This window comes from Salvia miltiorrhiza, chromosome 8 (assembly GCF_028751815.1).
Source record: "Salvia miltiorrhiza cultivar Shanhuang (shh) chromosome 8, IMPLAD_Smil_shh, whole genome shotgun sequence".
Classification (NCBI taxonomy): domain Eukaryota; kingdom Viridiplantae; phylum Streptophyta; class Magnoliopsida; order Lamiales; family Lamiaceae; genus Salvia; species Salvia miltiorrhiza.
The window spans coordinates 49,763,813-49,835,160 of NC_080394.1; the positions used below are offsets into that span (position 1 = coordinate 49,763,813).

Consider the following 71,348-nt stretch of genomic DNA (forward strand, 5'->3'; position numbering starts at 1 on the left):
GATTGCAAGTCAAGCAGACCAGCGAAGGAATACTGATCAATCAGTCCAAGTATGCCAATGAACTAATAGCTAAGTTCGGTATTCAGCATATGAAATCAGTCAAGATCCCAATGAATACAAACTGGAAAGTTGATCCAGGATCAGAAGGGAAATCTGTATCTTCAACTAAGTACAGAGAAATCATTGGATCATTGCTGTATTTGACTGCGAGCAGACTATCGCTTATGCAGTCGGGGTTTGTGCAAGATATCAGTCAGATCCAAAGGAAGCTCATTTGGATGCAGCAAATCAAATTTTGCGATATCTCAAAGGCACACCCAATTTAGGATTGTGGTACCCAGCAGATGACGACTTCAAGCTCACCGGATATTCAGACTCAGATTTTGCTGGATGCAAAATTGATCACAAATCAACCTCCGGAACCTGTCAATTCCTAGGCAACAAGCTCATCTCATGGTTTTCAAAGAAGCAGACTTCAGTCGCCACCTCCACAACTGAAGCTGAATATGTTGCTGCCGGAAGCTGCTGTTCACAACTCCTATGGTTAGTCCAACAGTTGAAGGACTATGGGATAGACGAAAAGGAAGTCCCAATCTATTGCGATAGCTCCAATGTTATTGCAATCTCCCAGAATCCAGTTCATCACACCAGAGTCAAGCATATTGTTATTCGACATCACTTTATTCGTGATCACGTCGAAAAGAATGACATCTCTGTTGAATGGATTCCAACTGTTGTTCAGAGAGCGGACTTACTGACCAAAGCTCTTCCAGAAGAAAGGTTCAACGATCTGTGTGGAAGGATCGACCTCATCAACCCAGAAGAGTGATGCTGTGTTTGAAGATCTTCTCAAACAGTCATGCTGACTGGTGGTCAACCAACTGTTGTTATACGACCACTGACGTGGAAAGCAATGAAGACAAGCGCTCATCTGAAGAGAAGTCATCCTGATAAATTAACCAGGATCAAGTGGTATCGACTACCTACAATGATCAGTCGATCAGTAAGTATTTTTAAACTTACTACTTAAAATCAGTTATATCAGTTAAGAGTGTTGTGTTTTAGTTCAAATTTTTCTCTAACTGATCAGTTTCTTTCAAAATCTTTAACTGATTGTTGGAAAATGGAATATCCGAGAAGGACAAGTATTTTTAAAAGGGAAAATTTGTATTTGATTGAACTTGTCCTGATCTTTTCTAAAAATCTTTCCAACCTTTTGCCTCTGTGATCAAATTTCTTGAGAACCTCATTGACATGACATAATGCAATGATACCTCTCACCTTTTGAAGCTTCAGTCCCCTGTAGTGACGACGGACGTGAAATTTTACTTTAAAAACATTTTTAGGCACAGTTTTCAAAAACTTTTCATCTTCTTACTTGGTAAAATTTGTCTATTTATACCATGATGTCTTCACACATTTTCTGCATCAACTAACAACTCTCCACAGCCTTCACTGTGAGAAAATTTTCCAATCTTTCCAAAGTTGCAGAGAAAATTTGTTCCGATAAAAGGAGAAATCAATGACTGCAAAGTCATGGAGTGGGAGAATGACGCTCACATACTTGGTCTTCGCCGGACCCTTCCACTGGATCTCAATGTCTCTCGACGTCAAAGTTTGCTCTACCCTCACTTGTATCCAGCGAAGCGAGTGTCTTCCATCCTCATGCCCGGACCATACGGTTTGAAGTACCTGTCTCAAGAAGACGGACTTCACCTGTTTCTCAGGCGAGCTTCTCACCTTTTTATGAAGCTTCCGTGTGGTGCAACAACAATGAGTAGGAGCTCGTTGTCAACCGGCGCAACATCGACAGTGCTAGTCCTCACGACTACCACTGATTCGATTTTTCATCCTCACCTTCTCTTTCCCACATGTATGACGAGGCGTAATTTGATCTAATTCTTTCATCGAAGCCTCGCCATGCATTTCCTTCATTTTCCCTCCCCACTTCTCGCACTTCTCTTTCCCATCCTTCCTTGTCTCTCTACCTCTCCCCTAGGACTGTTTGCATAGCTGCATCTCATGAATATCTCCAAGATGCTATGCATACTTTCCTTTCCTTCACCCTGCTCTTCTCCATCTCTCTGTCTCCTTCACTTCTCCGTCTCCCTTCTCATCTCTCTACCTCTCCACTGGCGTCCTCCTCCTTCTGCATCTCGAGACCCTTCCTCTTCTCAAGTCCTCCCACAAGTGCTTGATAGTCGGAGTTGAAGTCCCATCCGATCATAGCTTCCATCATCAGCTCTCTTTTTGATGTTGCCAAAAAGGGGGAAAGTCAGAAGTCAGAGAGAAAGCTTCTCAAAGGTTTTTCCTGCATCTTCTTTCTTGACTGAAGATGGGACAGCAAAAGGATCACCAGAAGTTGTAAGGATGACGTTCCAGTAAAGACCTCAAATCAACGGAAAACAAGTGAGAGTGGAACAAGCTTAGGAACACGAAGACAGAAGATGAAGATCAAGAAGTTCAAGGCGCAGCGATGCAGACTGCTGGAGTCCATGGGTTTCCCATGATGTTTTTGTTTTTCTTTTTACTCCAATGTAAGTCTTGCTCTGTACCTCGACTGATGGCTTATCAGTCTTACTTTTAATGAAAAGAACTTCTTTTTTATCTCAACCTGAAGACAATGACTCTTTGTCCAGGCTCTGATTAATGTTTTAATGTCTTCTCCTTGTTCTGTTTTAGAACTGTCGCGTTCTTGACTCTAAGTACAAGTTTTTAGGTTCTATTGTTAAGGGGGAATTGTATTCACCCAGTTTTAGAACTTGTGCTCTGAGTCCAGTCTTTTTGTTTATCTAGTACTGCTGTATGGTTTTGGTATCATCAAAAAGGGGAAAATTGTTGGGAACCTTGTGGAATATCCTAATCCTTGTTTTGATGATACCAAAATCCATAGGTCTTAATTGTAATAGACTAGAACGGTTTGAACTCAAGTGTTAGAGTTCGTTTCTAGTTTAGCTTGCGGTTCTGAAGACTGAAGGACGAAGGATTGAAGACTGAAGACTGAAGATACCAACTGAAGTATCAGTTGAAGAATCAGTTCGGAACTGATTACTTAATGCGTGCCGTGTGGACTCAGCGGACTGATACTAAAGTCAAGTATCAGTTAAACATTCTTCCTCGGACTGAACTTCCAACGTTCAAAGGAAGCCACGTAATCCAAAAAGGACAGCCACATTAAATGCAGAGATCTCAGGATCATCCCTCTCTGCAGAGGTCATTCCTATTTGGTGGCTACTTTATCAGAGACGTTACATCTCCTGCTCTTCAAGATAGTCGTTCCCACCAAACAAGGAACCTCGAAAGTTGAAGCCTCAGCTCAAATTCGAAATGCTCTCCAACAGAAGAAATCTTGAAGACGTTCTCCGCCAACGGATCTATTCAAGACCTCTCCAATAAATAGCGTTCGAGGATCACTTCAATCTTCACCGATTCAACAACATAAGCTGAAACTCTACCAAAATAGTTTCTCAGCCAAAAGCTTAACCTCCCCAAAGCTTGAATCGAAGGAGAGAATTCTAAAGCCAAAAATCAGTCACTACTGATTGCACACATTCCCTTAGACCTTAGGCAAACCTCTGTTTATCCAGAAGCCTAGGTCAAACTTGCTCCAGAGAACTTGTTCTTTGAAGTATAGTTGGCAAGTGTTCAAACCTCCTTTTGAGAGAAAGAGTCGAGTGTTTGAGTGTTTCGGAGTTCAGGAAGGTACTCTGACTCTGAGAGATCTTAGCACGGGCTGTGCTAGGAGTGAGAAATCCGACACGAGTGAAGTGTGGGTACTGAAGAGTGGAATCTTCAGTGGTACGGTTGTGTGCACCCGGCAAGCACACGGTTCGGTTTGCAGTGCACCAGTTAAGCACTTGCGGAGTGGATTGTTGGTCTGATCAACCGACCGTGGATGTAGGAAGTGTTTTCCGAACCACGTAAAAGTCTCTGTGTTATTTACAGCTTTCAGTTTTACATTATTACTTGTGTTGTTTCATTTGATAAACTGAATACTGAATAACTGCAAAGAGAAACATAAGACCAACAACGTGCTCAACCGAGACTATTACGAAACAAAGTTATTTCCGCTGCGTATGATATCAGTCTGACTGATCTATCCTCTAATAGTCAGGAAGAGTGTTATCATCTCTGTTTTAGCAAACTCGACTGAAGCCCTTACGTGCATCGGTTAAGTTCCAGTAACTTAACTGATAACTCTTTACTGAAGAGTTTTCAATATCAGTCGTCAACCCTGTTTGGTTAAAACTCATTTCAGTTAACATGTGTCATAGTTTGCTTGTAAAGTTTCGTTTTGATCTCTATCCTGAGATCCCTCTGTCTTAGAGGAGAAAAATAGCCCATAGGTGTATTCCCCCCCCCTCCATGCACCTATTCGAGATCCTCCGGACCTAACATCGTCGAGTAAGAAGTCTGGTACTTTGTGCAGGAAGTTGATCCAACCATGTCGACTTAAGATTTCATTAATCTTGTCGTGTTCTTCAAGATTCAGTAACGCTTCACGAGTGATTGAAGCTTTAAAACAAACAGATTGTTGTTTGACGAATGTGGAGGATTTTCCATTGTGAGTAGATTAGAGAGTCTCTGCAAAAACTAAGAAAATATCTCACATGCAAATCTGTGGATTCAAATATTAGCCAAACTGAAACATATTTGAAGAGTAAAGATCGTGTCAAGATTTGAGGTGAAAGATTCTGAGGATTGAGTGAATCCTTGTAGGAGATGAAACGTCGTGGAAGAAATTATGGAAAAACGTGTCCAAGGCGGTTTCAATGAACTTTTGAAATCCGGATAAATAGGGGATCAACACGTGTCGTGGATTCTGCTTGTTAGTAAAAAGAGCGGGATCATGCGAACGTGGAGTTAACTGCTTTAAAATAAAATCTAAATGATTTTCATAAAAGGAATTAAATTAGCATACATAGAGCAGAAAGCTTAGACTATTCCTAAGAAACATTTCAGTCAAACATTTTTAGTAACTGAGAAGAGGGCTTACAAATCAACTGATTTAAACAAGCTAGTTGAATTCCTGATGATGATTGATTAATGTTTTTTTCTTCTTCAGTTGTTGACTGGTGGCGTCAGTTAAGAGTTATCATTCGATGAAGTTCCCCCTTGACTGTTGTACTGACGCATGTTCTCATCTGATTCTTCTTTTTTAGTCTTCTCTTTATTCTCTTCGTCTGATGTAGAGTCTTGTATAACTTTGAATGAAAGTTGGATCAGTCGAGTTGATAAGTCTGCTGGAGGATAGACAACCGATCTCCTTTCTTGCGATGAAGAGTCATCAATCGAAATTTTTTGATGCTTGGTTGTTAGTGAGGAACTTGTAGTCAGAGTTCTCTTTCCCTTGACATCTTCAATTTGCTTCATTTCAAGATAATCTTCTCTTGAAATGGAAGGGAAGAGTTTCACTTTGACTTTCTTTTAGCCGAATTCAACCCATTGCTCACACTTGACTCTTGTGGTTGCAGTTCTGATCAACGTCGTGTCAAGTTCTCTTCTCGTCCAAATGAGATTTGCATCCACGTCTCTAAAAAGTTGTATGAGTTGATTTTGTTGGATTTGTATACTGAAAGCAAGAACGTTTTATGCTTGTATACAATGTTTCCTAAGTTCACTATCTAATCTCCTATCTGATTGTGTTCATGATTGCATATGTATGTTCTTTATCTCTATATAAGTAGATTATATGGTGTGTTGTAGATCACAGAAGACCATATAATTGGAATAACCTTAAGAGATATAATATGATCACAGCCGAAATAACTCTAGGACAAGTTATTGGTTTAGGCTGCAGTATAGATGGAAGTAGTTTGTCTTGGCTACTTGTCTATACTGGTACGTCATTACGTATTGATAGGACCACAGTTTGAGATGTATTCTTCTATCTGACTTAAGTGAAGAATCAAGATCTCGGTGACTTATAAATCTTAATACTAATAAGTATTCAGATATATATATATTAATTCGTATATCACTTTGACTTACTATGGGTGAAAGTTATATACTAACTCGAGTACTCTGTATCTTGGGTGATAGCGGTTAATATATGATATTTGATTATCTGTATTAGTACCTGTATCCGGTATAGGATAATGACATCCCCTTAAGGAGCTCAATAAGGTTTATTACGCTAAACCCTGCAGGTTGATTAAGTTCAGGCGTAATAATAAAGTTTGAGTGGTACTGCTTAAGGAATTATTAAGAGATTAATTAATTTAAGCTGTCAGAGCTCTAATTAATTAATGGATGTCGGATATTTTAAATACGGAGATTTAATAAGTCTAAATACAAGCCCCGACTCATCACCGGCAATAAAGGGGTAAGTCAGTATCAGTTCTCTAGTGGAATGAACTGATATTTATAAATTAATTATGGTCTGGGCTGACCATAGATAAATTAATTTATTTGAGGCCCATCTTTATTCCTTGTATCTGGTCCCTGGACTGGCCCAATGTCTCCTAGCCCTAGAAGGAGAGAAATACGCCTCCTACACTAATTCTGTGCCCACACGTATTTAATTTTATTTAAATACAGCTGTCAGCTCTCAGGGAAAACACACTGATAAAATATTAGGGTTTTGAGAGCTGTGGGGCGCAGGGAAGAAAAACGTGTGGGACTTATTTCTCTCTTGGGACTTTCATAGATCGTTGTCCATCCAACGGTGAAAGCTGAGCGGGATACAGTCGAGAAGATCAGAGCTTGAGTCAGATTTTCGCAGGAAACCAAGTTCTGGCAGTCTCCGTAAAACGGCCATAACTTCCTCCACAGAACTCCGATTCAGACGAATCAGGCGGCCACGGAAAGCTCTCTCCAAGACGAAGAAGTCGTATTTCTGGGCGAAATACGATTTGAGGACATTTGAGGCTTCAAACGAAGGCTTGAAGCTGACTGGCCTGTTCAGATGCGAATCTGCGAATTCTTCTGAATTCTTCAGGTATTTCTGAACTCCAACGTGCAGCTGTTAAATTCATAGGAGCATGTTAGGATTAATCGTTGTATGATAAATTAATAATAATCCAAGAAACGATCATCGGGCAAAGCGGAACGTTAATTCAGTTTAATATTCCTTCAATTGGTATCAGAGCCCAGGATTATTTTCTTGGCTCTATTATTAATTTATGTACGATTAATAATGTGCGTTGTTTTTACTGCTGTTGTTCTTCGTGGTTCGTTGATTCGTGGAATACGTCGTTTGACGTTGTAATCGTTTTTCACCACGAGAAAATCCGTGGTTAGATTAGGATTTCAATTGTATTTGTTTTTTCCGTTGTAAATCTGTAAAACCGAGGAACGAAACGAGGATGACGACGAATCAACAACGAGGAACGGTGTTTGGTGGAACGGAGGCCAACGGGCACGGAGCGAGCAAGGCCGCCGGCGCCGAGGGCCGCGCGCGCACGAGCGCTTGTGCGCTGTGCATCGCGCGCCCGGGCTGGCGTCGTGCGTCCTTGCTGCTGCTCGTGCGGATCAGCGAGGCGAGGCGGCGCTGGGGCGAGTGGGGGCGGTGCACGCCTAGGGCTGCCCATGTGCGCTTCGCGCGCTGCGTGCCCGGACGGCGTCACACGATCGCTGCTGCTTGCGCGCCGAGGGGCCGGAGTCCGCTGCTGATGGCGCGGGTCAAGGCGAGGAGGAGGCGAGTGATGGGGGCAGCGCGCGCCTCGGGCAGTGCCTGCGCGCTGTGCGCGCGGCGTGCCCGGGAGGCGACGCACTGCCGCTGCCGCTGCTGCCGTCCAGTCCGCGCTGGAGCCCGCTGCTGGTGGCTGCGCGCGCCTGCTGCTGCAGCTGGTGGCACCGAGAGCTGCTGCCGAGCCAGGCGGGTGCCGCGCCGGGCTGCTGCTCGTGCCGGGATGCGCGCGGGGGTGCTGCGATGCACGCCGGGAGCTGCTGCGGCGGCGCTGTCCAGCGGCTGTCGAGGAAGGAAGGCGGCGGCGCCTAGGGTTCCAAACCCTAGGTGGCCGATTTTCAAACCCTAGGGGGCCCTAACCCTATTTTCAAAGACGGGCCTGATGAAGCTGTTCGGGCCGAGTTTTTACGTTTTTGCGCCTTTTCTTTTCTGTTTTAAATGTAATAGATTAGAATTGAGATTCCACGAATGGGTCACAAAGAACTTTATTGTTTTAATTATGTTCTTTGCATGTCGTGGTGTTAATCCTTTATGCTCTTTGCATGCTGTTTTTGTCTTTGCTTGTTAATATGTGTTTATTAACTGCGCTTAGACAAGCATGCTAGGTTTATCGTTTTCTTAAGCATGTTTTAGAATTCTGCGAGCATGTTTTACATGTTGCGTTCTAGAAGAGCATGTTTAGGATTATGTGTTGAGCATGATCAAACCTTTTGAAAGAAAAAAAGACTAAGCTTAATAATTTTATGGATGATTAAAAATTATTTAGATTTCCACAAACGGTCTCAAGACAAAGTGATTGAGATGTGAGTAAACGTCCACCCCTCGTGGCTTACTTCATGTTCGATTTCACAAGTTTGTTGAGTTGAGATTTCTATTAAATATTTAAATCCATTTAAGTAGTGGGAGTTATGCGGTAAACGTCCACCCCTCGTGGCTTACTCGTATAATTTTTCACGAGTACTTTAGATGATGGATTTAAATAAGATAACTAAGAAATTAAATTGAATGCGGCATGGTCCGAGTGAGTATGTCAAAATTCGAGAATTTAATTTCAAAGTTAAATTGTGGTTATTTCTAATTAATTTTATTCTTGAAATTATGTAGACCTCCACATGCGGTCTCTAGACAAAATGATTGACAATGTGAGTAAACGTCCACCCCACGTGGCTTACTTCATATTTGTTTCTCATAAGTTTGTCAGATGAGGTTTCTATAAAAAATATTTAAACCATTAAAGTAGTGAGAGTTATGCAGTAAACGTCCACCCCACGTGGCTTACTTGTGTAATTTTCACAAGTACTTTGGAGAATGGTATTAAATAAGATAACCAAGGAAATTAAATTGAAAGTGGCATGGTCCGAGTGAGTATGCTAATTTCGAGAATTTAATTTTTAAGGTTAAAATATGGTCATTGCTTAGATATCATATCAAGTACAATGTACAACTCCCAAAGGAGTCCCTTCTTGATGATGATATGGTCTAGTTAAGGTGCCAACTATTAATTTCTTTTGTCAAAAGGTTAAGTTGACATGGAAATTAAATGACTAGGTGAATAGTCTGGTTGAGGGGTTCGTGTGTAAACGTCCACCCCACGTGGCTTGCACATGGGATTCTTTGAGCGGTTGGAGGTTTCATTAATATTGTTTTATCAAAAGGTTACAATATTATTGTTACGAATTATGTGCTTTATGTTCGTTACTTTCAGATCTGTCTATGTCTCCTGTTTCTTTATTCTTGCACAAAGTCTTTTAACCGGTCCACATATATAAAATGGAAACGCAGTTTTTGGATTTTTATCTTTATCACAAACTAACACAATTTTTGTGTTGCTTACTACTCCACGTTCTATTGGTCCGAATAATGAGTCAACTGATGAGAAAAATGAATTACATAAAAGGTGACATAAGGCGAATAATGTGGCTATATGCTATATTATGAGTATAATGTCACAAACCTTGTAGCTCCAACATCAGGGCATGGACGATGCTATTAGCATCATGCTGAATCTCAAGAAAGTGTTCGGAGAGTTGGACTTGCTCATTTAAATTTGATGAGAGTAATCTTGTTATTTTTATGAGTGAGCACAACTCAGTGCACGAGCATGTCATGCAAATTTTTTGACGGACTTGACTTGCTCAGTGGGAGTATCGACGGTGAGGCAAAAGTCGATATTATCCTGAACTTTCTTCCCAAGTCTTTTAATTAAGAACTTCCGCCTCAATGCTGTTATGAGCAAGAAAGATAATACTTCTTTTGAGTTGTTGAATGCTCTAGTTACGGCTAAGGAAGTTGTGGAAAAGAGATGTGCAAGCACTTGTTATTGCCAAAGGAGAGCCATCTTCTTCGTCGAATGACAGGAAGAAGAAGGGTCCAAGGGGCAAGAAAGACAAGGGAAATAGTGGGAGTAGTGGTGTGATAAGATTGGGTATTGGAGATTTCTTCTTTCAATATTCAAGGCAAAGGGTTAAGGTACTTCACTTGCTGTAGTAACTGAGACATGTCAGCTCATTTTCTACTCAATTGTGAGTAGTGGATAACGAGAGAAACTGATAATGATTGTTACACCTTGCATGGCTTTTTGTAAGCTGACAAGGAAGCTGCGAAGTGATGAGATGATTGTCTTCCTAGGCAACGTGACTAGAGTCGCAGTTATTGCAATTGGAGACTTGTCTTTAAGTTCTAAAGACATAGTTTAGTTTTTTGAGAGTTCCTTATCATGTTTCAAAATTTTGAATAGATGGATCTTATGTCATTTTTGATAGTGGTGTTTCTATCATAAGAAATGACAAAGTTGTCTATTCTGGTATTTTGAACATCTCTCTTCATACTATAACTTGTCTACAAAATACCTTTATATTGCATTTACATCATCGAACAAAAGAAAGAGAAAAGTTAAGGCTAATCTCTCATGAGGATCTTACACATATATTGATACCCTAGATTAGGTCACATCTATCTTAACAGGATCCAAAGGCTCTTGTCTAAATAGTACATTGGATTCAGTCCAGGTTGTACCATTTGGAACCTGCGAATCCTGTATAGAGGAAAAGATGGAGACCGGGTCATTCATGACAAAGGGGATAAAAGGCCAATAATGTGTTAGGAATGATCTTTTCTGATTCATTATCAGAGTTTGGGATTCCAACCCAGTTTACTACACCATGTAATCCCTATATAAGATGGTGTGGTGGAGAGAAGAAATAGGTCACTCTTAAAAAAAATATGTCCGATGATGAGTTATGCATCTTTGCAATTAGTCCTAAAGAATCAGAAGGTGGTTATTAGCAATGACACACGATTCTTAGAAGTGGGCTATGGGAATAATCACTAATCCAAGTCAGGTAGTGTGCTTCAAGAAATTGAAGACATTAGACAGGCGATTTCATCACCCAAGCCAAGTGTGCAAGAGTTTTTTGTACCACAAGACACTGCACGCACTGCTGACACACATGTGCCACCACAGATCCATTGTAGTGGGAGGGTTGGGGACAACCCGATCGATTTATATTCTTGGGAGAATCTTTGGATTCAGTCCCTGGTGGTGAATATAAGAGAATCGACCCAGATATCTACTTGAAATTAGTGGAAGACGAGAATGTAGATTCTTGGCACACCTTAATGGAGCAATCCATTAAAGATATGGGTGTATACTAGAAAATCTTGCTACCAGGAGGCAGTCATGCCTTAGGTTGTAAGTGAGTATACAAGATAATGACAGGCCCGAATGAGCAAGGTCGTAGCTTCCGAAGCTAGACTGGTGGCGAAAGGTTATGCCCAGTGTAAGGGTATAGGTTATGATGATATTTTCGCCAGTGTCATGCTCAGAACATTCGGATCATTTTACCCATAGCAGCTCACTTAAACCATCAAGGTTACGTGAGGAAGGGAGAGAAGCATCTCGTGTCAATCGCTCTCGTGTCATCGGTGATGTGGTTTATCTTGCATTTTATGTAGATAATATTCTCCAAATTGGTGACAATATGGAGCTATTGTCAAGACATAAAGTAATGGTTATCCGAACAGTCTCATATGAAAGACTAAGGAGGTACAGTATACATCTTTGTGATCAAAGTTATAAGGGATCACTAGAAAACGATGTTGGGCTTATCTCGAGTGTCTTACATTGATACTGAGAATACTCGTTTTAGTTAGCATACCGCCAAGAAAGGTTTGCAACCTTTGAGCTATGGCGTTCCTTTATCTAAAGACATATGTCTTAAGATGCCTATTAAGGTTGAGGAAATGAAGGCAGTATTCTACGTTTCCGCAGTAGATAGCTTCATGTATGGATTACTATGTACGAGATCTTATATTTGCTATGCAGTTAGCATGATTGTAAGATACCTGTATAGTCCTAGTTAAGGATACTAAACTGTGGTAAATTATATTCTCAAGTCCATGACTAGAGAATAAGGATAGTTTACTAGTTAGACAGTTTAGTTCCTTTTTGGATTATACGATTTCGGATTTCCAGGCTGACCGGAACAAAGAATAATTACCTCGAGCTATGTGTTTTCCTTGGGAGGTAAAACCTTTTGGTTTGACCACTACCTCCAGGGTCTAAGAATGATTCCTAGTTTGCGTGAGAGCATCACCTTCGTGGTACCTCAAGTGCAGTTGCAAACTCTAAGGAATCCTAGAACCACAAGGGGTCAAACACATGGAGAGTAAGTACCAAGTTATACGATTATTCGTAAATCGAGGTTATGTGCTCAAAGAATAAATTCTCACATATTGGAGAAACATACTGATCTTTTCACAAAAGGCTTATCGCAAATGGTCATTGAAAGATGGGAATGCGACTGATGCCACCCACTTAGGAAACTTTAAGTATAAGTGGGAGAAGTGTTAGGTGATTGGTAAATAGACGCATTGTATACTAAAAGTTTGCTTTAGTATAAGTGGGAGATTGTTGGATTTGTATACTGAAAGCAAGAACGTTTTATGCTTGTATACAATGTTTCCTAAGTTCACTATCTAATCTCCTATCTGATTGTGTTCATGATTGCATATGTATGTTCTTTATCTCTATATAAGTAGATTATATGGTGTGTTGTAGATCACAGAAGACCATATAATTGGAATAACCTTAAGAGATATAATATGATCACAGCCGAAATAACTCTAGGACAAGTTATTGGTTTAGGCTGCAGTATAGATAGAAGTAGTTTGTCTTGGCTACTTGTCTATACTGGTACGTCATTACGTATTGATAGGACCACAGTTGAGATGTATTCTTCTATCTGACTTAAGTGAAGAATCAAGATCTCGGTGACTTATAAATCTTAATACTAATAAGTATTCAGATATATATATTAATTCGTATATCACTTTGACTTACTATGGGTGAAAGTTATATACTAACTCGAGTACTCTGTATCTTGGGTGATAGCGGTTAATATATGATATTTGATTATCTGTATTAGTACCCGTATCCGGTATAGGATAATGACATCCCCTTAAGGAGCTCAATAAGGTTTATTACGCTAAACCCTGCAGGTTGATTAAGTTCAGGCGTAATAATAAAGTTTGAGTGGTACTGCTTAAGGAATTATTAAGAGATTAATTAATTTAAGCTGTCAGAGCTCTAATTAATTAATGGATGTCGGATATTTTAAATACGGAGATTTAATAAGTCTAAATACAAGCCCCGACTCATCACCAGTATCAGTTCTCTAGTGGAATGAACTGATATTTATAAATTAATTATGGTCTGGGCTGACCATAGATAAATTAATTTATTTGAGGCCCATCTTTATTCCTTGTATCTGGTCCCTGGACTGGCCCAATGTCTCCTAGCCCTAGAAGGAGAGAAAGATGCCTCCTACACTAATTCTGTGCCCACACGTATTTAATTTTATTTAAATACAGCTGTCAGCTCTCAGGGAAAACACACTGATAAAATATTAGGGTTTTGAAAGCTGTGGGGCGCAGGGAAGAAAAACGTGTGGGACTTATTTCTCTCTTGGGACTTTCATAGATCGTTGTCCATCCAACGGTGAAAGCTGAGCGGGATACAGTCGAGAAGATCAGAGCTGGAGTCAGATTTTCGCAGGAAACCAAGTTCTGGCAGTCTCCGTAAAACGGCCATAACTTCCTCCACAGAACTCCGATTCAGACGAATCAGGCGGCCACGGAAAGCTCTCTCCAAGACGAAGAAGTCGTATTTCTGGGCAAAATACGATTTGAGGACGTTTGAGGCTTCAAACGAAGGCTTGAAGCTGACTAGTCTGTTCAGATGCGAATCTGCGAATTCTTCTGAATTCTTCAGGTATTTCTGAACTCCAACGTGCAGCTGTTAAATTCATAGGAGCATGTTAGGATTAATCGTTGTATGATAAATTAATAATAATCCAAGAAACGATCATCGGGCAAAGCGGAACGTTAATTCAGTTTAATATTCCTTCAGATTTCTCTCATTCTGACTTGTCTGCATCAAGCTTTCCAATTTGGCATACTCAATAGCCAATTCTACTTCATCTTCTTCTTCAGCTGTGATCATGGAGATTTCCTTCATCTTTGAGGTTGTCTTGGCGATAAATATTTCCAATCTTTGTTTCTGTACAAGAACATTCTCAAGGATTATTCTTTGATCACTGTATGCTGCTAAAGCTTGTTCCACTTCTTTGATTTCAAGAAGATCTCGTTCTGAAGTAGTGGAGTCTGAAGATGAGCTTGAATCTTCAAGTTCTTCTTCAGTAATTGTCTTTCCTTTATGAAGTTGCTTGTCTTCATTTTCTTGAAGAGAGGATGACATGCAGGTATCAGAAGACATAGCAAAGGAGCAAGAAAACACGAAATGAGCACTTTAAAACATATAAGAAAACAGAAAAGATGAAAACCCTTTTTGAAAACTTTTGACAACCCTTCTAAACAGGATCTAGTTCAGTAGAACTTGGTCAAAGCAAAATTGTTCTTGCGAACAACCTTGCTCTGATACCAATTGTTAGGTCCGGAGGGTCTCGAATAGGTGTATGGGAGGGGGCAATACACCTATAGGCTATTTTTGAAAAAGAGACTTGAAACACAAACTTACTCAACCTTTTAGTAAAAAGAGTTTTATCAAAACAAGGTTGACGACTGATACTGAATACTCTTCAGTAATGAGTTATCAGTTAAGTCAAAGACTTCAACTGATACATGTAAGGCTTCAGTCGAGTTTGTTAAATAGAGAGATGTTATGGATCTTACTGACTATCTGAAGATAGATCAGTTAGACTAATAACACACGCAGTGAAAAATTTTTGTTTCGAAATAGCCTATGAGATTAATCACGTTGTCAGCAGTTAAGTTTCTCTTTGTAGTTAATCAGTTTTCAATTTAAGAAAGTATGAACATAAGGAAGAAGGAGAATACTGAAAGCTGTAAATAACACAGCGATTTTTACATGGTTCGAAAAACACTTCCTACATCCACGGTCAGTTGATCAGACCGACAACTTCACTGGATATGTGCTTACGGGTGCACAGCAAACCTGGACAACTGAAGATCCTTTCTTCAGTACCAACACACCTGGTTGGATTTCTCACTCTTAGCGCATACTGGGCACTAAGTTCTCTTCGGAGACAGAGCACCGGTCTGAACTCCTAACAACTCAAACTCTCGATTCGGTCGATTGAAAAGAGGTTCGAAAACTTGCTAACTAGATTACAAAGAACAAGTTCTCTGTAATCAGTTATACCTAGGCTTTGGATATACAATGTTTGCCTAAGTTCTAAGAGAATGTTTGTAATCAGCAGTGACTGATTTTTAGCTTTGTGATTCTCTTCTTCGATTCAAATTGTGGAAGTGCTTTGAATGCTGAGTAACGAATTCGACAGCGTTTCAGCTTATGTAGTTGAATCGGTGAAGATTGAAGTGATCCTCGAGCTCTATTTATAGGAGACGTCTTGAATAGATCCGTTGGCTGAAATGGTCTTCAAGAATTCTTCCGTTAGAGAGTAATTTAAACTTGGGCTGAGGCTTCAACCTTCGAGGTTCCTTTGTTTGGTGAGAATGGCGACTTTGAGGAGCAGAAGATAGGACATCTCTGAAAAGGTAATCACCAAAAGGAATGACCTCTGCAGAGAAAGGAAGATCCTGAGATCTTTGCATTTAATGCGGCTGTACTTCTGGAGTGTGTGGCTTCCTTTAAACTTTAGAGGTTCGGTCCGAGGAAGGATATTTAACCGATACTTGACTTTAGTATCAGTCCGCTGAATCCACGTGGCTCGCATTAAATAATCAGTCTAAATTGATTCTTGGACTGGTTAGCCAAATATCAGTATTTGACTTTGCCTTTATCGTTACATCACTCGGTAACTTCAATCATCAGTCTTCAGTCCTCCGGCTTCAGTCTTCAGTCTTCAGAACATCAACAAAACTAGAAAAAGAATTCTAACACTTGATTTCGAACAGTTCTAGACTATTACAAATGAAACCTATTGATTTTGGTGTCATCAAAACTAGGATTATGATATTTCATTAAGTTCCCAACAATATGTAATCAGTAGTGACTGATTTTTGGCTTTGTGATTCTCTTCTTCGATTCAAACTTTGGAGTGGCTTTGAATTGTTGAGTACCGAATTCAGTAGTGTTTCAGCTTGTGTTGTTGAATCGGTGAAGATTGAAGTGATCCTCGAGCTCTATTTATAGAAAAGGTCTTGAATAGATCTGTTGGCTGAAATGATCTTCAAGAATTCATCCATTGGAGAGAGATTTGAACTTTGCTGAGGCTTCAATCTTCAAGGTTCTTTGTTTAATGAGAACGGCTACTTGGTACATGAGATACGACGTCTCTAAAAAGGTAATCACTAAAAAGAAAGGCTCTGTAGAGAAAGGACGATCCTTGAAATCTCTGCATTTAATGAGGCTATACTCTGGGAGTGCGTGGCTTCCTTTTAACTTCAGAGGTTCAGTTCGAGGAAGGATGTTAACTGATACTTGACTTTAGTATCAGTCCGCTGAATCCACGTGGCCTGCATTAAGTAATCAATCGTAGCTGATTCTTGGACTATTCAGTTAAATATTAGTATTTGACTCTGCCTTTATTCGTCACAACAGTTGACATCTTCAGTCTTCAGTCTTCAGTCATCCGTCTTCAGTCTTCAGTCTTCAAAACACTAACTAAACTAGAAAAAGAACTCTAACACTTGAGTTCGAACAGTTCTAGTCTATTACAAGAGAGACCTATGTATTTTGGTATCATCAAAACTTAGGATAAAGATATTTCATTAAGTTCCCAACACAATATAAACAAGAACATAAAAATGAATAACAATCTCGATTGATTGAATCAAATAGTCAGAAACTCAAATCATGTTTACTCCCTAAACCCTGGAAAAGGGGATTCTAGCCACGCATAGACATATGAACTAGAATCAAAGTCTCAATAAAACTCTAAAACATTCAACAATAAAACCGTAGTAAAATCGAGAATCTTCAGTTCTTGCTCTGACTCCGTTCTCCGTCTCTCTCAGCTCTCACGAAAAGTAGAATATGGTTAAAGTTGATAAAAGGTCCCTTCAATATGTTTCTGGGGAGTATTTATATGCTCTAGGTCTTGTAGCTCTCAAAAATACCCAAAATTGCGTAAACAGGTAAAAATCCGGAAATTTGGGCGGAAAAACGGCGTCTCGCACGGCCGCGTAGCGCGGCCGCATGGTGTGCCCGCATGACAAAATAGAACTCCTAACAGCTTTGTGTAGTGATTTTGTTTTGGCTCATTCTCCCTCGTTCAAACTCCGATTTATGATCCGTTTGCGCTCACGAACTCTTTTCGAGACGAATTACAACCAAATCTATGAATTCACAACCAGATCTATAAATTCACAGCTTAATGTTCTTGAATTCACAATCAAATTTATGAAATTCACAACTTAATGTTCTTTAATTTACAACCAAATCTATGAATACACAACTTAATATTCTTGAATTCATAATCAGATCCATGAATTCATAACTAAAACTAAAATTCACAACCAATTTAATGAATTCTCAACTGAACCGTTAATGTTGGTTGTGAATTCGAGTTTAAAAGCTCGAATTCACAACTAGTTGTTTTGGTTGTGAATTTGAGTTTTAAAACTAAAATTCACAATTGAATTGCTAGTGTTAGTTGTGAATTCAAATTTTAAAGTTTGAATTCACAGCTAGAAATAGTAGTAGTCATGAATTTGAGTTTTAAAGCTTGAATTCACAATTAGAAATAATATTAGTCGCGAATTTGAGTTTTAAACCTTGAATTCATGACTAACAATATTTCTAGTTGTGAATTCAAGCTTTAAAATTTGAATTCACGACTAACACTATTTTGAGCTGTGAATTCAAACTTTAAAACTCAAATTCACAGTTATGAATTTGAGTTTTAAAACTTGAATTCACAACTAAAATCTATATAATATATAATAACGAAATGGGATTGCCTTAAATAGTACCTTTAGTTTTCTGTTCTTTTAATTACTCTATTAATGGAAATCTATAATTATAACTTAAATAATTGTTTCTAACCAATTTTTTTATTTTATATAGAGTCAATTATTTTCCTTATATATTTAACCGTTACATTAATCAATCAATGTGCATTTATATGAGATACATGAAAATTTGAAAAGTCCATATCAATTATAGATATATAAAGTATAGTTTCAAATCATAAATTATTCTAAAAGAATATTTTTATGGTCACACAACTATGAATTTTTCTACAAATGTGTTATTTCCGTCAATGCTTTAATCTTCTTTTGTCAATTCTCTAAGCCATCAATCGCCTATGTCGTATGTTATGTTCCTCATTTATCATCCACCCGAAATCTTTATCTCCATCTACCTGTCTCAACGAAACTGGATTGCCTTAAATAGTAATTTCAGGTTTCTGTTCTTTTAATTACTCTATTTATGGAAATCTATAATTATAACTTAAATAATTGTTTCTAACCAATTTTTTATTATATACAGAGTCAAATATTTTTCTTATATATTTAACCGTTACATTAATCAATCAATGTGCATTTATATAAGATACATGAAAATTTGGAAAGTCCATATCAATTATAGATATATAAAGTAGTTTCAAATCATAAATTAATTCTAAACGAATATTTTTATAGTCACACAACTATGAATTTTTCTACAAATGTGCTATTTCCGTCAATGCTTTTTGTCAATTCTCCCAGCCATCAATCACCTATGTCGTCTGCTTTGTTCCTCATTTATCATCCACCCGAAACCTTTATCTCCATCTACCTGTGTCATCCACTCTCAATTCAACTAATTCAATTTTTCGCAAAAGAAAAGAATGCAGAATCACTTATCCACGCGAACGGGTGAGTAAACTTATTGTAATATTTATCATGATCAGTTTCTCTCGTTATCCACTACTCACAACTGAGTAGAAAACGAGTTGACATGTCTCAGTTACTACAGCAAGTGAAGTACCTTAACCCTTTGCCTTGAGTATTGAAAGAAAAATTCTCCAATACTCAATCTTTATCACATCACTACGCCCACTATTTTCCTTGTCTTTCTTGCCCCTTGGACCCTTCTTCTTCCTGTCTTTCGACGAAGAAGATGGCCCTTATTTGACAATAACAAGTGCTTGCACATCTCTTTCCCACAACTTCCTTAGCCGTAACTAAATCATTCAACAACTCAAAAAAAGTATTATCGTTCTTGCTCATAACAACGTTGAGGCGGAACTTCTTAATTAAAAGACTCGGGAAGATGGTTCAGGATAATATCGACTTTTGCCTCACCGTCGATACTCCCACTAAGCTGTTGGATTTGTATACTGAAAGCAAGAACGTTTTATGCTTGTATACAATGTTTCCTAAGTTCACTATCTAATCTCCTATCTGATTGTGTTCATGATTGCATATGTATGTTCTTTATCTCTATATAAGTAGATTATATGGTGTGTTGTAGATCACAGAAGACCATATAATTGGAATAACCTTAAGAGATATAATATGATCACAGCCGAAATAACTCTAGGACAAGTTATTGGTTTAGGCTGCAGTATAGATGGAAGTAGTTTGTCTTGGCTACTTGTCTATACTGGTACGTCATTACGTATTGATAGGACCACAGTTTGAGATGTATTCTTCTATCTGACTTAAGTGAAGAATCAAGATCTCGGTGACTTATAAATCTTAATACTAATAAGTATTCAGATATATATATTAATTCGTATATCACTTTGACTTACTATGGGTGAAAGTTATATACTAACTCGAGTACTCTGTATCTTGGGTGATAGCGGTTGATATATGATATTTGATTATCTGTATTAGTACCCGTATCCGGTATAGGATAATGACATCCCCTTAAGGAGCTCAATAAGGTTTATTACGCTAAACCCTGCAGGTTGATTAAGTTCAGGCGTAATAATAAAGTTTGAGTGGTACTGCTTAAGGAATTATTAAGAGATTAATTAATTTAAGCTGTCAGAGCTCTAATTAATTAATGGATGTCGGATATTTTAAATACGGAGATTTAATAAGTCTAAATACAAGCCCCGACTCATCACCGGCAATAAAGGGGTAAGTCAGTATCGATTCTCTAGTGGAATGAACTGATATTTATAAATTAATTATGGTCTGGGCTGACCATAGATAAATTAATTTATTTGAGGCCCATCTTTATTCCTTGTATCTGGTCCCTGGGCTGGCCCAATGTCTCCTAGCCCAAGTAGGGCAGATTTTCGGCCCTCACTAGAAACTGGCGCCCCCTCCTCCTTTTCTGTATTATTAAATACAGCTGTCAGCTCTCAGGAAAACACACTGATAAAATTAGGGTTTTGAGAGCAGAGAGAGGCGCAGGAAAATGTGAGGTGATTTCTGTCTTGGGAATTTCCATAGCTCGTTGTCCATCCAACGTTGGGAATTGAGCGGGATACAGTCGAGAAGATCAGAGCTGGAGTCAGATTTTCGCAAGAAACCAAGTTCTGGCAGTCTCCGTAAAACGGCCATAACTTCCTCCAAAGAACTCCGATTCAGACGAATCAGGCAGCCACGGAAAGCTCTCTCGAAGACGAAGAAGTCGTATTTCTGGGCGAAATACGATTTGAGGACGTTTGAGGCTTCAAACGAAGGCTTGAAGCTGACTGACCTATTCAGCGATAGATTGACGAATTCTTAGGAATTCTTCAGGTATTTTCTAACTCCAACGTGCAGTTGTTAAATTCATATGAGCATGTTAGGATTAATCGTTGTATGATAAATTAATAATAATCCAAGAAACGATCATCGGGCAAACGGAGCATTAATTCAGTTTAATATTCCTTCATAAGCAAGTCAAGTCCATCAAAAATAAGTTTGCCAAATGCATGACATGCTCGTACACTAAGCTTTGCTCGCTCATAAAAATAACAAGATTACAATCATCAAATTTAAACGAGTAGCTCGGTTCGACTCTCCGAACGCTTTCTTGAGATTCAGCATGATGCTAAGAGCATCGTCCATGTCCTGATGTTAGAGCTGCAAGATTTATGACATTATTCTCATAATATAGCATATAACCACATTATTCGTCTTATGTCACCTTTTATGCAATTCTTTTTTCTCATCAGTTAACTCATCGTTTGGACAGATACAACGTGGAGTAGCAAGAAACACAAAAATGTGCTACTTTGTGATGAAGATAAACTCCAAATTGCGTTTCCTTTTAAAAAGAACCAATTTAAAGACTTGTGCAAGAAAAAAAATCAATTGGAGACATAGACATATCTGAAAAAACAAATATAAAAGCACATAATTCGTAACAGCAATATTGAAACCTTTTGATAAAACAATATTGATTGAAACCTCCAACCGCCCAAAGGATCTCATTAGTAAGCCACGTTAGCGTGGACGTTTAGACATGAACCCCTCAACCAGACTATACACCTAGTCGTTTAATTTCAATCCATGCCAACTTAACCTTTTGACAAAAGAAATTAATAGTTGGACCTTATCTAGACCATATCATATTCAAGAAGGGACTCCGTTGGGGAGTTGTACATTGTACTTGATACGATATCTAAGCAATGACCACAATTTAACCTTGACAATTAAATTCTCGAAATTGACATACTCACAAGGACCATGCCGCTTTCAATTTAATTTCTTGGTTATCTTATTTAATTTCATCCTCTAAAGTACTTGTGAAAATCATACGAGTAAGCCACGTTAGTGTGGACGTTTACCGCATAACTCCCACTACTTAAATGGATTTAAATATTTTTCAAAAAAAATCTCAACTTGACAAACTCGTGAAATCAAACATGAAGTAAGCCACGTTAGTGTGGACGTTTACTCACATCTTCAATCACTTTGTCTTGAGACCGCTTGTGGAGGTCTAAAATAATTTTAAGCACTATAAAAAATATTAAAACAGCTTAGTCTTTTTCTTTCAAAATGTTTGATTATGCTCAACACATAATCCTAAACATGCTCTTCTAGAACGCAACACGTAAAATATGCTCGCAGAATTCTAAAACATGCTCAGGAAAACGATAAACCTTGCATGCTTGTCTAAGCGCAGTTAATAAACACATATCAACAAGAAGAGACAAACGAGCAGGCAAAGAGCATAAATGATTAACCCCACGACATGCGAAGAACATGATAAAAGAAAATAAAGTTCTTCGTGACCCATTCGTGGAAACCCAATTCTAATCTATTACATTTAACAGAAAAGAATAAAACTGAAAGCTCGGCCCAAAAACTGCTCCATTGGGCCTAGGGTTTGGCCCCTAGGGTTTCTTTAAGAAAAGCGCCGCCTAGGGTTCGGCAGGCTCATCAACAGCAGCATGCGAGACACACGTGCAGCGGCGCACGGGCACGCGCAGCAGCGTGACCCGATGCACGTCGTCTCCCGACGCCACCACGACTTCCCTCCGCACGGTAGCCCGCTCCAACTGTTCTCCGTCTGATCTGATCGTCGTCGTCTCCGTCTCGTTTTCCACAATTACAGATTACAATCGAAAAACAATTTACAATTGAAATTCTAATCTAACCATGAATTTTCTCGTGCTGAAAAACGATTACAACGTCAAAACGACGTATCTCGCGAATCAACAGACCACGAAGAACAACAGCAGATAAACAAATTAAAAACACGCACATATTAATCGAACGCGAATTATCAGACAGAGCCAAGAAAACTAATCCGAGCTCTGATACCAATTGAAGGAATATTAAATTGAATTAATACTCGACTTGCCCAAGGATCGTCTCTTGGATTATCTTAATTCACCATACATCGATTAAACCTAGCATGCTCCTATTAATTTAAACACTGCACCAAGGTGTTCAGAAAAACCTGAAGAATTCCTAAGAATTCGTCAATTCGCCACTGAACAGGTCAGTCAACTTCAACGCTGCGTTTGACCCCTCAAACGACCTTCAATCGTATTTTTCCCAGAAATACAACTTCTTCGTCTTCGAAAGAGCTTTCTGTGGCCGCATGTTTCACCTCAATCGGAGTTCTGTAGAGGAGGTTATGGCTATTTTTCAAAGACTGCCAGAACTTGGTTTCTTGCGAAAATCTGACTCCAGCTCAGATCTTCTGAACTGTATCCCGCTCAGTTCCCAACGTTGGATGGACAACGAACTATGAGAACTCCCAGAGAATTCGACCACTACAGTTGGCGCCTCCTTATTGCTCTGCTCTCTAAAACCCTAATTTTGTGTGTCTTATTCTGAGAGCAGATATATGTATTTAAAGACAAAACACAGACCTAGGGCCTTAATAAGTGTAGTAGGCGACTCCTACTGGGCTCAGGAGACTTTGGGCCAGTCCAGAGATCAGATACAAAGAATAAAGATGGGCCGCAAATGAATTAATTCTTATGATCAGCCCAGATCACAATTAATTCATTCCACTAGAGAATCAATATTGACTTACCCCTTTATTACCGATGATGAGTCGGGCTTGTATTTAGACTTATTAGACCTCCGTATTTAAATATCTGACATCCATTAATTAAGTAAAGCTCTGACAGCTTATATTAATTAATCTCTTTGTAATCCTTAAGTAGTACCACTCAACCCTTATTATTGCGTCTGAACTTAATCAACCTGCAGGGTTTAACGTAATAAACCTTTTGACCTCCTTAAGGGGATGTCATTATCCTATACCGGATACGAGTACTAATAAAGATAACCAAATATCATATATTAACCGCTAGCACCCAAGATACAGAGTACTCAAGTTAATATATATCTCTCACCCATAGTAAATCAAAGTGATACACGAATCAACATATATATTTGAAACCTTATTAGTATTAAGATCTTATTAAGTCACCGAGATCTTGATCCTTCACATATGTCAGATAGAAGAATACATCTCACTGTGATCCTATCAATACGTTACAACGTACCAGTATAGACAAGTAGTCAAGACAAACTCCTTCCATCTATACTGCAGCCTAAACCAACGACTCGTCCTAGAGTCATCTTGGTTGTCATCAGTTTATATTTCTTAATGTTATTCCAATTATATGGTCTTCTGTGATTTACAACACACCATATAATCTACTTATATAGAGACAAAGGACATACATATGCAATCATGAACACAATCAGATAGGAGATTAAATAGTGAACTTAGGAAACATTGTATACAAGCATAAAACGTTCTCGCTTTCAGTATACAAATCCAACAATATTATGGTATAATCATGTACTGCTTATCAAGATTTCTCATATTAATATTATAATATCATATGATGTCCGTAAAAAAGAGACATATTATATACTCCCTCCGTCCCTAAAATAACTTCCGCTTTTTCCATTTTGGGACGTCCCCCAAATAACTTCCTCTTTTTTTCTTTCCATTTTTTGACACCTACCCCACCACTAATAATACTTTATTTATTCTTACTTTCACTTTTCATTACTCTCATTATTAATTATAACACTTTTCACAACTTCCAATAATAATAATATTACTTTTTCTCCACTATCACTTTACAACTTTTCATTAAAACCCGTGTCGTCCCCAAAGGGGAAGCCATTTCAGGGACGGAGGGAGTATTTCAATGTAGATTGAAGAGAACCCACAATAATTGTACCAATTAATCTAAAATAAGGGTTGCAAATATCAAGTTCTTGGGTAAATGATACGTAGTTTATAAGTACTTTGAAAGTCATTGTCCTTTCACATCCAATAAAATACATAATGCTCCATGAGCCATGCATGTATAATAGTGCAACATTATTTTTTGTAATATAATTCTTCTTATATACTCCCTCCGTCCCCAAAATAAGTTCATCTTTGGGGACGACACGGGTTTTAAGGAAAAGTGGTAAAGTGTATTGATAGTGGAGAAAAATATGTTATAATTAGTATTGGGAGATGTGAAAAGGTGAAAAAGTGTTATAATTAGTATTGAGAGTGGTGAAAAAGTGAAAAGTAAGAATAAATAAATTATTATTAAACTACTTTTATCAATAACCGGTCATTCATGGTCATCACTACAAGACAAAAATAAAAAACTAAAAAAAATGTTAAAATTAAAATAAATTCACAACCGATTACAATTTCAATTGCAGACCAACTTCTAATAACCTCTATTGTGGGGAAGACATGTGGCACAAGTGTCATCATTTGATTAATGATTACTTTATTAATTTTGTAAACCATTTTATATCACTATTTTTGTAACTTAAAAATATTGACATAATTTTCGTAAACCATTTAATATCATTATTTTTGTAAGCCATTTTATATCACTATTTTTGTAATTTGATTTATTTTGTAAGCTTTATTTTGTTATTGAGTTTGTAGCTTCATTTAAGTGCGTATAAATTTTTGAATTACTAATTACGGATATAAATAATTTATATTATTAACAAATGTATTTTAGGTTGAAAGAGGTCATTGATAAAACATAAAGGTTGTTGAATTATGGGTTGTATATGTGGAAGATAGAGAAATAATTTTTTTATTAAAAAGTTGGGTTGGTATAGGTTGTTGATAAAGGTAGTCTTAGTAGTGGGGTAGTTGTCCAAAAATGGAAAGAAAGAAAGATGAACTTATTTGGGGACGTCCCAAAAAGGAAAAAGATGAACTTATTTCAGGGACGAAGGGAGTATGTCACAACATATTTCACCTTTTTATTTAAATTTATTTGTTTGTCTTTGTTATTTGTTATTGAGATTGAAAAACAAATGAATTTGATAAAAGATAACAATCAGTTTGTAGGTTGCGAGTGATTTTTTGTTGTTGCTTATTTTTTTTTACTTTTTTTTTTGTTTTTTTTACCAAGAATTCTTATTTTTATTTTCTAGAGAAAAGAAATGAATTTGGTTTGGGCTGTTTTATTGTAATGTTTAAAATAAAAATATTACTTCACATAATCACTGACAAAAAAAGATTAAAATGTATAATACTATATCTATTATTCCAATTAAATTAATTGATTTTGATATTTTAATTTACAAGGACCGTAAAAAATGATTCCAATAAAAAGAAAAAAAAAGTTTTAAATATATTAGTTGTATTAAATTATAAATCTTTTATCTTTGATTTACCATATTTTATATAAAGGAGAGAAGTTTTTGTGAAGCTAAGGAATGAAGAGGGAGATTGTGTAAACCTATAATACAATTTATAAATTTGTTTGTTGTAAAACTACTAACTCTACGACATTTAATTGATTTTTCTATTAGAACATCTTATCTTTAGGCTACCTACAAAATGAATATTGGCGCATAGTTTTATTTTTAAATAGGGTCAATTGCTCGAAAATGCACAAAGTTTCACCAAATTCTGAAATTGCACACTTCCTTTAAAATCTGCTTCATAATACATCACCTTTCCAATGTTTCTGATTTTTTCCACGAAAGCTGATTTTTTCAATCGTAAAATTGACGTGGCCACCAGAATAGCCACGTGGACATGCCAGACGACGAGGAAAAATGATGTCGTCCTTCCTAGATTCAAACGACGTTATTAAAAAAAATCACCTTAAAAGGAAGCGTTGGAACATAAAAGACTAGACGAGACAAGAGAGAAGACTTGGATAAATTAGAGATTCAACATATTTGGGGAAAAAGACTAAAATTAAGGTTAGATTTTCATAAAATGACGCCGTTTAGATTAAGTAGGGACGACGTCATTTTATTTTATCGTCCGACGTGTCTTCGTGGCTATTCCGGTGGCCACATAAATTTCGCGATTAGAGAAATCAGTTGTTGTGAGAAAAATCAGAAAGTAATGAAAGGCGATTTATTATGAAGAAAATTTTAAATGTAGTGTGTCATTCCAGAATTTGGTGAAACTTATGTATTTAATGGGAATTCCTTTTAAATATGTAAAAATAACACGCACGGATAAGAAAAAGTTAGTTTTTTTTGCTTGGAACATATGCAAAATAAGTTCACTATGGATTCGTCATGAAATATTATCGATTCGTTATGAAAATAATTAAATAAAAATATAAATTTTCGTTATATATAAGATTCGAACACTAGACTATAAATTCATTCATTAAAGACATGAATCCACATTTTCAATTGTGTTTAGGTATAGATAGTGTAAAATATGAGCTATATATATATATATATATATATATATATATATATATATATATTGATTTTTTCACCTACTATTTAATTTACTTCAAATTAAAATTCTAAGCATTAATTGTAAACATGATAAAGACAAGGATAAAATTTCAAGTATATATGTATATGTCTGAATTTATCAAACTCTAATGAGCTGAACTTTTGTGAAATAAAATCTATTTACATGTATTCTAAAAACATAAACCTATTTACATGTAAACTTAGTGAACTCTATGAACTGAACTTTTGTTATTATATATTATATACTAATATATAATAACGAAACCGGATTGCCTTAAATAGTAACTTCGATTTTATGTTCTTTTAATTACTCTATTTATGGAAATCTATAATTATAACTTAAATAATTGTTTCTAACCAATTTTTTTATTATATATAGAGTCAATTATTTTTCTTATATATTTAACCGTTACATTAATCAATCAATGTGCATTTATATGAGATACATGAAAATTTGAAAAGTCCATATCAATTATAGATATATAAAGTAGTTTCAAATCATAAAGTAGTAGATATATAAAGTAGTTTCAAACTATATATAAGTTTCTACTTGATTTTGTGAATTCTAATTATTTTTGTCATATCAAATCTATTAAATTACTAAAAGGAGTATGAAAATAACATAAATTATTATAATGAATTTCATATATTATACAAAAAAAATACAGAAAGAAAATACTACTCCCTTCGTCCCGTTACAAGTGTCAAATTGCTTTTGGGCACGAAGATTAAAAAATGTGTAGAAAATAGATAAAGCGAATTGGTGGAAATTATTTAAATATTAGGTATAGATAGATAATATATTGTCAAAAAAGGAATGAGATATTTGTAATAAGACATTCCATTATGAAAAATGGACATTTGTAATGGGACGAATGGAGTATGATATATATCCAATATATTATTTTTAATACTAACTCAATTCTTAGTTAATTGTATATCATCACAAATTTCCTTATTCAAATTAAACAACATATATAATCAACCCATTAGAATTTATTTCTAAAATGTGCGTGCATAAATTATTGCTTCGTTTATGGTAAACTAGATCCACGATTTACATTCACATTTGAACAAAGATAATTTTCTCTTATTATTTCGTATGCCATGACAATCAATAAGAGCCAATGACAATCTATGTCAAAGACATTCCAGTTTCATTTCATGGTCAACTTTATGTGGATGATATTATGCCCCTCTTTTTGGGTCAAGCCTAATGAATAAAAATTACGGATTAAGGCGAAAGATTAAACTTGGACGAAAGAATCAAAGAAGAAAGCCAAGACTTATGGAATTCAATCAAGGACGAAAGATAAGACAAAAAAAGAGTTTCAGTGGCGCATCAACTTTAGCACTTTAGCTCTGTCAAACATCAACTTTGGCGGTCAGCTCCGCCAACTTTAAAGCTTAGGTTCGTACAACCTTGACGATTAGCCTTACCACAATCTTAGCGACCAATTATGTACGTACTAACCTTAGGGCTCAGCTCTGCCAACCTCGATGGTCCACTCCAAAATAGAAAATGTTGTAATGAGACATGGGCTAAATTGCCTCAATTAATGGACCATAGTGCTATATTTGCTTTGTAATATATTAATATGATTTCCATATGTAAAATTATTAAGTCATTCTTCACACATTCAACACATTCTTCAGATTTTTCAATGTTATTATTTTTCTTAAATTTGCTATTGAGATTCAAGCCAAACCCGTCTACGTTATTGTTTCAAGAGTAAAAAGTCTAAATTGGTTGAAGATTTTAGTCTGTGACAAAAATGATAATAACATATCATGTATAATGAATGTTGTCTATAAAGAAGGTCTTAAACATATAAATTTACTAATATGCATTACCATGCTTTAGTCAATATTGCAATTGTTAATTTTTTATTTTTTATTTTTTATTATTGTTTCATCATAACCCCCTTATTTATGTACACAATATTTTTTGTTTATTAAAAATTATGTATTTTTATACAATATAATACAATATCTTTTTATATTTTAGCACAACATATGATTAATCAATATATAATTAATTCTTTATAAAAAAACTATATCAATTTATCTCGTGCACGGGTGGAATACTAGTTAATGCTAATTATGAATTCAACTTGGTTGTGAATTCGTGGATAATTTTTAAGTTTTTTATGTGAAGAGTAAAATAGTAAGCGTGATCAAATTTTATTTGTTTTTAATTTTAATGAACAATTTTTATTTTTACTATTTCAATGTGACTATTTTCAAAATCTACTTAATATATTATCTTTATAAGTTATTGTGTTATGTGGAATGAATGGGAATAAATAAATAAAAATTATGATGTAACCGTTTGAAAAAAAAAAAAAGTAACCACAAATTAAATAAATGAAACGAATAGCCCAAATCTATCTATTATATGAAAACACAGTTTGTGGCAATTTAACAAATAAAATAACATATAAAGGGCAAATTTATATCTATCTATTATATGTACACACAATTTTCAGCAGTTAACTTTTTTCTCTCTTTCTCACACGTTCTCTAGCTACAACAATTTTCTCTCTCCCACTCTAACACGGTTCTCTAGCTCACCGATTTTATCTCACTCTTCTCTCACGGTTCTGTCACAATATATTTGGAACAACGACTATTTCTCTTAAATATATAGATTTCTCCAACTGCTATTCATTTTTTCTGCAATTGTTTTCGAATTTGAAGCACTGTTTAATGGGAGAAGAAGCATAGATAAATTTCGTCGCAGTCCAGCCCCAAGTCGGCGCTACCGCCCCGTCTCCACACCAGACTCCTCCCCCACGCCGTGATTCGTCACATTCCAGCCCTAAGTCGGCGCTGCCCGCGATTCCCTCCCGTCGTTTCTCTGACTTACTCTCTCTTCCTGTAGCAGCCTACAACCAATACAGCAGATAAAACCCTCCTCTCTCTTCCTTTTTCACAACCAATACAACATATAAAAAAACCCCTCTCTGTTTCTTTTTCTGAATTCGCGGTGTTTAGTGATATCAATTCTCTGCTTTGATTTTTGAATTTCTTTCTTGCTGTGAAATTGTGCTATTTTTGCAATTCCCCTTTTTATCCGTGTTGAAGATTGGATTTTTTTTTGAATTCGCGGTGTTTAGTGATATTAGTTCTCTGTTTTTATTTTTGAATTGTCATTCTTCCTGTTTTGATGTACTACAAGAAGGGTGTCAAGTGAAACGTGCAGGATCGTCTTACATCATTGATTCCAGAGAAGACTATTTCCATAAATTATGTTATAAGAACTTGATTTTCTTTTTTTTTCAAGAATGTTAGGATGTTTACATTGCTGGTTGTAGAACTTAAATACAAGAAAATTGCTTCCACCATTTGATTTTATCGATGTATTGGTCTGTTGCAGTGTGGTGTTAATACAGTCTCTCTTGAATATGTTTTGTACAGGACATAATTGCTTGATTTGGTAAGCAAGAGGCAATGCCAAGAGATTTTTTCACAGATTTTGTGAAAGTGGCACAAGATAAAGGTCGACACTTCACCCTGCTTGCAGAAAGATTGAAGGATATGGGATCTTTCTATGGAGCATTGCCTGCTCATGACGGTCTCTGGGATTCAGCCGCCGCTACTTCCAACGATCTGTTACCACGTTTAGCAATCGAGCATTGTGTTCACGAGGTATATCCATAATTTCTCAGAGTTTGAAGATCGAATGTGGTTGGTTACAAGAGTTGATAGTTACACATTGTTGGCGTTGGTTTTTAGGCTAGAAGCCTGGACCTTGCATGTTGATAAACCAATCTTAGAATTGGGTGCTCGACAGACGGTGGCGGGAATTACGGCATGGAGTGGTGTTATCATCTTTTGCTTATTTATGTTTCTTTGTTTGTGGTGTCTTATGTTCCACAGCGGCTCTAAGTATTGTTGTTTATCTATTTTTATTTTACTCTTCTTATTGTCATATTTGATTCTCTAATGTTTGTTTTGACTTTCTTCATTGTTTTTATTTATTGTCCTTTCTGAATTCGTTCAATCCTTTAAACATGTCTTGGTTCTGCCCAATGACTGTGATTGCAATTCTTAGAATATTTTTCGCTTCAGTTTTTATAGTATCACTATATCACCGATCTATTGAACACATTAGTTACTTACATTAAGTTGATCCTAAACGCTGTAGCAATGGTATATTCTCTCTATATCAAATAGGTTATTCAGGGTTATACATGGTAATTACAACAGATAGGTTGGCGTCCATATCTCTAGAAGAGGCCCCTCAAAAATAGTTACTTGCATAATTGCTTAGTTTCTCATAATTGTTTTATTGGAAATCGAGGCAAACCTTCTTCTGCTAATTTGTGTTCATACAATTTCGTGTTATCATGGAACTTATTTGTATTAAAAAAATGTTCAGATAAACATCCAAAAGATTTTAATGAGATTTTCAATTTTTTTTTTTTGGAGCTAATCACTATTTTATTTTTCAAAGAATTTCATATTATTTTGATTTTTTGGTACTTTTGGATTCAATTAATGATAAATGTTCGTTTGAGAATTTTGCATTGTAATTCATCCAACTGTAGTTATTTTTTATTTCAAGAGAATCAATTGTAATTCTATTTTTGTTTTTTAAAGATCTATTTTTAAAATTGACATATTTGAAAAAAACAATAATTTTTACTTATAACCATTAATATAAACTAATCCGTCCGCCCATTAGATGGACGATGAACATTAAAATTGAATGTTATTTTAAATAATAAAATTATTAAATGGAATCAAAATATAAGCAAATGCGAAATATTTTTTTAAAATAAAATTATTCACATCTTTACAAAGTAAAGAATCTAAATTTAAAAACATAACAAATTTTAACTTTTATTCTCAATTGTAAAGGTTGGCACTTCAGCTATTGAAAGTACAAAGTTAAAGACTTATATATTTTTAAATTTATGTTCTTTATTGTGTAAATGATGTGATTATTTTATTTTAAAAAAATAATTCACATTTACTTATATTTTGATTCTTATTAGTAATTTATTTATTTAATTATGTCAAATATAATTTAATTTTGATGTTCGCCGTGCATCGCACGGGTGAGCGTACTAGTTCAACTAAATGGCCCGGATTGAATGTCATATACAAATACAAAAATTCAAAATAAGAAATTAGAAAAAAAAAATGTAAAGAGTATAAAAGGGAAAATAATCGATACCCTAGTTTTAGCATATCTAGCTTCTTCTTTAGCGCCGAGACTCTTCATCTTTGCTCACATTCTTCATCTTTTCTTCACTTTGATACTGTTAAATTCTCTTCCATCTTATTCGTATTTGTTTTTTTTTTTTTTTTTGAAATTGTATTTTGCTATCTAGCTAGAGTTTACAAAATATAGTTTGCCTTTTCCCTTTTCACCGGGCGTCGTTGTTTGCTTCTTCCGGTTGCCATTGCCCGCCTCGCTTCACGTCAAAATCAGGCGTAGCCCATTATTTATCGTCGTCTCACTTCCTCCGATCTCGGCCTATTCGTCCAGCGATTTTGTCTCCCCAGCCGGCCTCGCTTCACCTCGAATGCCCCGTAGCAGCAACCTGCGCCATTCCCCATATCAGGGAGCCCCTTCTCCGGTCTAGGCCCATTGGTCTGGCAACTCTGTAACAGTTGCCGACGCCTCCTCAACCCAACGACTAATAGCAGGTAAACGAATGCAAATCTAAAAATGTGGGATTGAAACAACAGGATTTGTGGAAGAAAAAATGGCGGGAAATTGCTGCAGGCAAAAACTTGGCTTTAATATTAGTATAGATTCATCGATTACTCGTTTCCATCAAACTACCAATTGTTTCTCCGTTTCTCTCTCTACGAAAGTAACTTTTGTATCTGCTTCTCTATCTACATTCTGCTCTTCGTTGATTTTGGTAAGGTTTGTTTCCGTTCTCATTTCGGGAATTTATGTGCGTTTTGTTTGGGTTTTTACAGTTTTGTTCAATTTCGTAGAATTGTTTTTGCTAATCATATTTTTTCATCACCTGGTTTTAGATCTCAAACATTTCTCTGCTTTGAGTTTTTTTTTTTTTTTTTTTTCACATTTTTAATTGAAGGTGGGTGAATTTTGTTTTCTGATTGTTTTCAGCTGATCTAAAAATTAAAATGGATTCCCTTGTTTTTCTTAGGCTTTACTTTCTATCTGCGGTTTTCTTTTTGTTGGGTGATAAGTTATGAAATTCCTTGAGTGTTGCTGGTTGTTGACCGATAAAATCTGGTAAATTTCTGAGGGAATGTATCAATTTATTGAATGGGAACAGGTATCAGTTTGAATTGTGTGTTTGTATTTTGCTCCAAGCTAGTGAGTTCTGCATCTACCTAGAGTTTTCCTATCTCTCTCTCTCTCTCTATATATATATATATATATATATAGTAAAGACAGTGTTTGTTTTAAAATTTGAGGGATAAAATCTAGTACTATTAAATATGTTGGATGAGATATTTATGTGAGAAAAAGTTGCTACTTGTTTTATAAGAATGGGAGATTGATTTCATTCATGGTTGGAAGTGAGCTGTAGAATTACTGATTATGAGGGTTAGTTTCCAAGTTTGTAAGAGCAACACCTTCTTATGATATTGGATCCTCATTTAGGTTGATTAATGAGGGCTGTCTCATGTTCTTTCTCATTTTAGTTTCTTCTTCCCACTTAAAATTGTTTATATTTGTTTCTTGGGCAGCCTACTCTTGTCTTTGCTTTTACAAAATTTATTGGAATTATCAAGTAGAACTTTTTAATTGACACCATCAATAGTACCCTTACAATCCCAATGGAAAAAGATCAGTTTTTATCCAATCGGTTTGAAAGAGAGATCATGTTTGATTGTCATCATATATTTTGTTTAATGTTGAAGTGATGGGGAACTCTTGGATCCATCGGCTATTGCTTTAAGCGTTTGCCTTTAGTGTTCGATTGGAGCAGATTTTTGACTGCTAAGCTCAGATGCTGTTCGGTTGGAGACGCCTAACTTTTATGATTTTATCAAACTTTCTCAAGCTTGTGATTGATTTTATGATTTTTTTCTTGAAGCTACATTCCTTCATTAAATTTCAGATAACAGAGGAAAGATGACCCCTGCCTCATCCAAGCTTTATGCAGGTCCTCTTTTTTTCTCTGTGTGTATCGAGAAATCATTCACTCTATTTTTGAAGTATGCCTTCAGTTTGCTAATTCTATCTGACCTTATTCTGATGAACAATTTGGATTTTGCAGATGATGTGAGCCTGTTGATGGTACTAATTGACACGAATCCATTCTTTTGGAACTCGGCTCAATCCATGCTTCCTTTCTCCAAGTTCTTGACCCATGTAAACTCCTTTACTCAGTGTAGTTTCATCTCTTTCATGAAAAAATATGGGTTTGTGCTCTATTTGCAAATTTGATATATAAATGGAGTTTTCTTAGCCACAGTTTTAAACTCTATACTTTCGCTGAGTTAGTGTAGCCTCCACTTCTTTGAAATATGTAACGCTGGTAATGTGGGATTTTTCTTTGCAGGTACTTGCATTTTTGAATTCTATACTTTTGCTGAATCAGATGAACCAAGTGGTTGTCATTGCAGCTGGTTATAATTCTTGTGGCTACATATTTGATTCCTCAGACCCACAGAGCCAAAATCAGCGGGCAGAGGATTTGCTGGATAAATTGGAGGAATTTGTGGACAATGACCAGGAACTATGTCGTGAACAGTCTGTGGATGGCCCTGGGTTCTCACTTTTATCTGGTTCCCTCTCGATGGCCCTTTGCTGTATCCTTTTCTTCCTTTTCATTGCTTTGAGATGCATGGATATTCAGCTTAATGATGCTAATGTTTTTTGTAGTGGTTGTCTGTTTTAATATTGAATTATTTGTTTTCTGTGACTTTGGAACCAAATAGATATTCAGAGGGTCTTCCGTACTGTGCTGCTTCATCCCCAGCCTCGGGTAAGTCTATGGTGGAATAGTTACTCAAGACATATTGTATTATTGATTGAAAGAATAATAGAAGTTGATGAAGTAATGTGCCTTTTAACCCTTATTTCCCTTTGCGAAGAATTTTCTTATTGGAAATAGTAATAACTAAAAAACTAGATTAACACAATCAAGCTCTAGTTGGACTAGACATAAGGTGAACCGAGAGTCTTGATTGCACTAGTCACATATCACTCTGCAGCAATCTCTCCCTGTCCAATGCCTCACATTCCCTATCTTTCTTCAACCTGACCAGTCGCTGACTTATTGCCTTTTGAGTGCACATCATTACTATCTGGAATGTTAATGTAACATGGAAGTTTTCTCAATTTCTTTCATGAAGATTATATACATGGTTAGTTCTTTGAATTATTTATGTTCGCAGTAGTCCTTTTTCCCAATTGATATTTTGAAGGGATATATTGTGTTCATTTCGTTGTTTCATCAAATTTGTAATCTTTAAAGTATGAGTAATGCTATGATTGCAGATATTATGCTTACATGGATCTCAAGATGGACCTGGACAGTATGTACTTATTTTTTCCTTAAAGAATCTACAAAGTACTTTAGTCTTTGTTGGTCTCTATGCTGACTCTTTGTTCCCTGCAGATATGTAGCAATCATGAATTCGATTTTCTCTGCTCAGCGATCAATGGTAATAGTAGGATTTAAGTTTTCTATTCTCAATTTTCATTTGATAAATGCATTCTTAATTTAATCTACACTAGTCTTCCTAAAAAAAAAAATCTACACTAGCATTTGCACCCATGCAATGCAAATCATTAGCATCATTTGAGCATAACTTTGATGTAGAAGCTTCATCAGTCCCCTGAAAGAGATGGATATAAGAGATAGAATGCCATAAAATAAGTTATCATTGCGATTTATGGTTGTGCAGAAATTCGGCACCATATGGTATTCTTGTAAGTAACGTACTTGTATGGGGGCGGGCAGTAAGTTTACCTAAGCATCTGAAGAAGCACAAAAGTTGTTTTTTGTTATGCTATTTCTAGCATAAACCTTGCGTGGAGTCTACCAGAAGTACTCATCTATGCTGACGAAAAAAGATTATACAAGCCTATTACCTTAAGTGCATATTCGGAGATACATACAAAGGAAACTGGCCAAGTGAAGGAAAATATGATCAGACTTGCAACTATCAAGTATCATAAGTGATTCATCATTGCTTAATTCATCTCCAAACATCAGCCTTGACTTTCATCATCCACCAATACAATAACCAAAAATATCTCTTAGATCATCTGCCAATTTTTTCTACGTTTCTTCATCTCAGGTTCCTATAGATGCATGCGTGATAGGAGCTCAACACTCTGCTTTCCTACAGCAGGTAGCGAATCTAATGGATGTTACCAATTTGTTTGTTACATTACGTGATTATAAAATATTAATCCTAAGCTTCCTCTTTGGTATTTTGGTTGATAACATGCATAATTTTCGACAGGCTTCTTATATAACTGGTGGTGTATATCTGAAGCCGCAGATATTGGACGGATTGTTTCAGTATCTTTCGGTAATTACTTTCCATATTGGCAATGTGCAATAATAAATACTCTAGTATCTTGATGTATTCTTGTTTTTGGAAATCTGATTCTTTAGATTGGATTTTTTTAGTTGGCTAGAGTGAGAAAATTCTAACTTAGACTGCAATGTTCATGTTGACTAACTTTGCTGATTGTAAGATTTTGTGGAATACAAAGAAGTTGAATTGTAAATATTTGCAGGCTGCAAATGATTTTCTACTATTCTTAAACTATTTGGTACTAAAGTGAGACTTTTGTCACATGCAGACTGTGTTTGCTACTGATTTGCATTCTCGTTGCTTTTTACAACTTCCTAAGCCTGCAGGAGTAGACTTTCGTGCGTCGTAAGTTACTTTATAAATTTTAACTATATGGCTCCTTGTCTTCCGTATGCCGACTGTAAACTCCCTGCGATACAGTGTGCAAATTTATATTTTGGTTATTTTCCTTTATAGCATCCTATCTAATTTTCTCCATCTAGAGTGTTGTGTCCTTGTACCTCTTGTATCCACCCTGCAGATGCAAGTGCTCAACACAATACATTTGTATGCATGGTTACATATCTTGAGTAATAGTTGATTGGATTACTTCTGAATTTGGTCGTTCGTTTACTTTAAGATATTACTCATGCAGAGGCCAACGGTTCGATCAGTGATATGACCTAATTACCCTATCATTGTGCAGGTGTTTCTGCCACAAAAACACAATTGATATGGGCTACATTTGCTCTGTTTGTTTATCTATATTCTGCAAGCATCAGAAGAAATGTTCTACCTGTGGGTGAGTAACAGCTTTCTCATTTATAACTCTGTCAAAATCCTATCATTTATTTATAGAAGCTACTAATTTCCTTGTATGGCATTGCTGTGGCTTCAATCTTGTCGCCACCTATATATTCCTGCTCATATGTGTGCATTTTTCCCATCTCCACGCTTGTGTCTAGTTCAGTGAACCATCTGTTAGGTCATCAAAAAGGATAATATTTTTAAGCCATGTTTTGCTACAAGAAGAGGGGGAGATCTAGGAGTTTCTTTCACATGATACGAACAATGCACACGTGCCAAGTGTCATTTTGTATGATGGCTCTTACTCTTATTCCTGTTGATGATGCAGATCAGTGTTTGGTCAGGCCCAAACACAGGACTCCTCGACAACATCGGACCGGAAGAGGAAGACACCAGTGGATGGTTAGGTCCTCAGCTGCTTTGAGGCTAATGTCCATTGGTCTAGGCCCATTGGTCCGACAACTCTGTAACAGTTGCCGACGCCTCCCCAACCCAACGACTAATAGCAGGTAAACGAATGCAAATCTAAAAATGTGGGATTGAAACAACAGGCTTTGTGGAAGAAAAAATGGCGGGAAATTGCTGCAGGCAAAAACTTGGCTTTAATATTAGTATAGATTCATCGATTACTCGTTTCCATCAAACTACCAATTGTTTCTCCGTTTCTCTCTCTACGAAAGTAACTTTTGTATCTGCTTCTCTATCTACATTCTGCTCTTCGTTGATTTTGGTAAGGTTTGTTTCCGTTCTCATTTCGGGAATTTATGTGCGTTTTGTTTGGGTTTTTACAGTTTTGTTCAATTTCGTAGAATTGTTTTTGCTAATCATATTTTTTCATCACCTGGTTTTAGATCTCAAACATTTCTCTGCTTTGAGAATTTTGAAGAACCGAGAGTCTTGGAAAAGAGAGGATTTGCTTTGGAAGATTTGATATCTATATCTATATCTATATATATATGAAACACCAGTTTTTGTTCCCGTCAATTTTTCTCTTTCCTTCCACTATGCATTTTTTTCCACATTTTCTCTCTCCTCTCTCTATCACACGTTTTATTTTTTTCACTATTTTTTTCATACAATTTCTCTCTTCTACTCTCTATGTGATTTTCTTAAAAAAAAATTGATATATGAAAAGATATTCTATATGTATTTTAAATTAAAGATAATGACAAGATTTTTAATTTTGTATAAAAATCATAAAATATGAATTTGAAACAAATAAGTTATTATAATTAAAAAATTTATGATAATTATTTTTCTCTCTTCTTTGTTTTTCTCTATTCTTTTGTATTTTTATCTCTTCCTTTATGCACTATTATTATTGTTGTTATTATATCGTAATTGTTTTATTGTAATTTAATAATTGTTGTTATTATATATATATTTTTTCTCTCTCCCTCTTTACTACAAAAAATCTTTTATCTTTCCTCTTTTGATAAAAATTTAATTTAGAATGAATAAGTTATGATTATTTAAAGTTTTAAAATATAGTATTTTGTTCTTTCCTCTCTATTTTAATGAGTGTTAATTTTCTCTTTAATGACATGTTTACTTTTTTCTATTATATTAATTTAATTATTTTTCTTTTTTTCTTTTTTTGTATTTTTAGATAAAAATAAGTAAATATCATGTGTTTGTGTTTACATATATTTTTTAAATTGTGGAGTAATAGTTTAAATGTAATAGAGGTGAATGAATATATATTGGTTCATTTTATAACTCTTTTTTAAAAATAATTTTTTTGTATTAATGTTAATATAACTTTGTCGATGAAATTAGTATATATATTAAAAAAAATATAATTTCAATTTTTTTTTGTATTTGTGAATTATTTATTTATTATGATGCATCATACGTTATAATTATAATAAAGTATAATGCTAATTTTCATTATCAAATAATTATTAATTATTTAATAACTATAATTGTCATTACACTTTATATGTTGAAAATTTACGTTTTCAAATCCATAATTTTATTGAGTAATTGATGTCATTTAATTTCGATACTCGTCGTGCATCGCACAGGAGATCGTTCTAGTATATATGAAACACTAGTTTTTGTTCCCGCCAATTTTTCTCTTTCCTTCCACTATGCATTTTTCCACATTTTCTCTCTCTTCTCTCTATCACGTTTTGTTTTTTTCACTATTTTTTTCATACAATTTCTCTCTCTTCTACTCTCTCTTTCATACTTGAGTGATTTTCTTAAAAAAAAAAAAAAAAATTTCTCAATTTCTTCCATGAAGATGATATACATGGTTAGTTATTTGAATTATTTATGTTCGCAGTAGTCCTTTTTCCGAATTGATATTTCGAAGGGAAATATTATGTTCATTTCATTGTTTCATCAAATCTATGTTCTCTAAAGTATGAGTAATGTGATGATTGTAGGTTGAAGAAAGATAAGGAATGTGAGGCATTGTACAGGGAGAGATTGCTATCACTACAAAAAAACAGCTGAATTGCGACAGAATTAACGACGGAATCAAGTTCCGTCATAAAATTATAACAGATTAACGACAGACCAACGACCACTTACATTTTCAACAGTTAACGACGGAATTAGCGACGGAATTTCCGTCATAAGTATTTGCTACGGAATTATTCCGTAGTTAAAATTAAGAAATATATAATTATAAAATAATTTAAATTTAACGACAGAATTATTCCGTAGTTAAAATTAAAAAAATATATGATTTAAATAATTAAATATTAACGACAGAATTATTCCGTAGTTAAAAATAAAAAATATATATTATTTAAATAATTAAAAATTTAGCGACAGAATTATTCCGTAGTTAAAATTATTAATTATTTAAATAATTTAAATTTAATTACGCTCGTTAAATTTCATATTATAAGAAAAAAAAATGGTGGCTTTATCCCTTTACTCCCCGACTTTCCCCCCTTTTCTCTCTCTACGCCCTAATCCTCCCCGCCGAGAACCACCACCCCTCTCCAATTCGTCTCCTTCGATCCGATCTGCGCCTCTGGCAAGCTCATCGCCATCGCCGCCACCAACGACGACTTCCTCCCCGCCCTCTCTCAGCCTCTAATTTTCGATCCGCTCTCCGAAAAATGGACCCTCGGCCTGTAGCTTGTCTCCGCCCGCCGCTGGTGCGTCGCCGGCGCCTCTCGCGGCGCCGTCTTCGTCGTCAGCGGGATCGGCTCACAATACAACAGAGTTATGATTTTACTTGTAAGTGGAGGGAAAAGCTCACACCTATTTTTGTTCACCGAAGATCTTTTCTTCATTTATGGTTATCACTAGGTTTGGCAATCTACGTTTAATACGTCTCAGTTATGGTTATCTATTTCCGCAAAGGTGATTTTTTCCTATTGACATATCATTCCTTATGAATTGGAAGTGGAAAGAAAGCTTGAGAGAAATAGCACACCGCTAAAATTATTTATAACTTCGTAAAACCATGTTACAGGCTTAAATGTTATTTTTAGATGAAAATCATATTATTAGAATTGCAACTTATTGAAAATCAGTTCACATACTTGTTTTGTATTTTTATATATTTTGAAAAGGATGGTTCTGTTTGGTGTGAGGAAATTTATGAAATGGTGCTATTGCCGTCTTTGGCAAAATGGATCTTGGTCTTGTAATTGGGGATTATCTTGGTGAAACCTCTCCTTGTCTTCTTCTCTCTCTTGCACGTACACACACACTCACATTTAAATATTTTTATTCATCTGTTCTTTTAACCACCTTTTGTATTTCCAGCAATTGGCAGGTTCATTTTGTGGCTTTGTTTGTTTGCTAGACGACTTCTTTATGTTGTTTGTCTGTTATAACATTGCAGGTGACATTTGGTGAAATTGGAAATCAAAGGCCAAACTTCCTAGACCAGCTATCTCAGGTCAGATTATAGTTTCCTGCTTTATTCGAATCTTGCAACAGCAACACTTGGTTAAAAAAGCGATTGTCATTTCTAGCTGTGATACTATGGTGAACTATAATGAATATCCGAAGCCAAGTTTGACTAGTTTCTTTTGGCTCAACTCAATCTGTTGGTAATAATAATCTTCATCACAGGGAGAAAAAGAGTGTCCCTACTACATGCGCACTGGGTCCTGCAAATATGGATTGAATTGCAGATATCATCATCCTGAACCTGTCACTGTTGGTGGTGATTCCACTTCTGGATATGGAAATGGGGGTTCTTTTCCACCACAATTTGTTTCCTCGTCATCTCCCTCTTCATGGTCTTCACCAAGAGCATTTAATGAGACTTCTCCATTCATACCAGTTATGTTTCCACCATCCCAAGGTGCTCCTACTTCAAACCAAGATTGGAACGGCTATCAGGTATCTTTTGCTTATCATCCTACTGTATGGTTCAGTATTTTGGTATAAGTCTTCTATTTTCTTCAAACCTTGTGCAGAGGTACTGTTTTCAGATATCTACTTACTACTTCTGTTTCAATTGTTTTTGGTAGTCTAAATTGCCTTTCTTGTCAAGGTTTAGGGAGTGTAAAACTCTCTATTTTTGCATTTGTTGTGGATGTGTTCTTTAATCTCAGTAATTGATCCTTCTTTTCATCAAACAAGTGTTTCTGGGTTCTTAACTGACCTCATTGATTTCTGAAACAATCTCTTGCTTGGATAGTGGAAGTCACATATGGAATATTATTGTTGCCCTCTGGAAAATTGCTAGAAACATTTAAGGTAGGTGGGACAGATAACATCACCTCTGTTTGATCTTCCCAGATGCTACCTTTTAGAATTTGAAGTCTTGTTGTACATTTGCTCTTTGTGTGTGTGTGTGTGTGTTGTTTCTTGCATAATTGCTTTAATCATCTGCTGCAGTAAATAGCAAATGCATAATTCTATGCCTTCACTATTTAAGTAATCTGCATATATCTAGAACTAGGCCTTTGCAGAATGTGAAGTCTTGTTGTGCTCAGAATTTTGATTGTTGTTTCTTCAGTGGATGCCCGAGCTTCGTCGTTTCGCTCCAAATGTTCCAATCGTGCTAGTTGGAACAAAGTTAGGTAAGATTCTAAGTTGGTTGAATGTATAAAAGGAGACATATGTGATATAATGGCCTCACATTGGTTACACGTTTTCCCTGTGTAAATCTCCGGGACGACAGGGGTTATCTTGCTGATCATATAGGAGGATCTAACATCATCACCACAGCCCAAGTGTGTACATTACATCTTTCTTTTTTGTATTTTGTTGGATTTGGTATGTGATAACGTTGACAAAGGCGGGCTCAACTTGTGTAGGGCGAGGAGCTGAGGAAACAGATTGGTGCAGCAGCTTACATAGAATGCAGCTCCAAGTTATTATGTCTATAAATCGATTTACAGGTGGCAAGGAAAGTATGAAGTCACCATATGCAACTTCCAAGTGAGCCAACAAGGAAATCATCAGTCAATGGGTTCAAAGATCTTTAGTTCGACTGGAAATCATCTCCTTGATCTCTTCGGCGTTTATTTGGTTTCGACTGTTTGTGTAGCTTAAGACCATTGGTGTTGGGAAAGATATGCATATGCAAAGGAGAAAACAAGAAAATGGCACATTGTAGAATTTTTTCATTACAGTTTTTACCCTTCAACTTTTCTACTCTTTGTTTTACTAGTTGCAGAAAATGGCACATTGTAGGTTTGTTGAATGTTAGCCCTCCAATTTGTATGAGATTAGTTGAATTTGAAGTTGGTTTGTTGAATACGTTAATAGATGAATTTCTATGATATTGGATTGTTATTGCATTTTGAGTAATGTTGAATTGTTTGATATTTAAAATTATTGTAATGTGGTATTATTGATGTTTATAAAGGTTTCTATTTTTTTTTATATAAAAAAATTTATAAATAGCGACGGAACTACGACAGAATTATGATGAATGGAGGTAAGCTTCTGCGACGGAATTAGCGACGGAATAATTCTGTAGCTAGCGCTCTTACAACCAAATGGCAACTAAGGTTTAGCGACGGAATATTTCGTCGCTAATTCCGTCGTTAAATCTAACGACAGAACTATTTTCCGTCGTTAATAATTTAGCGATCATGATTCTAGATTCGAAAAATTTCCGTTGTTATTCCGTCGCTAATAGAATTTAGCTACGGAATTTTCAGGTTTAGCGACGGAATTTTCCGTCGCTAAAAAACTTTTTTTTTGTAGTGTATAGAGTGATATGTGACTAGTGCAATCAAGACTCTCGGTTCACCTTATGTCTAGTCCAACTAGAGCTTGATTGTGTTAATCTAGTTTTTTAGTTATTACTATTTCCAATAAGAAAATTCTTTGCAAAGGGAAATAAGGGTTAAAAGGCACATTACTTCATCAATTTCTATTATTCTTTCAATCAATAACACAATATGTCTTCAGTAACTATTCCACCATAGACTTACCCGAGGCTGGGGATGAAGCGACACTATACGGAAGACCCTCTTAATATTTATCTGGTTCCAAAGTCACAGAAAACAAATAATTCAATATTAAAACAGACAACCACCATAAAAAACATTAGCATCATTAAGCTCAATATCCATGCATCTCAAAGCAATGAAAAGGAAGAGAATGATATAGTAAAGGGCCATCTTGAGGGAACTAGATAAAATTGGGAACCTAGGGCTATCCGCAGATTGTTCACGACATAGTTCCGGGTCATTGTCCACAAATTCCTCCAATTTATCCAGCAAATCCTCTGCCCGCTGATTTTGGCTTTGTGGGTCTGAGGAATCAAATATGTAGCCACAAGAATTATAACCGGCTACAAAGAATTCAAAAATGCAAGTATCTGCAAAGAAAAATCTCACATTACGAGCTTTACATATTTCATGGAAGTGGAAGCTACACTAACTCAGCAAAAGCATAGAGTTTAAAACTGCTGCAAAGAAGACTCCATTTATATATCAAATTTGCAAATAAACTACATATCCAGATTTTTTCATGAAAGATATGAAACTACACTGAGTAAAGGAGATTACATGGGTCAAGAACTTGGAGAAAGAAAGCGTAGATTGAGCCGACTTCCAAAAGAATGGATTCGTGTCAACTGCAAAATTCAAATTGTTCATCAGAATAAGGTCAGATAGAATTTGCAAGCTGAAGGCATACTTCCAAAATAGAGTGAATGATTTCTCAATACACACAGAGAAGAAAAGAGGACCTGCATAAAGCTTGGATGAGACATGGGTCATCTTTCCCCTGTAATCTGAAATTTAATAAAGGAATGTAGCTTCAAGAAAAAAAAATTCATAAAATCAATCAAATACTTGAGAAAGTTTGATAAAATCATAAAAGTTAAGGCGTCTCCAACCGAACGGCATCTGTGCTTTGCAGTAAAAAATATGCTCCAATCGAACACTAACGGCAAATGCTTTAAGCCTTCTTTTCAGTGTCTCGACAGTAGAAATTTATATTTGTAAAAAGTTCGCAATAGCCCCTGATGTTGAGGGATCGTTGTTGCTTTGGAGATGGAAGTAAATTATGGCTCACATTTAGGGCTTTAAGAAGTGAGGAAGATATGAAATTGACCTTGAATCGAACAAACAACAGCAGACAGCGGCCGGTGGCTGCTTACGATGAGTGACACGCATACCAGACTCAAGACGGCGTCGATTTCACAGCGACGGTGACTACTGAAACGACGCGGCGACGACCGATGATTGTTGACAATGAGCGACGGGTAGACCAGACACGAACGACAATAATTCGGTAAATAAATTACTCCCTCTGTCCACAATTTAAAGCCCTACTAGTCCTTAAATTTTTGTCCACAAATTGAAGCCCTATTATGCTTTTTTGTATTTTTTTACTCTCTTTCTTTTCCTATATTTATTACCATTTTCCATTAATGGATCCACCTTAAAATACATTTATCACTTTTATATTCTATATTTACTACACTTTATCACTAGTGGACTCAAAAGGCAATAAATATTGATGTGCACTCAAAAATTTATTGTAGAATGAAAGTTTTCTCAATTTCATTACTATTTGGAATGTTAATGTAACATCATTATTATCTTGAACGTTAATGTAACATCAGGACTTATTGCCGTTTCAGTGCACATCATTACTATCCGGAATGTTAATGTAACATGGAAGTTTTCTCAATTTATTCCATGAAGATGATACACATGGTTAGTTATTTGAATTATTTATGTTCACAGTAGTCCTTTTTCCCAATTGATATTTCGAAGGGATATATTGTGTTCATTTCGTTGTTTCATCAAATCTATAATCTCTAAAGTATGAGTAATGCTATGATTTCAGCTATTATTCTTATTTTGATAAGGAATATGAGGCATTGGACAGGGAGAGATTGCTACAGAGTGATATGTGAGTAGTGCAATCAAGACTCTCGGTTCACCTTATGTCTAATCCAACTAGAGCTTGAATGTGTTAATCTAGTTTTTGAGTTATTACTATTTCCAATAAGAAAATTCTTCGCCAAGGGAAATAAGGGTTGAAAGGCACATTACTTCATCAACTTCTATTATTCTTTCAATCAATAATACAATATGTATCGAGTAACTATTCTACCATAGACAACCCGAGGCTGGGGATGAAGCGACACTGTACGGAAGACCCTCTGAATATCTATCTGGTTCCAAAGTCACATAAAACAAATAATTCAATATTAAAACAGACAACCACTACAAAAAACATTAACATCATTAAGCTGAATATCCATGCATCTCAAAGCAATCAAAAGGAAGAGAAGGATACAGCAAAGGGCCATCTTGACGGAACCAGATAAAAGTGAGAACCCAGGGCCATCCGCAGACTGTTCACGACATAGTTCCTGGTCATCGTCCACAAATTCCTCCAATTTATCCCGCAAATCCTCCGCCCGCTGATTTTAGCTCTGTGGGTCTGAGGAATCAAATATGTAGCCATAAGAATTATAACCAGCTGCAAAGAATTCAAAAATGCAAGTACATGCAAAGAAAAATCCCACATTACCAGCTTTACATATTTCATTGTAGTGGAGGCTACACTAACTCAGCAAAAGCATAGAGTTTAAAACTACTGCAAAGAAAACTCCATTTATATATCAAATTTGCAAATAAAGCACAAATCCATATTTTTTTTATGAAAGAGATGAAACTACACTGAGTAAAGGAGATTTCATGGGTCAAGAACTTGGAGAAAGAAAACGTGGATTGAGCCGACTTCCAAAAGAATGGTTTTGTGTCAATTAGTACCAACAACAAGCTCACATCATCTGCAAAATTCAAATTGTTCATAAGAGTAAGGTCCGATAGAATTTGCAAGGTAAAGGCATACTTCAAAAATAGAGTGAATGATTTCTCAATACACACAGAGAAGAAAAGAGGACCTGCATAAAGCTTGGATGAGACATGGGTCATCTTTCCTCTGTTATCTGAAATTTAATGAAGGAATGTTGCTTCAAGAAAAAAAAATCATAAAATCAATCACAAGCTTGAGAAAGTTTGATAAAATCATAAAAGTTAAGGCGTCTCCAACCGAACGGCATCTGAACTTTGCCGTCAAAAATCTGCTCCAACCGAACACTAAAGGCAAACGCTTTAAGCCTTCTTTTCAGTGTCTCAACAGTGAAATTCATATTTGTAAAAAGTTGGCAATAGCCCGCCCCTGATGTTGATGGATTGTTGTTGCTTTGGAGATGGAAGTAAATTATGGCTCACACTTTAGGAAGTGAGGGAGATATGAAATTGACCTTGAATCGAACAAACAATAGGAGACGGCGGCCGGTGGCTGCTGATGATGCGCGACACGCATACCAGACACAAGACGACGTCGATTTCACAGCGACGGTGACTACTGAAACGACACGGCGGCGACCGGTGGCTATTGACAGTGAGCGACAGGTAGACCAGACACGAACTGTAATAATTCGGCAAATAAATTACTCCCTCTGTCCACAATTTAAAGCCCTACTTGCCCTTAAATTTTTGTCCACAAATTGAAGCCCTATTCTGCTTTTTTGTATTTTCCTACTCTCATTCTTTTCCTATATTTATTACTCTTTTCCATTAATGGATCCACCTTAAAATACCTTTATAACTTTTATATTCTATATTTACTACAGTTTATCACTAGTGGACTCAAAAGGCAATAAGTAATGATGTGCACACAAAAATTTATTGTAAAATGGAAGTTTTCTCAATTTCATTAAAATTTGGAATGTTAATGTAACATCATTATTATCTTGAATGTTAATGTAACATCAGGACTTATTGCCTTTTGAGTGCACATCATTACTATCTGGAATGTTAATGTAACATGGAAGTTTTCTCAATTTCTTCCATGAAGATGATACATATGGTTAGTTATTTGAATTATTTATGTTTGCCGTAATCCTTTTTCCCAACTGATATTTCGAAGGGATATATTGTGTTCATTTCGTTGTTTCATCAAATCTATAATCTCTAAAGTATGAGTAATGCTATGATTGTAGATATTATTCTTATTTTGATAAGGAATGTGATGATTGCAGGTTGAAGAAAGATATGGAATGTGAGGCATTGGACAGGGAGAGATTGCTACAGAGTGATATGTGAGTAGTGCAATCAAGACTCTCGGTTTACCTTATGTCTAGTCCAACTAGAGCTTGATTGTGTTAATCTAGTTTTTTAGTTATTACTATTTCCAATAAGAAAATTCTTCGCAAAGGGAAATAAGGGTTAAAAGGCACATTACTTCATCAACTTTTATTATTCTTTCAATCAATAATACAATATGTCTCGAGTAACTATTCCACCATAGACTTACCCGAGGCTAGGGATGAAGCGACACTGTACGGAAGACCCTCTGAATATCTATCTGGTTCCAAAGTCACAGAAAACAAATAATTCAATATTAAAACTGACAACCACTACAAAAAACATTAACATCATTAAGCTAAATATCCATGCATCTCAAAGCAATCAAAGGAAGAGAAGGATACAGCAAAGGGCCATCTTGACGGAACTAGATAAAAGTGAGAACCCAGGCCATCCGCAGACTGTTCACGACATAGTTCCTGGTCATTGTCCACAAATTCCTCCAATTTACCCAGCAAATCCTCTGCCCGCTGATTTTGGCTCTGTGGGTCTGAGGAATCAAATATGTAGCCACAAGAAATATAACCAGATGCAAAGAATTCAAAAATGCAAGTACATGCAAAGAAAAATCCCTTATTACCAGCTTTACATATTTTATAGTAGTGGAGGCTACACTAACTCAGCAAAAGCATAGAGTTTAAAACTGTTGCAAAGAAAACTCCATTTATATATTAAATTTGCGAGAAAGAAAGCGTAGATTGAGCCGACTTCCAAAAGAATGGATTTGTGTCAATTAGTACCAACAACAGGCTCACATCATCTGCAAAATTCAAATTGTTCATCAGAATAAGGCCAGATAGAATTTGCAAGCTGAAGGCATTCTTCAAAAATAGAGTGAATGATTTCTCAATACACACAGAGAAAAAAAGAGGTCCTGCATAAAGCTTGGATGAGACATGGGTCATCTATCCTTTTTTATCTAAAATTTAATGAAGGAATGTAGCTTCAAGAAAAAAAATCATAAAATCAATCACAAGCTTGAGAAAGTTTGATAAAATCATAAAAGTTAAGACGTCTCCAACCGAACGGCATCTGAGCTTTGTAGTCAAAGATCTGCTCCAACCGAACACTAAAGGAAAATGCTTTAAGCCTTCTTTTCAGTGTCTCGATAGTAGAAATTCATATTTGTAAAAAGTTCGCAGTAGCCCTTATGTTGAGGGATCGTTGTTGCTTTGGAGATGGAAGTAAATTATGGCACACATTTAGGGCTTTAGGAAATGAGGGAGATATAAAATTGACCTTGAATCGAACAAACAACAGGAGACGGTGGTCGGTGGTTGCTGACAATGAGCGACACGCATACCAGACTCAAGACGGCATCGATTCCGCAGCGACGGTGACTACTGAAACGGCGCGACGGCGACCGGTGGCTGTTGACAATGAGCGACGGGTAGACCAGACACGAACGACAACAATTCGGCAAACAATTTACTCCCTCCATCTATAATTTAAAGCTCTACTTGCCCTTAAATTTTTGTCCACAAATTAAAGCCCTATTCTGCTTTTTGTATTTTTTTTACTCTCCTTCTTTTCCTATATTTATTACCCTTTGCCGCTAATGGATCCAATTAAAATACCTTTATCACTTTTATATTCTATATTTACTACTCTGTATCACTTGGGGACTAAAAAGGCAATAAGTAATGATGTGCATTCAAAAATTTAATGTGACATGGAAGTTTTCTCAACTCCATTACTATTTAGAATGTTAATGTAACATCATTATTATCTGGAATGTTAATGTAACATCAGGACTTATTGCCTTTTGAGTGCACATCATTACTATCTGGAATGTTAATGTAACATGGAAGTTTTCGCAATTTCTTCCATGAAGATGATACACATGGTTAGTTATTTGAATGATTTATATTCGCAGTAGTCCTTTTTCCCAACTGATATTTCGAAGGGATATATTGTGTTCATTTCGTTGTTTCATCAAATCTATAATCTCTAAAGTATGAGTAATGCTATGATTGCAGATATTATTCTTATTTTGATAAGGAATGTGATTATTGCAGGTTGAAGAAAGATAAGGAATGTGAGGCATTGGACATGGAGAGATTGCTGCAGAGTGATATGTGAGTAGCGCAATCAAGACTCTCGGCTCACCTTATGTCTAGTCCAACTAGAGCTTGATTGTGTTAATCTAGTTTTTTAGTTATTACTATTTCCAATATGAAAATTCTTCGCAAAGGGAAATAAGGGTTAAAAGGTATATTACTTCATCAACTTCTATTATTCTTTCAATCAATAATACAATATGTCTCGAGTAACTATTCCACCATAGACTTACCTAAGGCTGGGGATGAAGCGACACAGTACGGAAGACTCTCTGAATATCTATCTGGTTCCAAAGTTACATAAAATAAATAATTCAATAGTAAAACAGCCAACCACTACAAGAAACATTAACATCATTATGCTGAATATCCATGCATCTCAAAGCAATCAAAAGGAAGAGAAGGATACAGCAAATGGCCATCTTAACGGAACCAGACATCCTCATCACCCATCTTCTTGGTGTGAACAACTGCCTTTTCTTCTTTCTCCTTGGGATCCTGCAATTTTGAGAGAGTTTGAGGCTGTGCACACCGGTTCGATTCTTCAAGTAGTCTCTCTAGCTCTTCCATTATACGTCTATGCTCTGTCTCCTCGGAATTGGCAGCTTTTTTCTCATTCTTGCAATGGGAGATCTCCAGCTTGAGTTTCTTGGCATCCACCTTGTTGCTCGGCTTCACAGCACATTTCTCTTCAAGCACCTCCCTCTTCATCAGCCTACGGGGGAATGAAGCTTTTGGGATGTATTCCCTAAGTTGAACAGGAGCCTTGTATGGTTCCTCACTTGGCGGTTCGTTATTCTTGCTCATCCTCCTATCTTTTGGAGACAGAGTGCCATCGAAAATAGCATTGCATTTGCCCTTAGGATTGACAGTATTGTTGCTCGGGAGCCCAGCTTGTGCTGCGCAGCTGCTTGGTTGGCCATCTGACCAACTTGATTCTCCAACATCTACACCTGCTTAGCCAGTGCTGCAAAATTATTCCCAATGGAAGTTTGTTGGTTGGCCATCTGACCCACTTGATTCTCAATATTGGTCATCAGCGCACCCACATTCGTTTCCAAACCACCTATCTTTCCCAACACCTGCTTCATCATGTCTTCCATCGAATATTTCTTTGGCTCATTGATCACTCCCCCACTGGAAACAGAGAATCCTGGTGGAGGTTGCACATCATTGTTAGGGTTTACATAAGACAGATTCGGATGCGGGCGTCCTCCTGGCTGAAACTGTTGCTGACCTGACTGCTACTGCTGACCTCTGCTATAAACTTCTAGCTGTCCTTGCTGGAAATTTCTATAATTTCTGCCATTGATATAATTTACGTTTTCCAAGCCTGATGGGTATTTCACAGCTTGCTCAGGATGTCCAACATTCATTCCATTGAACTTCTCATTCAACTCTGCCAGCTGCGTAGCCATTGCTGCTTGTTGGGTAATTATCGCTGCTATAGGATCAGAACTGGAAGCAGCTGCCACCTTTTCAATTGCACTATCTCTGATGGCCATTGATAGCTCGTAGAAGCCATACTATCTGATGAGGAGTAAGGATCTCATCAGCCATCCTACTCCAGAAATATCGGGCCAACACAGAAATTAGGAGATGAGAATCAGCAGCGCCGATTTAGGCCCTAAACATACTTGGTTCGAAGAGCATAGATGCGTCACACAATTATCAAAGCAAGTCAGCGGCGCAGACTAAAGTCTGCGCAGACTAGAAGAGACGGCTTAACCTCAAGATAACACCTGGAGAGGACTCAAAGAAAGAAACATCTTCAGTGAGAACAAGGATCAAAAGAGCTGCGTAGATAAGACCAGAAGGCAAAACATACGAAGGGGTCAATTACGCCTTATATAAAGGGCGGCGCAGACGAAGGTCCGCCCCGTTTTAGGCGGCGCAGACAAAAGTTCGCCCCGATTAAGTCGACACAGACGAAGGATCGCCCCGATAAAGTCGGTGCAGACGAAGAATGGAAGCAACCAGCATCGAAGCTTGGGAAGACCACATGTTCAGCATAAAGCTGCGAAGTAGTTAGGAAAGTTTGTTAGTAGATAGAGAATCATTCACGAACACCGCATATGGAGCACGTGAATGACTTGTAAAGTCTTTTTTACCCTTCGCCCTAATGTAACTCTATAAATACTCCTTGTAACCCATTATAATACACACGCAAAATACTTTAAGGAATTCATCTGCAAGTTTAAAGCAAGTTTTTCTCTCATATCGCTACACAGGTTAATCCGATCTCCTTTTCCGAACTTCAAAGAGGATTTCTATAAATTTCTTTCTATCTATGGATTTCCGTACATTTGATTGAGAATCGTTCTATGGGCCGGAGTTCGTGGGTTTTTCTAGGGTTTATCTCTATTATTGGAGCGCTTATGGGCCCACTTATTATGGAAAGGGAACCACACGCAAAAATAAGCGATACCAGCGCAGCTCGTCTGCGCCAATACATTTTTGATCTTAACTCATTATCTTTCATTTTATCGCTACACAGTGAACAGGTACTTCGCAATGGCAACTCACGAACACCGCAAGGATCTAAACAAGGATTTCAAAGCTGCTGTGGGGAACACAGGCACCAAACCAACTGATGACACATCAACTAAGCACTACTACAAAAATTTATATACATAACAGTGAATAGATAACGGTTTTTTTTAAAAACCGTTATGTATGAGCGCACTTTTAGGAATAGATAACGGTTTTGCGAAAATCCGTTATCTATGTAGTGTTGTCTAAATGCATAGATAACGGTTTGAACAAATGCGTTATGTTTTTGCGTTATCTATTAGTTGCATACATAACGGTATTACAAAACCGTTATCTATGAGCATTTTTTATAACGGTTGTTTTAACCGTTATATATGAGCGCCTTGATACTGTTATGTATTACTTTTATGAATATTTATTTTTAATTTTAATAATATTATAAAAAATTAAAATCCTAACCCTAGCCAACCCCCCTCTCTCTCCCACCGTTCTCTCCTCTTCCTTTTCTCTCTTCCACAGCCTTACTCCCTTCAAACCGGGCTTCACTGTTGGCTCCAGCCCCCATCCTCGCCGCCATTCTCCACCGTCCTCGCCGCCGTGTAGATGTTCGCGCCGCCGTCCTCGCCGCTGAGGCCCCCTATCCCTTTCTCTTCCGCGAACAGCAGCGGTCCGAGGCGCCGCCGCTGATATATCCTTCTCTGAAACTCCGGCGCTGCTTCTGTAAAATCTGGCGACTAATTTTGACCGTTCTTTCCCTTTTTTTCTCTTTGTCTCGGTTTCCCTCTCTAATCCCTCACTGGAAGCGCGCAATTGAAGGGAAGAAGTAGAGCCCTAGCTTCTCTGTCTGAAATCGCCGGTCGCCGCCCTGGCTTGACGCCGCCGGATATCCCTTGCTCGGAGATCGCAACACCGCTAAAGCCCTTCCTCTGCTCAAAACATTCTCAATATGAGGTTGATTCCAATGTATTTCCATTTCACTACTGAACTATTTCTTGTTTAATTTAGGGTTCTGGTGGATGTATTGATGCTGTTGCAGCTGCAATTCAAGTTCTGGAGGTATTTTGTTGGTGTTATTTGGGTATTTTTTCTACAGAGTATCTTGTGATTAAGTAGATTATCATGTAGATTTATTGACGCGTGCTTGATAATTTCTGATCATGTCTGTTTTTTTCTTTGCCCCTGAATCCAGATCTCTGTCTTTTTTGGTTTTAAGTCTTTGCCTTATGATAGTCCTATGTCTTTCAGGAACTTCTGTTTTTCACACATGTAGCTATTTTGTATATTTGAAGATATTATATTATTCTGATCAGGATATTTGCTGGATACAATAAAGCTATCAGAATTTTTGAGGTTCATCGCCCAGGGAGAGATTTTGAACAACACTCGACTGTTTTAGGAAACAAAGAAGGCCAATCAGGTGATTTTATCTAATTTCTAGATTAATGGGGCTTTGGAATGAATTCCACCAACTTTGGATTGACCCTAAATCTGTAAACTTTTAAATCATTATATAAGCTCAAGTATTTGATAAGTTATTTGTTGTGATCTATGTGGGTTCAATCGAGTAGTATCTATGTGGTGTTAATGCATTAAATATATTTGTTTTTAGTGGGATCTAATCTTCCTGAGCTTCTTTCTTCTTATGGTCAGGTATTATATCTTCTATTGCTTTTTCCCCCACTTCTTCTGGTATGCTGGCTGTGGGCTCCTACAACCAGACTACTGCTATATACAGAGAAGACAATATGGAACTGCTGTATGTGTTGCATGGCCAAGAAGGTGGGGTTACACAAGTAAGTTGGTAGAGTTACCTTCTGTGGGTTCATGTTTTCTTGAGTTTCTAGAAGTGGTTAATCATTCGAAGTATGTATCTGCCAGGTTCAGTTTTCTAAGGATGGAAACTATTTGTACTCTGGGGGACGGAAGGTAGAGTCCAACTGCTCCTCTTTTGACAGCATACTAATGCAAAATTAGATGGGCCTTTTATGGATGTTCTTTCAAATATATTGCAGGATCCTTATATTCTATGCTGGGATATTCGCAAAACTGTTGATATTGTCTACAAGTAGGTTTTTTGCTCCTCTCTAAAACTTCATATGGGAATTGGGCATTTGACTGCAGAAAAAGCTAGCTATGTTCATTATCAATCTCATAAGTTCTCCTGTTGGACTAGTCTTGAATTATTTTTTCTTAGTTGCTTGCCAAATGCTAATTTCTCCTCTGCAATAGTTATATAAGAAGTGTGGGCCTTGTTAAAGCATTAGGATCCAATTGTTACTAACTTTTCTTCTGTATTTGGTTAGACTATATCGATCATCTGAAAGCACCAATCAGAGAATACAATTTGCTATTGAACCTCTTGGTCGATATCTTGGAACTGGTGGTCAGGTACCTTTTTAGCTACCAGTAATCTTTTCAGGCATTCAATTCAATAGCAGTTAAGTCTCTAATTTTGTCCAGGGGCAGCTGCTGTTAACTTGGTTGCTGGAGAAAAGCCCGCAGATGTTTATTCAGGAATTGCTACGAGGTAGCCTCTGCTCTTTCCATATCAGGCGTTCTTGCTGTTGATATATTATCCCATCTGAGCATCTCAATGAGCCTCTTCATATCTGTCGTAAAATTGTCTACCGCTTTATATCTGTCGTAAATTGGTCCATTACACACACACATAGATATATATTAATGTGAGAAGACTTTCAGATTTTTTCATGATTAAGTTGATGCATTCTGCTGGAAAGTACTCACCTCAGAATTTCTTTGCTAATGTGGACTGAAAGAAGGTGATATCGTATCGATGCTCTGAACTGTATATAGTCATATCAGAACATATTTATGATTTATACTGTAAACTGAGGCATCTTGATATCTTGTGTAGATATGTGGAATTTGAACTTTACATGGATAAGTTTCCTATCCTTTGCTCTTTGGAAATTTGTTAGAAAAAAAAAGACCCAAAGGTTTAGTTAGATCTGGCTGATAACTAACAAAATATTGAGGTTTAACTCCATCATATTCCTTGAATGTACATATGCATGAAGAACAATGTCTTTTTCCTTTTTATCATTTCTTCAGAAGGGGATTTTCTCAATCAATAATGCTAGTGTATGCATAATATCTTTTTTTAACACTATTTTCCTTTCATATAACTGAGTATTTGACAAGTGGCGTATATGTTTGTATGTTATCAAGGGATGTTACTTTCAAAAAGGGAGGAAGATCAAGATGAAGATGAGCGCGAAGGAAGCCTTTGAGAGGTCGATGAGGACTTTGTCGGAGTGGATAAGCCAGGAAGTGAATCGAAATATGTAATGATCTTAGATACTTGATACTTGGTTCATTCGGATGATAATGTACGAATATTTTGGATAATATATAATATTGTTATTGTTGATTTTATCATTTTGTTGTTTTAAAGTTATTTATTTATTTCTTGATATAAATAACATAAAAATTGAGAAAAAAATATTAAATATTAAAGATAATGGTTAAAATCGTTATAAAAGGTACAAAAAACCGTTATCTATGTCTTACATAGATAACGGTTTAAACCGTTATAAAAAGTATAAAAAACTGTTAACTATAATATGGAAAAAAAATATTACATAATACATAACGGATAAATTCTAATACATAACAGTGGAAAATCGTTATCTTTTTCTTACAAAGATAACGGTTTAAACCGTTATAAAAAGTATAAAAAACTGTTAACTATAATATGAAAAAATATATATTATGGAATAGATAACGGATAAATTATAATACATAACAGTCGAAAACCGTTATGTATAATCAATATAGATAACGGTTTTATAACCGTTATGTATGTGTGGTTGTACTGTTATCTATTCCCTTCATAGATAACGGTTTTATAACCGTTATGTATGTGTGGTTGTACTGTTATCTTTTCCCTTCATAGATAACGGTTTTTAAACCGTTGTGTATGACACCTATAATAGATAACACCACTATACACAACGCTTTTTTTGCTCATAGATAACGGACAAAATCCGTTATCTATGTGCGTTTTTCTAGTAGTGAAGGGAATTGATTTGACTGGACTCACTCCACCAGGTTTCACTATGATCAACAACACGATCCCAGGCTCTGTGCAGTCTAATATGGGAACAGTCATGCCCGCTACCGCCACCATTGCTCCGGCATCGGGACCAGCCAATATCCCTATCACTGAACAAATGCTAGCGATGCTCAACTATGCAACTATGCACTCCTTAATGGGCATTACTCAACCCGTCACCGCACCAGAGGGAATTCTTGCTACTCAAAAAGCAGTAACTGCGCCTGCGCAGGCTGGGAAAGGAGGGGCAGCGATGGTCGCGCAGACAGGAGTGAACATGGAAGAAGATGGGGGACGAAATAAGCGAAAGTTCATTACGAATAGTGTTCAGATTGAGGATGTAACTGATTCAACTAGCGGCACTACTCCGCAGCGCAGTTTGGGAATGCACAAAGACAACGACAAACTTAAGGAGAAAGTATCTTTCCTCCGAGGCCAGTTGAAGAGTTTGGAGACAGAACTCAAAGAGCATGATCGTAATACGGAGGTGAATAAATCCCCTGACCAATATGAGCCAAGGTTTGAAGAGCCCCGAAGGGAGCTTCCCAAAAGAAGTCGGCGCAGACCATTTGAGACCACACTTACAAGAGATAGGGAAGGACTCAATTCCGACACTCCATAGTGACGCCGGTCAGCAAGAGTCCATTTTCAGAAGAAATACTGCTGGAGCCTCTACCGGCAAATTATCGTCCTATCTCACTGGACTATGACGGTACCACCAACCCGAAGGTGCATATGGCTCGCTTTGAGGGTTTAGCCGCGCTGCATCAGTATGGGGAGGGAATCAAATGCAGGATCTTCGCCACAACTCTGTTAGGAATGGCTCAGCGGTGGTTTCACAACCTGAGAAGTAACTCTATACAATCCTATGGCGATCTTCACCTCATGTTCATGAGACAATTCGCTAGTGCAAAGAGGGTAGGGCGAACGGCCATTTCTTTAATGGACATCAGACAGGAACCGCAAGAAACGCTTCGTGAATACGTGGCCAGGTTCAACACAATCGCGCTGGATATACCAGAGACAGAATCTCAAATTAAATGGTACGCCTTCGCTAGAGGGTTAAAGCAAGGTCCGCTCTTCAAGGCACTTCAGATCAAACAGCCTACCAGTTTTGAGGACATCATGACAATAATACCGGGGTATCTTCAGTTGGAAGATGCAAAAATGGCAAGAAAAGCAGAAGCCGACAAACTCAAGCCTAAAAAATAAGACAGCGCAGACACTGGAGAAAAATACATCACGAGGAACCCATACCGAGGATTACCTCCAAAAATTCCAACAATGGCCGTCGAGACCGAAGCCGTTCCGTTAATTGCGGCGCAGGCAGAGAGAAGATAGGAACGCAGTGGTTATCGAGACGATCTGCAAAATCCGACCCAATGGAATCGCCACATAGATGAGATTTTCCACCAAATTAAAGGAGAGAATTATTTCAGAGCCCCAAAAGATTATCAACCAGGAGCACCAACGCCAGGCAAGAATAATCTATTGTGCGAGTATCACAACCGTTATGGTCATCTCACCCGCGAATGCGGACACTTGAAACATCAATTGGAAATCTTAGTAAGGAAAGGGTTCTTGGACCAGTATATAGAAAGGCCCCGTGGCACATATAGAGAGCACCACTATGATGAACATAGACGAGACAGAGAAAACGAACGGCGCAGACACGACGACTTCCGCCGTGGTCACGATGACAGGGATAGGAGGGACAGACACGAAGAGAGAAGGGAAAGAAGAGACCACAGATGAGACAGTCAGGATAGACATAACCCCGCAAATCATGCTCAGTATGACAGAGAAGTGCACATGATCACAGGAGAGAACAATACACCAACATCTAACAGGGCCAAAAAGCAAATCGCTCGCATAGTTAGATCCGGATATTACGACCAATCTGTCATGACAGTCAGCACTGTGTCCGATGAACCGACAATATCTTTTGGTCCAAAAGATGCTAGGCCCCTGTTTTATCCTCATGACGACGCCTTGGTGTTTTCCGCGAATGTGGCTAACGTGCTGGTGCACCACATCTTTGTTGATTCAGGCAGCGCTGTCAACATTCTATACCTGGAATGTTGGCAGGCGATGGGTTTGGAGGCTAAGTTAGAGCCCGCTGTGGCTCCTCTTTACGGTTTTTCAGGGGAATCAGTCCTAGCGGTGGGAACAATCGAATTGCCAATGACGATAGGGCAAGCAAAGGGAAAAAAGACTCGAATGGTCAAATTCCTGGTCATTAATGCACCAAAGCCTTCTTACAACATGATCTTTGGGAGACCAGCGTTGAATTCTTTCAAAGCAGTAATTTCTACTCTTTGCCTGAAGATGAAGTTCCCCTTGGAAGGTGGGAAAATTGGAGAGATTTGGGGAGACCAAGCCGTGTCGAAAAAATGTCACGTGCAAGTGCTAACTCAATACTCGGGACAAAAAAGGGAAAGGTCAGTACACCAAGCAGAGATAAGCAAGAAGGGGAAAACCGGAACAGTGACAGCTTTAGAGCCCGAGCGTAAAGAAATCGCAGAACTACAGGGGGGAATGATAAGATTCCCCTCGTCACCACCAGTGATACGTGCATGGTTATCGAACTTTTCACGGATAAGGAGGGATTTACTACCAAAATCGGAGCACATATGGAACCAGAGTTGCAAAGAAGGGTAATCGCTTGTCTGCGCATTTAGTACGGCAGATTTAAAGGGGATTGACAGAGAGCTAGCTGAACATCAATTGAACGTAGACCCCATAATTAAGCCAGTGAAACAAAAGACGAGGCACTTCGGTGCTGAGAAAGATGCCGCTATTCGGGAACAAGTACAAGCATTGCTAGAGGCTGGGCATATTGTGGAAGTTCAATATCCGGAATGGGTGTCCAACGTTTTTATGGTAGAAAAGAAGGCCAAGACTTGGAGGATGTGCATGGAATATCGAGATCTCAATGCGGCTTATCCGAAAGATTGTTACCCACTGCCACGAATCGATCAACTAGTGGACACTACTTCAGGATGCGAACTTTTGTCAATGATGGATGCTTACCAAGGGTACCATCAGGTTAAGATGCACAGGAACGATGTTATCAAAACAGCATTCGCAGTCTGCGCAGGGATCTTCGCTTATCAGAGCATGCCATTTGGACTCAAAAATACGGGAGCAATGTATCAAAGAATGATGGACAAAATTTTCAAGGATCAGTTAAAGGAGAACGTATCGGTCTACGTAGACGACATGCTAGTGCGCAGTGTCGAAACGCGTACACATGCGGATGATTTGGAGAAAATCTTCTCGGTAGTGCGAAGACACAAGCTCATGCTTAACCCAACCAAGTGCACTTTTGGGGTCCAATCGGGAAAATTTCTGGGATACAAAGTTACACCTGAGGGGATAGAGGTAAACACAGACAAGGTTCGGGCTATTCTTGACATGACAGCACCGCGAAACGTCAAAAAGATACAAACACTGAACGGAAGGATAAATGCGCTGAGCCGATTCATATCAAGATCGGCGGAGAGAAGTTTACCTTTCTTCAAAATCCTAAGGAAATGAAGCCGGTTCGAATGGAACAGTGAATGCCAACAGGCTTTTGAAGACCTCAAGAACTATCTTAAGGAGATACCCATCTTAACCAAGCCAGTGCCAGGGGAACCGTTATATCTATACACTTCAGTGGGAGTGGAATCGCTAAGTACTGGCTAGTCCGAGAGGAAGGAGGTATTCAGAAACTAATTTACTTTGTGAGTAAAATAATTCAGGGAGCCGAGATTAGATACACTGCGGTAGAAAAAATAGCCTACGCTATCATGATTACGGTAAGAAAATTGCGTCCTTATTTTCTATCACACAAGGTTATCGTCAGAACGGCGCTGTCTTTTCAGCAAATTCTGGGGAGAATATGATGTGATGTTTGAACCTCGCACAACCATCAAAGCGAAAGCCTTGGCTGACTTTATCCAAGAAACTACAAGGTGGCCATTGCGAGGACCATGGACGGCGCAGGTCGATGGCTCCGTCACCAAGGAGGGGTGTGGAGTCGGAATATACATTGAATCACCGGAAGACGGAACCTACCAGTTTGCGATCAAATTCGAGGACAAATTGTCAAATAATGAGATAGAGTATGAAGCAGTGATAAGGGCCGCCCACATCCTAAAGAAGCTCAGAGCAGACACAGCCATCATCAAGACTGATTCTCAACTAGTAGCCCAGCAGTTGAGGGGTGAATGCGAAGTCCGCGATGATAGGATAAGAGCCTATTATGATCAGATGCAACAGATCAATGAAAAATTTGAAGAATTGGAAATAGTACAAGTTCCCCGAGAGAAAAACCGAAAAGCTGATCTTTTAGCGAGGATGGCCAGCGCCGTCGAGCAATCATGGAACGATGAAATTACACTCATGTTCGAGCCAAAGAAGGGTTCAGGGGTCCAAGTCTACGCGGTCGAAGTCGGAAAGGATTGGAGAGCTCCAATTATTCATTTTTTACGAACAGGGGAAAGAATGGAGGGAGACACCGCAAAGTACGCTAAATATGAGAATTTCTGTCTGATCAGTGACCAACTTTACAAAAGATCTTTCACACAGCCGTTCCTTAAATGTTTGTCACCAGAGGAGGCAGAGTTTGCTTTAAAAGAGATTCATCAGGGCTGCTGCGGGAACCACGCGGGATACAAGGACCTGACCAGAAAAATCATCAGAGCGGGGTTCTATTGGCCCGGCATCGATAAAGACACCAAAGCCTACGTAAAGAAATGTGGATCTTGCCAAAGACACGTGCCAAGAATTAACACCCCAGGAGAGAAAATGGGGATAATGTACTCGGCACATCCTTTCGAAAAATGGGGAATTGATATTGTAGGCAAGCTGCCGACAGCGCCCGGCTGAAAGTGCTTCCTAATAGTGGCAGTGGACTATTTCTCGAAATGGGTAGAGGCAGAGGCCGTACCAAGGGTTGATGAGGCCACCATCGAAAAATTCATCTGGAAGAACATTTGTTGCAGGTACGGGGTGCCTAGAGTTTTAATATCAGACAACGGAGCCCAATTCACTAGCCAAAAAATCGAGGATTTCTGTTCAAAAATGGACATCAAGCAAAGATTTGTCTCAGTGGCTCATCTACAAGCCAATGGTCAAGTAGAGCTGGCTAATCGCACTATCTGCGAGGGCATCAAGAAAAGATTGGAAAGGAGCAGAGGACGGTGGGCAGAAGAGTTAGATACGGTTTTGTGGGCATTGCGCACCAGCCCAAAAATAGCTACAGGTGAAGCCCCGTTCACTTTGGTTTATGGTTCAAACGCGGTCATACCTGCAGAAGTAAGGTTAGAGTCACATCGAATTTGTACATATGATCCAGCGCAGAATGCAGAACTGCGCAGACTCGAACTGGACCTGATAGACTTAAAGAGAGAAGTGGCCCAAATCAAAGCAGCTAAGTATAAGAGTATTGTCAAAGCAGGGTACGACAGGAAAGTCAAGCAGCGCCGACTCCAGAAAGGGAACCTAGTACAGAAGCGCGCAGACGCTCTAAAGGCCACCGGGAAATTTGAAGCTACTTGGGAAGGACCTTATGTTATCACTGAAGTCTTAGGAGGCGGAGCCTATCACTTATCTGATCAAGAGGGGAGATCTCTGATGCGTCTTCGACTTTTGGGCCATTTGGCCCTATTTTTCTCTTTATTTGTGTCAGTTCAGGTCTGTCCAGGGAAAAACGAAGTTGTTGTGGAAAGAAGGTCCAGTAGAGCGGAAACAGAAGGAATGTGGTTGGAATGGGCATTACCAGGCCCAGATTGCAATGTCATGTTTACCAATATGGAGCTTCGGCCGCAGTACCTCTCCAGTCTAACTTGGGGCATGGGAACCTGAAGCAACCCACCTGGTATGAATCAAACTGAAGGAAGCAATCCGTCTGACCACTACAATGAGAAGCAGACAGCCAAAGCCAGGAAAGAAAAGTAAATCTCAGGGATTTGGAGCAAGCGAACAGAAGGAGAAGGAATGAGCTAGAAGAATCTGAAGAAAGGGAAAGGTTGACTACAACAAGCAGCTGGAAGCTATCTTCAATCGAATCAATCAAGGATCGAGCTAAAGAAGGAAAGAAGATCTCGATGAAGATATGAAGCTGGCGCAGCTAGGGTTAGACCTTTACCATTCGGCAGTATAAAAGGAGGATGGTGTGCAGCGTGAAAGAACTTCTTGGCACTTTTGAACTTTGTTTTTTATTTTAGTTTACTACTTTAAACCTGCCGTGTGTGGCATCCAAACAATTTACATTCCAGTACTATTTCCTATTTTCGTTGTGTTTTCATTCGAACAAGAATCAAGGCTCGAGGCCGTAGGTATCATTTTCTATTAATCAAGTATTTCCTTTTTGTCACATGATGTGTTTGATTTATTTTGCATTTATGAATTTTGCTATGTGTGAGTAGTTCCTTAGGTGAGGTTTTAGGGATGGAAATAATTGTTGTCAACATGTAAACATTCGTGAGGCATTTGTTCTTTCGGTTGAGACTCGTGGTTCCGGAAGGACCTATTCGAAACCATGGGCAGTAGGGGCCTAACGGGTGATCTCTATTCGGTAAAACGCTGCCCATGTCAAGCAAAGGCCAGGGTATACCAGGGCGTGACAACCGGTATGCCCACGACCGAGTAGCTGAGCAGCGTCAACAAAAGGCGTTGTAGATCCGGAAGGTGGGGAAATGATTGATGGGATACACTGTCCTTCCTCAGTCTTGGGCTTCTCTAGAGACTATCCATCAACTGTGACGAGGCATCTGGCTATGGTTATCAAACGAGGAAGGTAACTTCTGCGCCGTAGCATGTCTATGACTGGTCGGCTAACAAGCCGGAAATGGTTGTGTCCAGGAGGCATGTGTCACTCAAAGTGCAGAGTTGGAGACCTCGAGAGAGAAGGTTGGTGATAACACTCATGTTTCCATTGTTTTTAGTGTTCATATGATGTTAATTTTATAGGAAATTGAGTGTTGGATGATTGTTTTGTGCTTAATTTGCTTTATCTTTTGAAACATGATTCTTACTCGAACTTTGAAGGAAATTTCAGATTTATTGAGTTCGAATTTGGAAAACTTATCTGAGATAGAAGTTGTAGATCGTCTCGATACAAGTTTGTGAGCGCAAACGGATCATAAATTGGAGTTCGGACGAAAATGTTATGACCAAAACAAGAAAGTCGCACGCAGCAGCGAAACAGCGGCGACCGGGCGACCGCCGCCTGAAGAAGAAAATTTTTGAAGGATCCGGCGACCGCCGGGCAGCCCGCCGAGTTTTCGGCGCCAGCGGCGTCCGTGCGGTGAGCGCCGCCTGCCTGCCGCCAGACCGCCGCGCCTCCGTATTTTTGCGTTTTTTATGCGTTTTTCAAGTCCTTTTCGAGTTCAAACTCTGTATTTTACCCTGATACTATAAATAGGTCTTCTTTTGACCTATTTTGGGTTCCTTTTTCAGTTCCCAACTTTATTTTTCAGTTTCCAACTTTACTTTTTCAATTTCATAGCTTTAGAATTTATTGCTTTCCAGTTTTTACTGCTTGGATTGGATTTTCATAAGATTGAAGATTCAAGCTGCTACAATTCTTCTTATTCAGTTTTTATATAATTCAGTTTTTATTATTGCTTTCTTTTTAATTATGTTTATGTTTTATTTTATTATGTCTGGCTAGTTTCGTTTAGCTGATTCTAGGGTTTATAAATAGTTGATTGAATTTATGTGATTTATTTGTTAATACCTTTGTGCCTTCCAGTTTATGATTCATAATTCCTGGTGCTTAATTTCTTGTGAATTATCTTATCAATAGTTTGCATGTTTAGCTATTCGGTTTGAGACCTAGCGGAGATAACTGTTTAGCGGATTCAGGAATGTATGATATGATTTTAACCTTGAGACCTAGCGGAGATAGGTGGATCATAGGGAGCTATTCTTAGGAGCTATTGGGAGTTAGTAGATTTTCTTGAGACCTAGCGGAGATAGATAATTTACTAATCTACGATCGTTGCTGCTCTAGCGAGAGTGATTGATTAATTAAGTGATCTCTCATCATAACTGGATTAAACTGGTACATATGATTAATAGATTAATTGTGTAGATTTAGTTAATGAATTTACTACCCTAGAATCAGTTGTCTTTATTTTTTGATTTTTCTACGTGCTTTGAATTATTGCTATTACTACTTTTATCTATCTAAGTTCATCCTCCAAAGTAAACGCCCAATCAGAGAAGAAATGTTACCACATTATGCAGCTCCTTCTCAGGCACCCAAATATACGGCCTTCCTTTCCTCACAAAATATTTCACTCTTGAAGTGTAAATCTCCTCCTTGATAAATACCACAACAAATAAACATCAGAGAACCAAAATAACCCATAAAGGATAATTTATATGTATCATATCTATACTATATTAAAACAGCAGTTTTCAATTAGAAATTGATTTCAAATCAATTTGAAATTGATTTCAATGGCAATTTTGAAAATACTTTTAATATGAAGGTTATAAATATATTATTCACGTCCCATTCATTTCACACGTTCACTAATTAAACCAAATCTATTATCTATTAATTAATTAGACAAAAAACCATTCAAATGAATTTATATAATCCACGGTCAACTGAACAAATAAACTACTAATATGTTGTTATAAAATAAAATTAAATAAAAATTAGTTATAATAAAATTAAAGGTTTATGTTTAAACTATATTTTTCTTTTTATTTTTCATCTCTTTAACTTATTATTTGTTGTTTTATTTCTTACCAAAATTGTGAAATTCGATTAATTATAAAATATTTAATATGCATATCAAATTAAAGATCACGATAATAGCTTTAATTTGATATGTTTTATGTAAATATTTGATTTAAATGTAAAAATTAAATTTGTTTAAATATTAAAATTTTATAATTTTCTCTCGCATTTCTCATCTTTTTGAAAAAAAATATATTTTTAATTTTTTTATTAGTATTTTTTTTATTTTTTTACTTTTTTTGCTTTCATAATATCAAATTTTATAATTGTAAATTCTTATTATTTTTAAATTTTTTAATATTCAATTCAAATATATTTAGTTAAAATTAAATTTTATTATATTTATGAGTATGATAATTAAATTAGTATTAATTTTTATATAAATATAAAAAATAAAAAATATTTTCCCGTGCATTGCACGGGATGCAAATGCTAGTATGTATATATACATCAGCTAGTTGTGAATTTGGTACTATGCATACCTATCGTGGGAATCAGCTTTGACGGTATTGAGCTTACCCTGCCAATTGGAAGCCAATACAGTCTACCACAAAAAGGCGATACATGAATAACAGTCTCAAAATCAAAAGCACTAATTAATGGAGCATGAATTAGCATATAAGATTACAAACCTTGCATTTCTCAGCGACAGTTAAAACCGATGATTTCCCCCGTTTTAACATGATTTCGTTCCTTCAAACGCTCTGTTAATCTGCGGCCGTCGGAGGTGGCGAGAGAGGAGAGGAATTGGAGAGAGAGAGAGGGAGGTTTAAAGCGGGTTTTAGAATCATGCGAAAAGGGTCGGGTCGGGTCATCATTTCATTGCCCATGGAGCCAAACCGTCATGTTCAAGTTTGATTTATTTAGAGTTAATTGCCTATAAATACACAAACTATACTTAAATTTTGGTTTTTGATAAAATCTATTTTTTTGGTCAAAAAATACATAAATTTTTAAAATTTTAAAATTTAACAAGACCCCAAAAGTTCGTTTGGCTAATAAGTTGATTGTTTGAATTCTGATGGCAAATTTGAAGGTATAATTGGAAGGCTATTGACGTTATCTTTCTAATGATACTTATATTGTTGGGTTTTGGTAACCGGAAGTGGTTGAAAAAAAAAAATATATAGTTTCGTGACCTCGACTTTCATGCCATTTTTTTTTACCAGTTCCGATTATCAAAACCCAACAATATAAGTATCATTATAAATATAATATTAAGAGCTTTTCAACGATACCTTCAGATTGCCCATCAGAATTCAGACAATCCAATTTATTAGCCGACGAACGTTCGGCTCCGGTCAAATTCCAAAAATATAAAAGTTTATGTATTTTTTGACCAAAAAAATAGATTTGGTCAAAAACCAAAATTTGAGTATAGTTCGTGTATTTATAAGCAATTAACCCATTTATTTATTATCGAGTTGAGCATTAAATTTATTTCCCAAATATTTTGAGAGTTATGAATTTAATCAAATTTAAATGAGGCATATAATATTAAATTAAATAATTAATTAATTAACAAGTTATTCTATCAAATATAATAGTTATTCACACCGTGCAAAATATCCTCTATGTTCAATATACTGGCAGAAAGAGCGTTCGTTGTATGCAGAATTAATACTATTTTATTTGATAAAATAAAAATATAAATTATAATATTTATTATATAAAAAATTTGATCTATTTAATTCTATTATCTCTTACAACAATTTTTTCAGAAAATCTATTAGTTCATTACTTCTATTAAATATAATTTATTGGATATATATTTTTATTTATAAATCTTATCAATAGCTATATATATATATATATATATATATATATCACATAAATTTAGTAATATCTAAGGAATTAATATATTCATATACATATGTAATACATAAAATAACTAAAATAATAATAATAAAGATAAAATAGGCAATCCACATGATTGTCCAAATTTTTTTTGGGAGGGCTAAAATAAGTACACTTATTCAACTTATTTATGGAAGTGGAGATGTTTGAGTCAATTCTAATTCGGACGATGAAACGCAATTTGTTGATAAGATAATTCGACCTATTTATGGAAATGGAGATGTTTGAGTCACTTTCATAAGAATTATTTTCAGCCTTTAGATCATCAAGAGTTACGGTTGATTCATCATCCTGTTGGATGAATTCATGGTTCTGAGTTCGAATCCCAAAGGTAGCAAAAATTTATTTTTTACAATTCATACCTTTATACAACAAATTCATACATGTTCTACATAAAATTTATACATTTTTTTAGTTCTTATTTCTTATTTTAAGATGTGTTCTCACAGTAGCCCTTTCCGACTCTTTTTATATTAGTATAGTATTTATATATATATATATATATATATATATATATATATATATATATATATATTAAATTGATATTACACAACGCTAGTTTCCATACATTTGACTAGTTTGATTATCCAGAAGGTAGACAAAATAATATTCCTAGTTTGCATGCTCCATATATATCTAGATTAGAACAATTGTCACTCTCCCAATCATCGTGGCAAGTCTTCAAAATTCAAAATTAGGTTTCCTTTGTAGAGTCTTCGGAGATTTTGACGGCGTAAAGTGAATCAGGATTTTGACGCCGTAAAGTGAATCAGGTTTGCGTGAATTAGATTTTTTTTACGCCATTGTTGTTCTCGTTTAGTAGTAATCGAAACGGAAAGCCTATTGTTTAACTAGTGTAATAAACAATCCCTATATATTGTTCTCGTTTAGTAGTAATCAAAATAGAAAGCCTAATGTTTAACCAGTGTAAAACAACCTCTATATATTGTTTAGTTTGTAACTTAAATTATTGTGCAGATTTTGATGAAATCGAACATTTGCTCTATGGCAGGTAATCTTGAGTGCTTGCTGTAAATTTGATTGGTCTGTGATGCATATCTTTTTAAATTATTGTTATAATGTTGTTTTTTCAGATTGGAAAAAGTTTAAGTGTAGATTCCACCTTGGCATACTTAATGAGTTGTTTGAGAATAATCAAACAACACATGTAGAACAAAAAAATGATTTAATAAAAAATTCACCATTCTACGGATTATGTTTTTGTCCGGAAAAGACAAAGAAAATTATCAACTTTTTCCTGTTCTCAAGCATAGCTAATTCATACGATGCGGATAATAAAATGTTTTGTATAAACGAAGTGGGGATGAGTTTTTGTGTGAAAGAGGTAGACCATTTGCTTGGTTTGCCTTCTGCTGGAAGTAGAATTCCAAGGGCAAAGAGACCTAGATCACAAGAGACCCCCAAATACTTCCATGATCGGTATACTTAGCATGGACTGAAGGTGTCGCACCATATGTGTCGTACAGATATCCTGAAGGTGCTATGATTAATGAAGATAGATAATGAAGATGACGAGCTTGATTACAAGCGGTTTTTCAACCTTTATCTCCTAACTTATGTGGTAAATGTTCGCACCTTGGGCACGTGGTCCATGGGAGATATAATGCTCTATGAAAGGTTAGAGTCATTCGAAAATATCAATTGGCAACCATATGATTCCATCCGGTTGCCTGCCCGCATTCAGGAGCAAAAACAGTATGGGACTCTTGTAGCCCCTCTGTTTTGCCACAACCACGTGGTAGCTCATTTGCCGCACCGATTTGTCAAACAATTTAAAGTCCTTGAGGAGTATAGCTCTAGCGATTTTGATATTGATCCTAAGAAGTTTGAATGCAAGGACGTCAGGAAAAATAAGGGACCAGAGTCTTAGAGCCTATTGGTGAAATATAGAACTGCCCTTGACTGTTGGAACAATGCAAAACTTGCAATTGATTATATCTTCCTTGACAGACTACGTCCGGGCAACTCCACCTTCATATCCTCTGTTCAAAATATTGAGTTATTTTTAATGTTTTTTTTATTATTATTGTATTCTTACATCAAATTTTGCTTTTTTTTTTTTAAAAAAAAAAAATTTAGGGCAACCAATTCCCTGATGAATATTGGAGGCACTCCATCTACCTCACGCACCTCTCCTGATCAAGTTCCCTCAACTTCCACCTCTCCTCAGATGGATTAGATCCATCGTTCTACTGCTCTAGTTAGTACCCCAGATCCAGAGACCTCAGCAACCTCACCCACCTCTCCTAGTCTAGTTCCCTCATGTTCCACCTTTCCGCATATGGATTAGATCCACCATTCCCCTCCTCTTGGTTCAGTCCCCTCCATGCTTCAAGGTGCAATCATTTCGCCGACCGTAGAGCCCTCCATCCCTATAGTTCAGCCCCTTTCTCCTGGTTCAGGCCCCTCCATCCTCGAAGGTGCAATCATTTCCCCGACCCCCTTCAACGCTGTGATCAGCAATAATTCATCATTTAAAACACCCCCCCATAAAAGATAGATTGCATTCAAGGGACAAAAGGGTTGTATCACCCGTTCGTTTAACCTACCCAAGGGGCCAAATACAAAGGTAAAAGCAAAAACAAAAAAAACCTACAGGCAAAATAAAAAAAAATTGGTAGATCAAGCAATGGTTGGGAAGAAAGCTAAAGGCAGCGGTGGGGAGGATCTGAGCAGAACAGATGGGGAGATTGGCGATGATGAATCTCTTGGTGAAGTTGCTAAAAGAGTATAAAATTACAAAATTCTCCATTCTTGAATTGACATCTTATATAGAAGATTATGTTTCTTGAATTTTTTAGCTTTGGATAGTTGATGTAATACCCTGTTTCCTCGTAGCTAAGTTTAGGTTAATTTTGAACTTAGAAGTTAAGGTGATTCACGCCGAATAAGAAAAATGAATTTATTTTAATTCTAACAAAGATGATTTACAAAAAAAAGTATTTGTAAATTTATTTATTTAATTGAACATTTAGCACTATATGAGCTTTTTATTTAGCGAACGCTGAACGATTATTACAGTTCCAATAATCCAAACAGAGGGGCCATGAATTTGGATTAGGAAAACACATCACGATACTCGGGATGTGCACCATCATGAAGATCTGTAAAACCAAGCAGAAATAGTTAGCATTTATTATTAGTTACAACTAAATTGTAATGGCATAAACATAAATAATTTACCGAGAGGAGAAGGCCGTTTGCACCTAACAAACTTTGGGTCTTTCTCTTAAGTGCATTGTGTGTGTTTGCTAAAACAGCAGCCCCCCATGCATACTTGTCCACATCTTCCACATTCTTGACAAAGTGCAAAAAGGCATACGGTAGCTCAAATTTACGCCATGATGAAGGAAATATCACACAACCTAATATATATAGCAGGTAGGCTCGTGTGCTTTTGGTGATCCTATCATCACTGGCGATCTCCGGCAAACTTTCAAATTCTTTCAGCAGTGGAACAGAAAAAGTGGTTCCTTTAGAAGTTGGCAAACCAAAATACTCTTCAAACTCATCCTTAAGCAGCGACTCATCAACAGTGACCGGGCGCCCTTTAATAGGAAGACCGGTTATGAAGAAAACATCTTCAAGACCCAAGTAAATTTTTTTCCCATTTATGGAGAAGGATTTGTCTGTAGCATCATAGCTGTTTATCTGATCTTTCATGTGCCTTGATGGTAACCAGATATTACGAAGATTAGACACATACTTGTACAGACATGTGTCTTTTACTTTCTCTTCGACTCGGCTATCAAGCTTCCATGTAAATATTGACTCTATGTGATCTTCAAATTTGAATCCCATGATCTGAAATCACCATTATAAGTCAAATGGCAAGCAATCAAGAGTGTGAAGATCTAAAAAAACCAACAAGTTGCAAAGATAGAGGAAATTGAAGTCTTTGTAGCTATAGTGGAAAGTATGTCAAGCTTCAAAGTTTTTGTTCGATATGAATCCGAAGAGCTGATGAAGAAATCTTCGTAATAAGGAGAAAAAATAGATGGCATTGCTTTGGCAAAGACCTGAATGTTGCAAAGGACCTGCATATTGAAAGATTGTGCAAGATCAACTT

General features: G+C 36.9%; 4 protein-coding genes and 2 long non-coding RNA genes across 46 annotated transcripts; 3 read left to right on the forward strand and 3 right to left on the reverse strand.

Annotated features, from left to right (window-relative positions):
- The first annotated feature begins 29,750 nt into the window (after nt 1-29,750).
- On the forward strand, nt 29,751-31,183 carry LOC130999621 (uncharacterized). The gene is made up of 2 exons (XR_009093547.1): nt 29,751-30,835; nt 30,923-31,183. It is a non-coding gene; the product is annotated as an uncharacterized LOC130999621 (long non-coding RNA).
- Nucleotides 31,184-32,379: 1,196 nt separating this feature from the next.
- LOC130998850 (general transcription and DNA repair factor IIH subunit TFB4-like) lies at nt 32,380-48,100 on the forward strand. Of its 25 annotated transcripts, none has more exons than XR_009093306.1 (17): nt 32,384-32,845; nt 34,246-34,290; nt 34,405-34,499; nt 34,690-34,939; nt 35,069-35,115; nt 35,631-35,668; nt 35,752-35,797; nt 36,437-36,490; nt 36,605-36,673; nt 36,951-37,027; nt 37,368-37,463; nt 37,797-37,977; nt 41,283-41,339; nt 41,516-41,788; nt 42,411-42,474; nt 42,576-42,627; nt 42,712-43,197. XR_009093306.1 is itself a non-coding variant. In XM_057924262.1 (13 exons), the coding sequence occupies exons 3-13, from the start codon at nt 34,260-34,262 to the stop codon at nt 37,873-37,875; spliced, it is 882 nt and encodes a 293-aa protein (XP_057780245.1). In that variant the 5' UTR covers nt 32,380-32,486; nt 32,547-32,845; nt 34,246-34,259; the 3' UTR covers nt 37,876-38,229. The 25 variants fall into 25 exon arrangements, 10 of the variants coding, with proteins under 10 accessions (XP_057780245.1, XP_057780247.1, XP_057780239.1 ...); XR_009093310.1 differs by having other exon boundaries at nt 32,387-32,845; nt 34,222-34,290; nt 34,793-34,939; nt 35,631-35,672; XR_009093298.1 differs by lacking the exon at nt 36,951-37,027 and adding an exon at nt 39,862-40,795 and having other exon boundaries at nt 32,387-32,845; nt 35,631-35,672.
- Nucleotides 43,900-51,499, reverse strand: LOC130998852 (uncharacterized). Of its 16 annotated transcripts, XM_057924267.1 has the most exons (10): nt 49,267-50,298; nt 48,372-48,787; nt 48,197-48,247; nt 46,779-46,823; nt 46,645-46,664; nt 46,166-46,312; nt 45,980-46,040; nt 44,601-44,645; nt 44,419-44,486; nt 43,900-44,162 (listed from the first exon to the last, which is right to left on the reverse strand). In XM_057924267.1, the coding sequence occupies exons 2-10, from the start codon at nt 48,382-48,384 to the stop codon at nt 43,986-43,988; spliced, it is 627 nt and encodes a 208-aa protein (XP_057780250.1). In that variant the 5' UTR covers nt 48,385-48,787; nt 49,267-50,298; the 3' UTR covers nt 43,900-43,985. The 16 variants fall into 16 exon arrangements, 13 of the variants coding, with proteins under 13 accessions (XP_057780250.1, XP_057780252.1, XP_057780262.1 ...); XM_057924269.1 differs by lacking the exon at nt 46,645-46,664 and having other exon boundaries at nt 49,267-50,271; XM_057924279.1 differs by lacking the exons at nt 48,197-48,247; nt 48,372-48,787; nt 49,267-50,298 and adding exons at nt 46,403-46,465; nt 47,142-47,284.
- A 2,157-nt stretch (nt 51,500-53,656) lies between these two features.
- LOC130998854 (uncharacterized) lies at nt 53,657-55,976 on the forward strand. Of its 2 annotated transcripts, none has more exons than XM_057924280.1 (8): nt 53,657-53,739; nt 53,891-53,997; nt 54,231-54,373; nt 54,459-54,506; nt 54,593-54,645; nt 54,884-54,968; nt 55,041-55,107; nt 55,770-55,976. In XM_057924280.1, coding segments are annotated over exons 1-8 (567 nt in total). In that variant the 5' UTR covers nt 53,657-53,737; the 3' UTR covers nt 55,832-55,976. The 2 variants fall into 2 exon arrangements, with proteins under 2 accessions (XP_057780263.1, XP_057780264.1); XM_057924281.1 differs by having other exon boundaries at nt 55,047-55,107.
- An 8,872-nt stretch (nt 55,977-64,848) lies between these two features.
- On the reverse strand, nt 64,849-66,223 carry LOC130998855 (uncharacterized). Its single transcript, XR_009093314.1, has 3 exons — nt 66,034-66,223; nt 65,884-65,945; nt 64,849-64,971 (listed from the first exon to the last, which is right to left on the reverse strand). It is a non-coding gene; the product is annotated as an uncharacterized LOC130998855 (long non-coding RNA).
- A 3,944-nt stretch (nt 66,224-70,167) lies between these two features.
- Nucleotides 70,168-71,156, reverse strand: LOC130998856 (protein MAIN-LIKE 2-like). Its single transcript, XM_057924282.1, has 2 exons — nt 70,463-71,156; nt 70,168-70,383 (listed from the first exon to the last, which is right to left on the reverse strand). Exons 1-2 carry the CDS (start codon nt 71,078-71,080, stop codon nt 70,270-70,272), a joined length of 732 nt encoding a protein of 243 aa, XP_057780265.1. The 5' UTR covers nt 71,081-71,156; the 3' UTR covers nt 70,168-70,269.
- Between the last annotated feature and the right edge of the window lie 192 nt (nt 71,157-71,348).

Coding starts and splice junctions, on each gene's coding strand:
- LOC130998850 (XM_057924256.1), top strand. CDS start 34,260: ATGACCCCTGCCTCATCCAAGCTTTATGCAG. Junction 35,798..36,436: donor TCTCTGCTCAGCGATCAATG/GTAATAGTAGGA, acceptor TCTTCATCTCAG/GTTCCTATAGATGCATGCGT. Junction 36,674..37,367: donor GATTGTTTCAGTATCTTTCG/GTAATTACTTTC, acceptor ATCATTGTGCAG/GTGTTTCTGCCACAAAAACA.
- LOC130998852 (XM_057924266.1), bottom strand. CDS start 49,468: ATGGAGGGAGTAAATTGTTTGCCGAATTGTTGTCGTTCGTGTCTGGTC. Junction 44,646..45,979: donor CCAGCCTCGGGTTGTCTATG/GTAGAATAGTTA, acceptor ATTAAATTTCAG/ATTACAGGGGAAAGATGACC. Junction 44,163..44,418: donor TCTCCAAGTTCTTGACCCAT/GTAATCTCCTTT, acceptor TTGATTCCTCAG/ACCCACAAAGCCAAAATCAG.
- LOC130998854 (XM_057924280.1), top strand. Junction 53,998..54,230: donor AAACAAAGAAGGCCAATCAG/GTGATTTTATCT, acceptor TCTTATGGTCAG/GTATTATATCTTCTATTGCT. Junction 54,374..54,458: donor AAGAAGGTGGGGTTACACAA/GTAAGTTGGTAG, acceptor TGTATCTGCCAG/GTTCAGTTTTCTAAGGATGG.
- LOC130998856 (XM_057924282.1), bottom strand. CDS start 71,080: ATGGGATTCAAATTTGAAGATCACATAGAGTCAATATTTACATGGAAG. Junction 70,384..70,462: donor CAAACGGCCTTCTCCTCTCG/GTAAATTATTTA, acceptor TTGGTTTTACAG/ATCTTCATGATGGTGCACAT.